Source organism: Drosophila eugracilis, unplaced genomic scaffold, assembly GCF_018153835.1.
Source record: "Drosophila eugracilis isolate 14026-0451.02 unplaced genomic scaffold, ASM1815383v1 contig_1284, whole genome shotgun sequence".
Taxonomy (NCBI): domain Eukaryota; kingdom Metazoa; phylum Arthropoda; class Insecta; order Diptera; family Drosophilidae; genus Drosophila; species Drosophila eugracilis.
The window spans coordinates 2,846-74,934 of record NW_024572078.1 but is presented as its reverse complement, the minus strand read 5'-3'; the positions used below and the strand labels follow the sequence as shown (position 1 = coordinate 74,934).

Here is a 72,089-nt window from a genome sequence, read left to right as displayed (position 1 = left end):
ATTGTTGCATTTCCCTGTTTTGGCTCATAGCCAGTCGCCGAGCGGTGTGCCGCCGCAACATGTGGCGCCGACTCCTAGTGCACCTGCAGACAGGGAGAGCGTATCTCAACAGCGCAGACCGGAACCTCGGCGCATCTTACGGATGCTATTCAGCAACGTCATCGGATCCGTCTTCGAGAAATGTCCTTCTCGCTACTGTTCATATCGCCGTGCGGAACCCGGTCAACGGACTGCACGCTGTCATAAATGCCCTGGTCGACCAATAATCGGAGGCAACCATTGTCTCGGAGTACGTGGTACAGGCCTTGCATCTGGGGGCGGTCGTCGGTGCAAGTATACTGTCAATTTTGAAATCCGTAATAATGTTAACCCTGACTTTTCAGTAGACGTTGATTCCGCGTATATCCTCAATTCGGTTACTTCCTGTCTTCCTTATCGCAGCTTCATGCCTCAGCGTTGGGGCCTTATACGAGGGCTCCCGCTGGCGGATCCGAACTTCTCACGATCGAAGCGAGTCGACCTCATCTTGGGTGTGGACCTGTTGGCGCAAATCATGTTGCCGGACACCAGGATCGGGCTGCCCGGCGAGCCTATAGCTCAGAACACTCACCTTGGGTGGATCCTATCTGGTTTGGCGGACGGAGTGCGGGAAGCGATTCAGGTTCGGTGTCATCGGGTACTCTTGGACACCGAAGCTTTGTTCAAGCGTTTCTGCGAGGTGTAGGCCGTTCCGGACCGTTCTCTCACATCGGAGGGGGACCTCTGGTGCGAAGCCTTCTTTCAGAAGACACATATTCGTCGATCGGATGGCCGTTACGTGGTACGGTTGCCCTTCAAAACTTACATTGATCCAACTATGGTTCTGGGAAGATCGCATCAGATGAGCGAAATATATGTGTATGATATTCTTTCGGAAGTCACACGTTGGAGGAAGCAAGGGATAAGCGGACACATGGAGTTGCGGAAATGGTCCAGCAACGAGTCCAGTCTCTTGCTCTCTATTCCTGCGGAGCATCAGTGCAGCCGGACTCCTTTAAACTGGGACACTACGGATCCTATTAAGGTGTTAGGGATGTATTGGCTCCGGAATAAGGACTGTTTTAAATTTCAAGTCAATTTTGAGATTCCAGCTAGGTTTACCAAACGGATGATTCTATCGAGCATAGCTAGGCTGTTTGATCCACTGGGTCTTATCACCAGTCATCATCGTGGGAAAGCTGATTTTAAAGGAGGTAACCATGGCAAAGAAAATGCATGCGGATGGCACTCAGTCGGCGCTGGAGTGGGACGACGAGGTTCCGGACGCCCTCGTAGAACGGTGGCGAACGTTTCGGGACGGGTTGATGAGGATCGATGACATAAGCATATGGATTCATTATTCCCCTGGATGTATAGTGTCAGCTCAGCTTCACGCGTTCTGCGACGGTTCATCGACATCTTATGCGGCCTCGGTCTACCTAAGGATCGAGTGCGAGGACGGAGCATGCTATAGCTCACTGTTGGCCTCGAAGTCAAGGGTGACTCCCACAAGGCCCTTCACTATACCTAGAACGGAGCTGAGTGGCGCAGTTTTGGCCGTCAAGCTGGTAAAATGGCTTACTTTGGCTCGAATCGTTCTACTGAACGGATGCCACAATCCACTGGCTGTACGGGGACATCACTAGGTGGAAGACGTTCGTGGCCAACGGGGTCGCGTTCACTCTGGATCATTCTTCGCCCTCGCAATGGAGGCATGTGGGCACGGCTGAGAATCCAGCGGACTGTGCGACAAGAGGATTGTCTCCGGGTGAATTGAAGGGCTTTGGCCTATGGTGTCGAGGCCCTGAGTGGCTTATACGCAGTCCGAGTGACTGGCCTTCTATGGAGTTCGGGCAGGTCGACACCAACGATGCCGCACTAGAGGCAAAGGCGGCCAAAGTACGAGTTCACCACGCAGTCCCGCTTCCGTCGTTCGTTGGCAGATTTTCTACTTTTTAGTCACGGCCTATGCGTTGCGGTTCAGGCACAATGCTGTCGGCAAGGGAGAGAGGCGCATCGGCCCCTTAGCCATTGTAGAGCTTGACTTTGCTTTAGGGGCTATAGTGCGCATCGTGCAGCGGGAATCGTTCCCAATGGACGACGGCTACCCGCGCGAAGTAAGCTCTTGAGCTTGTCGCCGATCTTGTCGGAAGGCATCCTGCGAGTGAGGGGGCGACTACGGCATTCTAACTTGCCATATGAGCGCCGGCATCCAATAATACTCCCAAGTTCCCATCATTTCACTGAGCTGGTAATTCGCCACTCGCACGTTTTGACTCTGCACGGAGGTGCGCAGCTGACGTTAGCGCACACCCGCCAGCGGTTCTGGATAGTGACAGGAAGGCAGGCAGTTCGAAGAGTTGTGCGGAAATGTGTCCAGTGTTTCCGGGCGCAGCCCTCCGCTTTGGCTCAGCTCATGGGAGACTTGCCGCTTCATCGAGTGAACCCCCCTAGTCGTCCATTCATTGCAACGGGAGTTTACTACACAGGGGCTATTAAGCTCAAGGCAGCACGGTTCCGAGGCACCAGTTTCTACAAGGAGTACATCGCCGTTTTCATTTGCCTTGCAACAAAGGCAGTGCATTTGGAAGCGGTGACAGGCCTCACCACGGAGCATTTTCTGCTGGCGCTGGACAGGTTCACCGGGAGGAGAGGGATGGTTCAGCACCTCTACAGTGACAATGGAACCAACTTTGTTGGGCAGTCGCCCAATTTCGGCGGGCTGTGGGAGGCTAACGTGAAGTCGGTGAAACATCACCTGAAGAGGGTCATTGCGGATCGACGGCTCACCTATAAGGAGTTGACTACGGTGCTTATGGTACGTCATTTCTGGGAGGCTTGGAGTCGGGAGCACATCTACAGCAGAGGCCCAAGTGGCGACTCAGATCTAAACACTATGTCCAACACACTCTTGTTGTCTTTGATATCGCTAACCAAGCGACGATATCAACTAGTGTTCCGAAGGCATATTTTTTGTCAATATCTATCGATTTACCAAAGATTTTTCAAATCGGAAATTATTTCGATATTTTAAAGAAAGTTAGGATATTCTATCAGTTACTCAACATGCTTCCTTTGACAATAGGTGGGTCCTTGTAAATTTCCACTAGCAAAATTAATATTTTAAAATTGTGTTAAGCGGTAACGAGTATCTTATAGTCGCGGCTCTCGACTATAGCGTTTCATCTAGTTTTACTTCACAAGTCACGATGAAACCTTTTTAAGTGGTCGTGCATGTTATCCATCCCGTAAACATTCAGACCTTAGGAAATTCATAAACAATTTTGCAATCGTAGCAGCCGCTGCAAAATTCTAGCTTCGCTAGCAAAAGTTCCTCTCACTTAAACCGAGCCCTGTGAGAAACAAATTCGGACTAACATAAACAAATGACTCTTTCCAATCTTAGCAAGCGCTGATTCTAGCATCGGTGAAACATCACCTGAAGAGGGTCATTGCGGATCGACGGCTCACCTATAAGGAGTTGACTACGGTGCTTATGGTACGTCATTTCTGGAAGGCTTGGAGTCGGGAGCACATCTACAGCAGAGGCCCAAGTGGCGACTCAGATCTAAACACTATGTCCAACACACTCTTGTTGTCTTTGATATCGCTAACCAAGCGACGATATCAACTAGTGTTCCGAAGGCATATTTTTTGTCAATATCTATCGATTTACCAAAGATTTTTCAAATCGGAAATTATTTCGATATTTTAAAGAAAGTTAGGATATTCTATCAGTTACTCAACATGCTTCCTTTGACAATAGGTGGGTCCTTGTAAATTTCCACTAGCAAAATTAATATTTTAAAATTGTGTTAAGCGGTAACGAGTATCTTATAGTCGCGGCTCTCGACTATAGCGTTTCATCTAGTTTTACTTCACAAGTCACGATGAAACCTTTTTAAGTGGTCGTGCATGTTATCCATCCCGTAAACATTCAGACCTTAGGAAATTCATAAACAATTTTGCAATCGTAGCAGCCGCTGAAAATTCTAGCTTCGCTAGCAAAAGTTCCTCTCACTTAAACCGAGCCCTGTGAGAAACAAATTCGGACTAACATAAACAAATGACTCTTTCCAATCTTAGCAAGCGCTGATTCTAGCATTGCTAGCAAAATCTCCCCTAACTCAAGCCAGGGCCTGAATCACATCCGGACTACTACAGGCAAATGTCGCCAGACATAAACAAAGCTCCCAAATTTTCCGTGAAGGGTCCGATCTAGTCGGAGCCAGTTGCTAACCCAATTATTGTCGAGTAATCGATTTATTAACTCTCAATTATTGCATCAGCCAATTGTCCGATTCTCTTTACTTTTGATAATCTCTTTTAATCTCTTTAGATACAAATTCTCTTAAGCCGAGGTTTCATGAATAATCATTTATTTTCATCAAGAGCAGGTCTTCTTGGGAAACAAAAACGACTGGGCACGATAATATAAGTTAATATTAAGTGTTTTGTGAAAATGAAATAAATGTTAATAAGGTGTACATCTGTAAAATAAAAAATATATTTTTTAATAACCGACCCAGTAGTGAATTTAATTTGCGTGGTTGATATATTGCTGCTTGTCCCAGTGTGCTGGAAGCTGGGAGCGGAGAGCAAGAGCTGATCGCTTTCGCGTTTTGGGACTATGCGTGGGAGAACGAAAGCGGGAAGAGGGAAAAAGTCAGTCGTCTTCGGCAAGCGAGAGAACGCGCACGTTGCATCTAACGCGGGACGCTATTTGCATATGTCATATATTAATAAACGTGAATTTTTGTGAATTTGTCTTTTGTGTTTTGCATTGCCTGGGACCTCTCTTACAATGACCCTTTGCTAATTAAATACAAGGGGACACAACTTTACATGGTGGCCCATGAGGGGAGCTGCAATCGCAAACATAATCGAAAATTCTGAATTCTGTGTAAATAAGCGCCGTTAGATCGCAACTGCGTTAAGTTTGCAAGTCGGCTAACCAAGCGACGATATCAACTAGTGTTCCGAAGGCATATTTTTTGTCAATATCTATCGATTTACCAAAGATGTTTCAAATCGGAAATTATTTCGATATTTTAAAGAAAGTTAGGATATTCTATCAGTTACTCAACATGCTTCCTTTGACAATAGGTGGGTCCTTGTAAATTTCCACTAGCAAAATTAATATTTTAAAATTGTGTTAAGCGGTAACGAGTATCTTATAGTCGCGGCTCTCGACTATAGCGTTTCATCTAGTTTTACTTCACAAGTCACGATGAAACCTTTTTAAGTGGTCGTGCATGTTATCCATCCCGTAAACATTCAGACCTTAGGAAATTCATAAACAATTTTGCAATCGTAGCAGCCGCTGAAAATTCTAGCTTCGCTAGCAAAAGTTCCTCCTCACTTAAACCGAGCCCTGTGAGAAACAAATTCGGACTAACATAAACAAATGACTCTTTCCAATCTTAGCAAGCGCTGATTCTAGCATTGCTAGCAAAATCTCCCCTAACTCAAGCCAGGGCCTGAATCACATCCGGACTACTACAGGCAAATGTCGCCAGACATAAACAAAGCTCCCAAATTTTCCGTGAAGGGTCCGATCTAGTCGGAGCCAGTTGCTAACCCAATTATTGTCGAGTAATCGATTTATTAACTCTCAATTATTGCATCAGCCAATTGTCCGATTCTCTTTACTTTTGATAATCTCTTTTAATCTCTTTAGATACAAATTCTCTTAAGCCGAGGTTTCATGAATAATCATTTATTTTCATCAAGAGCAGGTCTTCTTGGGAAACAAAAACGACTGGGCACGATAATATAAGTTAATATTAAGTGTTTTGTGAAAATGAAATAAATGTTAATAAGGTGTACATCTGTAAAATAAAAAATATATTTTTTTAATAACCGACCCAGTAGTGAATTTAATTTGCGTGGTTGATATATTGCTGCTTGTCCCAGTGTGCTGGAAGCTGGGAGCGGAGAGCAAGAGCTGATCGCTTTCGCGTTTTGGGACTATGCGTGGGAGAACGAAAGCGGGAAGAGGGAAAAAGTCAGTCGTCTTCGGCAAGCGAGAGAACGCGCACGTTGCATCTAACGCGGGACGCTATTTGCATATGTCATATATTAATAAACGTGAATTTTTGTGAATTTGTCTTTTGTGTTTTGCATTGCCTGGGACCTCTCTTACAATGACCCTTTGCTAATTAAATACAAGGGGACACAACTTTACATGGTGGCCCATGAGGGGAGCTGCAATCGCAAACATAATCGAAAATTCTGAATTCTGTGTAAATAAGCGCCGTTAGATCGCAACTGCGTTAAGTTTGCAAGTCGGCTCTGCATACCGCGAAAAGTGAAGAAGAATGAAAACGGCGATACATAGACGCAGCTACGGAAGTTACTGGATCTTTCTGGACGTTTTCTTCTCTTCTTTTGGGCATAACGGAATCACAGCTGCACCTAGACTACAGGCCGGCGGATCTGCGAATTACGGAAGAGAAGAACTGCGATACATAGGCGCAAGACGACAGTTTTTTGAACTTTGGAGACGGTCGTTGATCTTCGCTTCGTCTTGGGGTGGATTCTGGTATACATAACTGAGTAAGTAGACAAGTTGTGTGCGAAATAAAATTTACTGAATTTAAATTATTATTTGGGGTGGTGAGTTGCGCGTGAAGTTCGGTTTCACAACATTGGTCAACATGAAAGCGGGATCGGATGCTCCTACTTTGGAGCAACTGGTTAACTTGCAGGCGAATCGATTTCAGTCCGTGAAATCCCTGTTGCAAAATTTTAAAAAGGATTCGCAATCGAGGAAAACGAGGATTTACCTGAAGAAACGGCTGGAACAAGTTGAGGAGTTACGAAGCGAGTTTAGGGAGACGGATTCCGTTATCGTGACCCTGGAAGGATTTTCTGTGTCGGCCTATGCCACGAAGGATTTCCAGTCTGAGTTCGAGGAGCGGTACATGGATACCTATTACGCTTTCGCGGAGGAGTTGGACAAACTTGGACCAGAGGCTTGTACGCCTCCGCCGCCATTGTCTGGGGGCGCCGATGCGGAAGTGCGGCTGAACATGCCCCAGATGTCGGTTCCGAAGTTCTCAGGCGCGTGTGTCGATTGGCCAGGCTATTATGATTCCTTCACGAGCCTAATCCACAACAACGCCAATCTGAGTAGTGTGCAGAAGTTGCAGTTTCTCAAGGAGTCGCTGCCGAGGGACCGCGATAATGACATACGTCAGATGCAGCTCACGGAAGGGAACTATTCGGTGGCTTGGGGATTGATGATCAAGAGGTACAACAATCCTCGCCTCGTTTTTGCCCACCACATGATTGCCATATACGCGTTGCCTAGGCTATAGAAGGACAACACAAAGTTAATACGGTCGATGTTAAGCATGTTTAATCTGGCTGCATTTCGCCGCGTTCAAGCCTTGAACGGGGAATCGCAGCACTGGCTGGCACACTACGTAGCATCGAGGCTACCAAAGGAGACCCACAACGCTTGGGAGCACCATCAAGGAAGTTTTTCCACAGTTCCACCCTACAGAGAGTTGGAGTCATTTTTAAACGATCGGCTGGTTGTAATGGATGCGATTGAGAACCGAGGCTCACACATTGTTGCATTTCCCTGTTTTGGCTCATAGCCAGTCGCCGAGCGGTGTGCCGCCGCAACATGTGGCGCCGACTCCTAGTGCACCTGCAGACAGGGAGAGCGTATCTCAACAGCGCAGACCGGAACCTCGGCGCATCTTACGGATGCTATTCAGCAACGTCATCGGATCCGTCTTCGAGAAATGTCCTTCTCGCTACTGTTCATATCGCCGTGCGGAACCCGGTCAACGGACTGCACGCTGTCATAAATGCCCTGGTCGACCAATAATCGGAGGCAACCATTGTCTCGGAGGACGTGGTACAGGCCTTGCATCTGGGGGCGGTCGTCGGTGCAAGTATACTGTCAATTTTGAAATCCGTAATAATGTTAACCCTGACTTTTCAGTAGACGTTGATTCCGCGTATATCCTCAATTCAGTTACTTCCTGTCTTCCTTATCGCAGCTTCATGCCTCAGCGTTGGGGCCTTATACGAGGGCTCCCGCTGGCGGATCCGAACTTCTTACGATCGAAGCGAGTCGACCTCATCTTGGGTGTGGACCTGTTGGCGCAAATCATGTTGCCGGACACCAGGATCGGGCTGCCCGGCGAGCCTATAGCTCAGAACACTCACCTTGGGTGGATCCTATCTGGTTTGGCGGACGGAGTGCGGGAAGCGATTCAGGTTCGGTGTCATCGGGTACTCTTGGACACCGAAGCTTTGCTCAAGCGTTTCTGCGAGGTGGAGGCCGTTCCGGACCGTTCTCTCACATCGGAGGGGGACCTCTGGTGCGAAGCCTTCTTTCAGAAGACACATATTCGTCGATCGGATGGCCGTTACGTGGTACGGTTGCCCTTCAAAACTTACATTGATCCAACTATGGTTCTGGGAAGATCGCATCAGATGAGCGAAATATATGTGTATGATATTCTTTCGGAAGTCACACGTTGGAGGAAGCAAGGGATAAGCGGACACATGGAGTTGCGGAAATGGTCCAGCAACGAGTCCAGTCTCTTGCTCTCTATTCCTGCGGAGCATCAGTGCAGCCGGACTCCTTTAAACTGGGACACTACGGATCCTATTAAGGTGTTAGGGATGTATTGGCTCCGGAATAAGGACTGTTTTAAATTTCAAGTCAATTTTGAGATTCCAGCTAGGTTTACCAAACGGATGATTCTATCGAGCATAGCTAGGCTGTTTGATCCACTGGGTCTTATCGCACCAGTCATCATCGTGGGAAAGCTGATTTTAAAGGAGGTAACCATGGCAAAGAAAATGCATGCGGATGGCACTCAGTCGGCGCTGGAGTGGGACGACGAGGTTCCGGACGCCCTCGTAGAACGGTGGCGAACGTTTCGAAACGGGTTGCTGATGGTCGACGACATAAGCATAGACCGATGGATTCATTATTCCCCTGGATGTATAGTGTCAGCTCAGCTTCACGCGTTCTGCGACGGTTCATCGACATCTTATGCGGCCTCGGTCTACCTAAGGATCGAGTGCGAGGACGGAGCATGCTATAGCTCACTGTTGGCCTCGAAGTCAAGGGTGACTCCCACAAGGCCCTTCACTATACCTAGAACGGAGCTGAGTGGCGCAGTTTTGGCCGTCAAGCTGGTAAAATGGCTTACTTTGGCTCGAATCGTTCTACTGGACGGATGCCACAATCCACTGGCTGTACGGGGACATCACTAGGTGGAAGACGTTCGTGGCCAACAGGGTCGCGTTCATTCTGGATCATTCTTCGCCCTCGCAATGGAGGCATGTGGGCACGGCTGAGAATCCAGCGGACTGTGCGACAAGAGGATTGTCTCCGGGTGAATTGAAGGGCTTTGGCCTATGGTGTCGAGGCCCTGAGTGGCTTATACGCAGTCCGAGTGACTGGCCTTCTATGGAGTTCGAGCAGGTCGACACCAACGATGCCGCACTAGAGGCAAAGGCGGCCAAAGTACGAGTTCACCACGCAGTCCCGCTTCCGTCGTTCGTTGGCAGATTTTCTACTTTTAGCCGGGCTGTACGAGTCACGGCCTATGCGTTGCGGTTCAGGCACAATGCTGTCGGTAAGGGAGAGAGGCGCATCGGCCCCTTAGCCATTGTAGAGCTTGACTTTGCTTTAGGGGCTATAGTGCGCATCGTGCAGCGGGAATCGTTCCCAATGGACGACGGCTACCCGCGCGAAGTAAGCTCTTGAGCTTGTCGCCGATCTTGTCGGAAGGCATCCTGCGAGTGAGGGGGTGACTACGGCATTCTAACTTGCCATATGAGCGCCGGCATCCAATAATACTCCCAAGTTCCCATCATTTCACTGAGCTGGTAATTCGCCACTCGCACGTTTTGACTCTGCACGGAGGTGCGCAGCTGACGTTAGCGCACACCCGCCAGCGGTTCTGGATAGTGACAGGAAGGCAGGCAGTTCGAAGAGTTGTGCGGAAATGTGTCCAGTGTTTCCGGGCGCAGCCCTCCGCTTTGGCTCAGCTCATGGGAGACTTGCCGCTTCATCGAGTGAACCCCCTAGTCGTCCATTCATTGCAACGGGAGTTTACTACACAGGGGCTATTAAGCTCAAGGCAGCACGGTTCCGAGGCACCAGTTTCTACAAGGAGTACATCGCCGTTTTCATTTGCCTTGCAACAAAGGCAGTGCATTTGGAAGCGGTGACAGGCCTCACCACGGAGCATTTTCTGCTGGCGCTGGACAGGTTCACCGGGAGGAGAGGGATGGTTCAGCACCTCTACAGTGACAATGGAACCAACTTTGTTGGGCAGTCGCCCAATTTCGGCGGGCTGTGGGAGGCTAACGTGAAGTCGGTGAAACATCACCTGAAGAGGGTCATTGCGGATCGACGGCTCACCTATAAGGAGTTGACTACGGTGCTTATAAGCATAGAAGCATGTCTCAACTCGCGGCCGCTTCGTCCTCTCACAGCGGACGCAGACGACCTAGAGGTGCTCACGCCGGCTCATTTCTTGATTGGTGACTCGCTGCATGCACCTCCTGAGTTGCGCCCACAATCTAGGTCCTTCGCGGAGCAGGTCGTGATGGTGGCTATGGTACGTCATTTCTGGAAGGCTTGGAGTCGGGAGCACATCTACAGCAGAGGCCCAAGTGGCGACTCAGATCTAAACACTATGTCCAACACACTCTTGTTGTCTTTGATATCGCTAACCAAGCGACGATATCAACTAGTGTTCCGAAGGCATATTTTTTTGTCAATATCTATCGATTTACCAAAGATTTTTCAAATCGGAAATTATTTCGATATTTTAAAGAAAGTTAGGATATTCTATCAGTTACTCAACATGCTTCCTCTGACAATAGGTGGGTCCTTGTAAATTTCCACTAGCAAAATTAATATTTTAAAATTGTGTTAAGCGGTAACGAGTATCTTATAGTCGCGGCTCTCGACTATAGCGTTTCATCTAGTTTTACTTCACAAGTCACGATGAAACCTTTTTAAGTGGTCGTGCATGTTATCCATCCCGTAAACATTCAGACCTTAGGAAATTCTAGCTTCGCTAGCAAAAGTTCCTCTCACTTAAACCGAGCCCTGTGAGAAACAAATTCGGACTAACATAAACAAATGACTCTTTCCAATCTTAGCAAGCGCTGATTCTAGCATTGCTAGCAAAATCTCCCCTAACTCAAGCCAGGGCCTGAATCACATCCGGACTACTACAGGCAAATGTCGCCAGACATAAACAAAGCTCCCAAATTTTCCGTGAAGGGTCCGATCTAGTCGGAGCCAGTTGCTAACCCAATTATTGTCGAGTATCGATTTATTGACTCTCAATTATTGCATCAGCCAATTGTCCGATTCTCTTTACTTTTGATAATCTCTTTTAATTTCTTTAGATACAAATTCTCTCAAGCCGAGGTTTCATGAATAATCATTTATTTTCAATCAAGAGCAGGTCTTCTTGGGAAACAAAAATGACTGGGCACGATAATATAAGTTAATATTAAGTCTGTTGATATTCTTTGCCGTAGTCGAGGCATTTGAGGCATTGTCGTCGGGCCTCTTAAACTATATTTTGAAATTTACAATTTTACTTTTTTGTTGTACTCTGCCTATCTGGTTCAGAATCCCTTTCAGAGTCGCTCCTGCTTGTCGGTACTTGAGGCGTACACTCGACATTTACCTTAAATTAAACACTATCGACTAAAATATATAATATATATATAAAAATATAATAATATATTAAACATACCTCGTTGTAAAAAGCTATCCATATTTTCCTATTTTACTTTTAATAGGAGTAAAAAAATGTTTAGCGACGTGAAACGCGCGCTATTGATGGCACCATCGATTGTTGATGGGCCAAAACAAAGGTTTCTGCTGCCATCGATTGTCGTTCGATAGTACCCAACCGTCGATAGTCACGATAGTGCCACCGATAATTTTCCACCTCTAACTTGGACTTATACTACACATATCTTGCATTAAAAGTTTTCATAAATTCAATTAATTAAAGGGGTCATAATAGGCGAAACAACAAGACTAATTTTAAATTGATGGATATTATACATGTTTCAATAAGAGTACCTGTTTTGTCTTGCATTAAAATTTGGTGAGCACTTGTTCCGATAAACATATGTACATACATATGTACATATGAATGGATAATGGTCAAGGTGGGACTTTTATACATTTGTAGGTACACGGGCATAAGTACATATGCATATACATACATATATCGGAAAGTATAAACATAAGTAATATTCAATATTCTTTGATCATTCAAATTTTAGGCTGCTACCATTTCTACAGAACAAAACGCCCTCCATGTAGACATGGTCTCGACACATAAGCGCATATTTATCATCATTTTTGTGTCCGTCGTATTATTTTTTTCGTTGAGAATATTATGGAATTGTCATATGCCAATTTCCACTGTGAGTACATGTATTGTACATATTTGTTAAAAAATTAAAACGCAATATTTTAGGCATTGATATAAACATATTTAATAATTGAATTAATCAACTTCTTAAACTTAACAAGAGCAAACGCTATAGTCGAGTGCCGCGAATATATGATACCCGTTACTGTTTTACACAATTTTAAAATATTCATTTTGCTAGTGGAAATTACCCTGTTGAGTAATTGCTAGTGAATTCACAAACCATGTGAGGCCTTATAACCTAAATTTCATCATAAGTCTTTGGTAAATCGAAAGATATTAACAGAAATAAGTTATATAAGGTCGGCTTGTGGGCGTGGCCAGATGAACTCGTGGGAAGTTGCAGCGGCATCCCTAAAATAAGTGTTCTTAAGCCTAACTTTCTAGCTCTTTTCGTTCCCGAGATTTTTGTATTTTTGGTTTTTCGGGTTTTGTGGACGTTAGGGTGGGCGTGGCTAGATGGAAAAAAACCATTCGCATTTGGGGCATCATAAAAATGTACATGCTTAATCCGAACTTTCTATGACTTATAGTTACCGAGATAGCAGGTTTTCTTGAAAATGCGAAAACCGTCTTTTGAGCTAAAAGAAGCGCTGGCATCCAAAGTTTATACTAGCTCTAGCTCTAATAGTTTTCAAGATTTCAGCTATTTTAGTTTATCGTGATTTGTGGGCGTTAGAGTGGGCGTGGAAGTATGCTGAAATAAACTTGCGCTGTCCCGGGACCTCAAGAATCTTCATGCTTAATCTCAACTTTGTATCTGCTATAGTTCCTAAGATCTCAGCGTTCATACGGACGGACACACGGACATGGCTCAATCGACTTCGCTATTGATCCTGATCAAGAATATATATACTTTTTAGGGTCGGAAACGCTTCCTTCTATCTGTTACATACTTTTCAACGAATCTAGTATACCCTTTTACTCTACGAGTAACGGGTATACTTACATTTACAGGGTGGCCCACGAAAGATTTGCGTTTTAAAAAAGATCGATTGTGACGTTGGCTGTGTGGCAGATAGCGCCGTCCTGCTGGAATCATATGTCGTCCCTGTCTTCCTCTTCCATCCAGAGAAAGAAAAAGTCTTCCAACATGCCAAGATAGCGGACACTATTAAGCAATCACTCGTTGTGGCTTCTTCAAGACGACAGTTTTGCTTATTAACACCGAGGTGGAAATGGGCCTCATTAGAAAACACGATTATTCGGTAAAAATGGTCATCATCATGGGCTCCTGAGCCCATTCCGCGAACCGAAAACGCATAGGATGGCCATGCGGCTTAAGCTGCTGAACCAACTGAATCTTATATGGCCTAAGACTTTGGTTAAAATCCGTTGCAGGGAAGTGCGCGAAATTTCAAACTCTGGAGCACGGTGCCGAGTTGACGTCGACGGATTGTCATTGACAGTTTCGGCCAACCGAACTGGACGAGCACGTTATCCATCAACTATCCAGTCTCACTCACACGCCTCTCAAAACTATTCACAAACTGCCTGGAAATCGCTTTATTTTTCTCCTAATTTTGACCGTAATCTTTTTGATTTTTTTCGAGCGAAAACTTAACCATTTCGTAAACCGCAAACCTTCTACTAGATATCTGTCTTATTGGCAATGACATTCGAAATGTCAAAGTCAAAATTATCGATGGTTCAAAAAGCAAACGCTACATTGACCATATATATTCTTGAAATGGCAGCGTATCTTAAGGTGATACCATTATCCGGCCATGCCCACTCTTACTTTCATCAATCTCGAATTCCGCTTTTTGTAGAAACTCTGAGATCTCGGTACCTATGATAGAAAGTTTGGATTTATCAAGTAAAAGGAAAAATTATTTAATGTAAATGGCATTGGCTTCTGTTTGTTTTGTTCTATATTTTTAATTAATAATAATAATTTATGCAAAAGGAGCCATCAGTGCTTAAAGATTTTATCTTCCAAAGCTTTCGCCTCTCTCTCTTCAGCTTGCATTTATTTCTTACTCACTTTTATCTTTGTAAGCAGATTCATCGAATAGCCGTCGACTTTAGCAATTAAGCCATATCGGTCTGTCCGTATGAACGCTGAAACTATAAGAGATTCAAAGTTGAGTTTAAGCAAGCAGATTCTTGAGCCATACCCACTATAACGCCCACAAATCATGAAAAACTGAAAAAAAATCTTTAAAAAAATGCATCGTGGGCATTGAGACAATGGCTGCTATACTGATCAACATTTTGAACGGGCGTCCAGAATCTGTAGAAAATTTTGCTGGGTATGGCAGTCGTATCGTCAACCTATTGTTTTCTAAATGGAAAGCAAAGAACTTGTAGGAAATTTCCGTATCAGTAGCTTTGGACCACGTGACACAAATTTACACTAATTTGTTGCGTTGCCTTCAAAAAACGTAACAACGAGGGTGGATATTCGACTGGCTCGGATAAAAACAATTATGAATGCAGTCGGAGAAGGAATGCGATTTTTGTGGAAGGGCTGGCCACAATTGTGCTGAATGTCGCTCTCGATTGTAGAAGGAATCAGACACAGCGGAAAAAAATTACACCCCGAGCAGCGGTGCTATAAATGTGACGGAATTGGACATGTGGCTTCAGTATGTCTTAAAGGTCGTACTAGTGGAAATTGCAAGAGCTATGAAAATAGAAATAACATTTGAACAGTAGCTACACCAATTGGAATCATTGTGGAAGTGGAATAATCGATCCTAGAGCCGAATGCTCGCTCAAGGAGAGTGTTGCGGAAAAAATTTACCGGAAAAGAGATTTTATAATGTTGTAACCCTAAATGGTATAAGTATCGATTCGTTTTGTAGCATATTGCAAGTACTCAGTAATATTAATATTGAATAATATTGCTTAGAAGTTTTATTGTAAGTAGTTATGAACAAATAAGACCCAAGAGGGGAAATGATGACAGCACTATAACAGCTGTCTCACAGGGATCAGAAGTGTAATGGCGGGGGTCAAGATAATTGGGTGCATGTGTTTACAAACCAGATTGAATGCAAAATTTAAGTTATGAAATAAGATTAATTGTTTGCAAAAGACTGCACCAAGATCCTGTGTGGATGCTTGGCGGGACTTGTGGAATGTAATGTATGTATAAATGAGACTTGAGAGTACATACGACACAAGTGTTTGGTGAAATAGTCAGTTGAGCTTGATGAGTCAAAACGGCCATGACTCGCTGTGCTGTCCCGAAAATATAGAAAAAGCACCCCGACGGTCTTCGACATATATTTTTAAATCATTTTTAAGTAAGATAACTTAAGCTTTTTTAAATCAGTAATTACGCTGATTAAATTGTTGAAGAACTAAAATCTCAGACTGCTCACAGCATTTTTAAGTTTACTGAAATGATCAACGGCTTTCCCAAACCATTTAACAAATTTCTTGTAATATTAGTTTGTCAAAAAAGTCTTGTACTATACCTTTTTGGAAAGCTGATTTCATGCGCTAACACGTGTTTGATTGATTGTCTTTTCTTTTAAGTCGTTCGTGAGTTATAGCGTCGCAATCATGGAGCAAAATAAAGAGAAAATAAGACATATTTTACAGTACTACTACGATTAAGGCAAAATTGCATCTCAAGCCGCCAATAAAATTTGTGCAGTTTATGGACCGGATACAGTTTCCATATCCACCGCACAACGATGGTATCAACGTTTTCGTTCTGGTGTAGAGGTGGTCGAAGATGCGCCACGCTCCGGAAGGCCTGTCGTCGAAAATTGCGATAAAATCGCTGAATTGGTCGAAAGATACCGGCATAGTAGCAGCCGTAGCATCGGTCAAGAGCTGGGAATGGAAGCCAGGAAGGTTCTTCTTCCAAAAGCTCAATTCGGATCTGTACTGCCAACAACTGGACCGCTTGAAGACAGCACTCATGCAGAAGAGGCCATCTTTGATCAACAGAGGCCGAATTGTCTTCAACCAGGACAACGCCAGGCCACACACATCTTTAGTGACGCGCCAGAAGCTCCGGGAGCTCAAGAGAGTCCTGTGAATATTGGCCCTCCGAGTTTTTTAAACTTTTTTTTTTTTTTTGGAACGCGTCATCGAACAAAACGGCGCATATTTGACATGAATCGCATTATTGGAACCAATTTTATGAACAATTGAAAATTCAATAAAAATCCCGCAAGACTTTTTTGACAACCTAATATAAGATCGTATGTATTCATTAAAAGTTCTATGCCCTTTAATATTTAAATATTTATTTTAATATTTAAATATTTGCACAAATTGTCTATAATTGAGTTTTTGTATTCTGGTCCCATGTCCGTAATGAACGCCTTCATTGGACCGTACTTCAGAATAAATGATTCAAATATTGCTGTTGCAACAGTTGCTGCGCTTTTGTTGGCAACAGGTATAGTAACTAATTTGGTCAAGTCACATATGAGCGTGACTGCATATTCATTGCCTTTTTGTGACTTTGGTAGTGGACCGATCGTATCCACTATCACTCTGTCAAAAGCATTCATCGGGGTTTCGGTAATTGTTAAAGGAGTCTTTACATTTTTTGTTCTTTTTGCCTTTTGACATTTCTGGATGTACTTTGTTTTGTCACGAGTCATTTCTTTTCAGTAATAATGTCGTTTAACCTTGGCCAAGGGTTTTGCAATGTAAAAATTGCTGTAAAATTATATTCCTCTAATTCAAGTCTCATACGCGTTAATTTAGAACTATGATTTGTCATCGAAAAAAAAATGGTAATGGTCTATGGTCTGTTTTTACTATGAAATGAGTTCCGTAGATATAGGGTCTGAATTTGGTGATTGCAAAATGAATAGCTGTTAACTCTTGTTCCGTCTTGTTCTTGTTACTTTCTCCTTTGGTAAATGCTTTCGATTGTGGGCTTGTGCTAGCACTTTTTACTATGAAATGAGTTCCGTAGATATAGGGTCTGAATTTGGTGATTGCAAAATGAATAGCTGTTAACTCTTGTTCCGTCTTGTTCTTGTTACTTTCTCCTTTGGTAAATGCTTTCGATTGTGGGCTTGTGTTAGCACTTCCCCACAGGCTTGCTTACTAGCATCTGTGATTATACTCGTACAAAATTCGTTTGTAAAATCTGGATATTGTAACAGAGTTGGCTTTATTAATTCATTCAAATGCATTTTGACATTCATCAGTCCATTCAAATGGAACATTCTTCTTATTTAATCTTGTTATATGCCTAGAATAATCGGCAACATTATTAATGAATCGTCTTTAGTAATTACAAAATGCAATGTAACTGTGGCACTGGATAATTTAATATGACATCAAACTTTTTGTCATCAGGCAAGATTCCCTTATCTGTACATTTGTGTCCCTAAAATGTGACTTAATGCATAAAAAATGAACATTTTTCAGGATGTAGCTTTAAGTTGTGTTTCCTACACATGTCAAAAACACTAATTAAATTGTTAAGCATGTGTTTTTCTGAACAAGCGATTAATTTTAAAACATCCATATAAAGGAATACTTGTGATGGTTCAAGTCCAGAGAATGAAATGGTCATCATTATTTTTTTTTTGCCAATTTAAATGGAAACTGCGTGAAGCGATAAGTGCCATTGCTCGTTAAAAATGACGTTATATCCATAGAGTTTTCGTCCAGCTCAATCTGATGGAATCCTGAATTTTTCTGATAGTAATTTTTTATTTATTAGTCAATTACTAATCGCTATTTTTCTTTTCGTAATCTATGGATTTCTTTGGTACAAGTAAAAGTAGACTGTTGTATTCTGAGACTGAAGGTTCAACTATTCTATCTTAAATTAATTTATCGACTTGAGCTTGAATTTCGTCGTTTTGACTATGAGGATTTCTATAATTTTATATATTATTGTCTGTTATGCGTTCAGTGTCAATTCCAAATATATCTGTGTATTTACAACAAAGTTCTTTAAATTGTTTATTAAATAGTTTAGGAAAATTTTTAGTTAACTTTGACACTACATTGTTCGTTCTAGTTTCATTATTTATTTCGGATATATCATAAATTGCTATTGCTTCATAAAAAAACATGTTTATATTAATCATTTGATCGGTGCTAGTTGTATTTAGTTAACGGACGAATGCATTTGCACTTGTTACGACTGTGTTTGCTGCATATATACCTGGTTGAATTTCCTGGTTCGGAATTAAAATGCTATCTTCATTTGAAGTTAACTCGATTTTTAGGACGACTTTGGATCTTGCTGGCATTACTATTGTATTGTTACCAGAGCTGTAAATTTTTGGAACATATAGTTCATAGGATAGTATAGTTCACATATAGTATAGTTCACATATAGTATATAGGATAGTTAAGATTGTCTGGTCTTATTATGAGCAGATCTTATGATCTAGCTGATTTATATTTTTTTTTAATAAAATCTATTCCTAAAATTCCAACACACGGTATTGAAAAAGTTGATTCGACAATATGGAAGTGGTGTGGAATTATATATTTAGTAGTCAGTCCTTTAGATTGAATTAATCCTTGATGGATTCCCGGAATATTTATTTTGTTGTCAGTGTATATATGATTTAACAAAGATATATCTGCACCAGTATCTATCAAAAATATTAATTTATTGCCTTTGCTTAAGTTTGTGAATGTTACGAATATATTTACACTAAGATTAATTGTTTATTGCTGTGTACCTAAGGGCTGTTGAGCGTTTCCCCGGAGCATTCTGTGCAATTCTCACATTATTTATTATTGTGGCCTCGATTCGAGTTACCACGGCCTCGGTTGTTTCTTCTATATTGATTTCTTCCATTATTATTATAATTGTAACTGTTGTAGTTGTTTAAATTTTATTACGACCACGAAAGATACCTCTGAAATATCCACGTCCACGGTTTCCTCCACGCTGTGGATCGGTTTTATAAGGAGTGATTTTTTTTGATTGTCTAGTTGCTTCCGTTCAACTATTTACGAATTTGGATATCGCATCATTCATGGTGTTGAAGGGTCCAGCCTGCATGATAGTTTTACCTTATCAATTGAACGCAATTCTTTGTCACTGCCTTAACTGCAGACTGAGGAATAAACTTCTGGCTAACGCAAAAGTAGGCCGTCCGTTATCTACGTACTTTCAAGAGCTTTTGTCATCTGCTCAACCTCTGATGTATAATGGTTAGCAGTTTTGTTGCGTTGCTGTAGATTCATCGGTTTAAGTTCTTAATGCCTACAGCTTCCTTTGACATTACTTTTTAGTCTGGAAACGACTTCTGATATAGTTGTTTCATTTCCGATTAAGTTTCTGGCGACACCTTTTAGCTTTGTTTTTATTATTGAAATAGCTAATTGTCCGTGTTCACGTTTTAATGGATTCTATAATTTCCAATGCATCGAGAAAACTTGTTATATTTTCTGTTTTTCCGTTAAATATTGGTATAAGCTTTGATGCAGTGTGGTAGTAGTAAAATGCGGGTTCTCGGCCAGATGACATTAATGGTTTTTATCAATTAAGTGTCTCTGCTATAGCACTCAGAAATATAAGCAACAGAAATTGTCACAGCAAAGAATCGTGGTGGCTAAGTTGCCGTTCCGAAAGACAAAAAAAGGCGAGTTAACAAAATCGGAATACAAACGTCGCGGTGTCGAGTTCGAGTGTCGTAGTGGGGTGGGTAAGCGATGGAAACGAAAACAAACCCAAGATTGTTGCGAAGCTAACACAAAGAATTTAGGCGTAAGCAAAAAGACGACTACATATAAGGGGTAAATTAAATGTACAATTAATAAATTTATATTCCAGCGGCGCCTTTGCGTCTAGGCTGGGTATTAAATATGTGGTCTGGTAGTTATATTGGCGCTAATATTCGGCACCAAGATATTTATTGAAAGATTTAAAAAATGCAAACAATGAAAAACATAAATAATATCACTTGTGATTACACCAATAAAATTGTCAAACAATTAGTGAGTACGTTTATTTATAAAAATGTTAGCACGAAACTCTAATATAGAGCTGCAGAAAATATAGCGTATTGAAATATTTTACTAATGCAGATGCCGGAAAATTTTTGGAACAGAAGTGCTCACTTACATGATTTCCCCGACTTAGATGGGTAATTTTAACGTGGGCGCCAATTAGAATGGTAGCTGGTAACTTTCGTTATGTCGTCAGCGGGAGGGGGTGTGCCGGGCCGGTCGACCTAGTGTTCTTCCTTCCTTCTTTAGGGGTTGTGTAGCGCACCAGGCAGGTACGCCTAGCAGACTTCTTTCACTTGTTGAGTGGTACGTAGGGAGGAACTACCTCCGTTATCGTTGGCCCTTAAGGCACAAGAACCAATAATAATAAAAGTAATTTTCTGTGTGACGGCGGTGCCGGAATTCAAATGCGAGAGCGATGGCTCTGTCTTTATTGAAACTTCAAAATGAACTGAACTTAAAGCTAACATAAAAAGTGAATCATAGCGGCCACTCCAATGGGTAGTGCTTGCCGGCTATGCACGGGCTTCCGGCCAGACGCTGTGTCAGCAATTTGGCCGGAGCGAACTCTCGGACAGTCGGTCATTGCCGTCGCCCGGTTGACTTAGTTAACTTATATATTTATATGTTATTATCTATGTACGGCCATACTAAATCTGGTTATGAAATAAAGAGTTTTAGTCTATCCTTATGAACTGTCTTTTTTTTTTTTTGATCATTAATTAATATAATATTATGTCTATCTCCTATTTCCGTTAGATTGTACTTCTAATCTATATTTACTTTCTTAAGCATAATCATCTATATTATATATGGTTTCTATGCTATCTATGCTATTAAATTGTTTTGCCAAATTACTTGTATTACCAAATACTTACTCGTAAGGACAATAATTATGCGCGTCGTGGGGTCGTGTTGAAACAAAAGACAAAGAATTGACGATATATTATAGTATATTATATTAAAAAAGTCTTGCGGTATTTTCGCTAGTTGGCGCTGAAAGCGCGTAGTTCTTGTTTTATTCGTTGCATCAGGTCATTTCACGCGCTAACACGTGTTTGATTGATTGTCTTTTCTTTTAAGTCGTTCGTGAGTTATAGCGTCGCAATCATGAAGCAAAATCAAAAGAAAATACGTCATATTTTACAGTACTACTACGATAAAGGCAAAAATGCATCTCAAGCCGCCAATAAAATTTGTGCAGTTTATGGACCCGATACAGTTTCCATTTCCATCGCACAACGATGGGTTCAACGTTTTCGTTCTGGTGTAGAGGTGGTCGAAGATGCGCCACGCTCCGAGTTTTTTGCCAATAGGGAAGCGAGTTTCTATGAGAGGGGCATTATGAAGTTGGCATCTCGTTGGGAACGCGTCATCGAACAAAACGGCGTATATTTGACTTGAATCGCATTATTGTAAGCAATTTTATACCGCAAGACTTTTTTGACAACCTTATATATCACCCCTATACCCTCCATTCTAGTAATTAGGGCATTCTTGGTACACACTTAGGGTTAAGATAATATTTGAAAAATATTTGAAACCCTATTAGTTATAAGTCATGTCAAAAAATAGGTCACACATTAAAGAACTGCGTGTGTATAATACAATCTCGCACCCTACCTTCTCTTTACCTGCTTTCCCATTTCTTGTGCAAGCTGCAATAGGTATAACCCCGCTTCTCCACCCTCACGTCCGCAACACCACCAAAAATACAAATATCTCAACAAAAACGAGCAAACAACAACAGAACACGATAACTAACTATACGGCGCCAACGGCAGCTGCCCAAAAGTGCGGCATCAGCATGGCTGGAGTGGTGAGCCGCAGTTTAATTATACCCGTTACTCAAAAAGTGAAAGGGTATAATAGATTCGTTGAAAAGTATGTAACAGATAGAAGGAAGCGTTTCCGGCCCTATAAAGTATATATATTCTTGATCAGGATCAATAACGAAGTCGATTGAGCAATGTCCGTCTGTCCGTCCGTCCGTCCGTATGAACGCTAAAATCTCTGGAACTATAAGAGATACAAAGTTGAGAATAAGCATGAAGATTCTTGATGTCCTTAGACAGCGCAAGAATATTTCAGCATCCTGCCACGCCCACCAATCACGAAAAACTAAAATCGCTGAAATCTCAGGAACTATTAGAGATAGAAAGTTGAGATTAAGTATGTACAATCTTGAGGTATCAGCGCATCTTATTGTGGTACCGGCCACACCCATTCTTACGCCCACCATGCTATAAAGACGGCCTTTTTATCGAAGCTGATATCTTGGTATCTATAAGTGATAGATAGTTCGGATTAAGCACGTAGGTTTTAATGCGAGTTCTTTGCATCTAGCCACGCCCACAAATCCAGGAAAACAAAAATTAGACTATTGTTAACTTGAATCCTAAGTTCAATACTTTGTTGTTTAAATATGAGTCGTTAATCAATTGTCAGGCCAGAATTTTTAAGAAAACAAGGGAGTTCCTTTTCTATGTTATTTTTCAAAGATGGTGGGAATGTACAGAGTTCCTTTTTACAAATATGAAACATTTATTACAGCAAGGTTCCCACCGGAGGTGTTTCCGCAGATATGGATTTCATTGAGGGATTTTTAAAACTTTTTGCTTAGTCTATGGTTATTCTTACATTTGCTAAAAATAATGGCATCGTCTGCATAAATTGATAGTTTAGTGACTCTTGCAGTAACTCCCAGATAAGTTTCTCACACCAAGCATAAGCTGAAGGTAGTGTGACCGTCCTCGTAAATCGCAGGGTCGTGTGACCGTTCGCTGTTACTACGGCAGTGTTCGTTGTTATTAGGGCGCCCTCGCCCGTTTTAATTTCAAATGTTTTCGTTACGGTCTTCATTGTGTTTGTTTATTCTATAATATACTTCGGTGTCTTATCTCTTACTTCTTTGACGAACTCCATCCACGCCCGATTGAACTCCTTGTTAATCTTGACAGCGTGTTGCTCCTCACACATGCGGCAACCTCTGGGCTGGATACTGTAACACTTTCGTTCTTCCCGACGTTCGCTTTGCACCGGAAGATCCAATTTCACTTTCGCATGTAAAACCCTTCGTTACTGTGCAAGTCCGTAATGATACAAACCAGCTTAGCGAGCTCATTTAACCACTCGCCTGGGTGCAACACCGTTAGATACGGTTTTATCATGTCCGCGTCTGGCCCTGTCCAACCTCTTCTTCTCTAAACTTACAATCCTTTCCATGATCTGTGTAGTCGAGAAGTCTATAGCCTGTCCTTGTGGTTCCACCTGAGCAGTGGTTATTTTGTGTTTTACTCCACTTTCCTTTGGAGTCCGTGGCCGTTGCCGCCCACCGTCTCCATTGGCCAAGTTGGCCGGAGTGCCAGATGCTACAAGTGTTGTTCTCGTCAACCTCAGATTGATCTGTATGGTTCTGAATAAATGGGTCGTCGGCATGTCCCACTTTTAGCTGTGTATGCGCGCTTCCAAAATGCCGATCGAGTTCCAACTCATAGGACACGGAATAATAAACGATATAGAAAAACTGCGCTAATCTGATATTGATATAATACATTATACGGATGTTAAATTATTTGTATCTGACATTCTTATTTCTTCTATTTTCAGAATCACCATTTCTACAATATGACAGACAGAGCGTCAGTTAAAGTAGTCGTTACGGTGTTTTATGAAGCTTTATGTCCCGATTCAAAGTATTTTCTTACTAAGCAGGTGCTTCCTACTTATAAGGTCGCTGAACGAATTATGGAGGTGCGTCTTGCACCTTATGGCAAGGCGAGAACAAACCAAATTAATGACAGAATAACTTTTGATTGTCAACATGGACCTACGGAATGCCAAGCAAACATTTACCACGCATGCACTGTGGAGATTATTGATGATCCACTCCTGCGATTACAAGTAGTCTCATGTATGATTACAGATAACTACTTACCTCAAAATGCTATGCATAAGGTTAGTAGAAAATTTTAAGAAATTTGAGGATTTATTCTAAAAGAAAGACAAGGAATATGAATAATAACTGTTCTTGTTTTTATAATGTTCCTACATTAATATATATATGTTACAAATATATAAATGTATTTATATATAAGTTAATTTGGACCGACCTTTATATTATTTCTCACTTTCACTCGTGCCCGTTGGGGCAAGGATCCGTTAAGTAATAAAACAATTTATTTATTTCACTTATTTATTTTCCTGAACCTATTAAGGTAAAGGATAGTATTTGGGTTTACAATATTAGAGAGTTACAAATTATTTCTCCTAAACCTGTTAAGGTAGAGGATAATATAATTGGTTCTTTGATAATTACACAGCTACGGCTGTGGAGTCTGAATTTAAAACTAAACTAAATGTCCGATCCGGCTGCAGCTAGAAGTCTTCGTCCGGTCGCAGCGCTGTCGCCAAAGTGCCGGATCAGCAATGTTATCCAGGTGCTTACGATCACTCGCTGCGCGAGTGTTCTGGCTGGGAACCGTGGGATTGACTCCAGAGTGCGGAGACGACGATTTCTTTAATGCGCGTGTTGGCCACTTCTGATCGGGCTCTGGGTGATTGCCCCCAGAGTGCAGAGTCGGCAGTTTCCCTATTCCGTGTGTTGGCCACCGGATGTGGCCCGCAACTCGGCAGTTTCTCAATTTGGGAACTGGGTGTGTTAACTTCTCCTTTTAAGTGGTCGTCGTTATCGACTGTTATCTTCTACAAACAAGCTTAGAGTTAAGAAATTTAATGAGAAAATGAATGACATCGGAATTTTGAAAAACACTTATACTAGATACTTCTAAAATTTCTATTAAACTAATGTTAATAGGCTGTTTGTCTTTAAATTCGCCAATGTCGGAGCCATCTAGAATTGCCGGACTTACAATGTTTAATTTTGCTAGGGTTAAGCCCATTAGAATGTTTTCCAAATCAGTGATAACGATTCTATTTTTAGCTAGGATGATTTTCAAAATGTGTGTTTCTATATATGTCTCGAATTTTTGAATTTGGTTCATAGCGCTCGAACTTTCGTTCAAACGTTCTTGGAATTTAATATTTAATTCTGTTTGTCCTTCATCTGCTCTCATTAATTGCTCCGGTTCCCCATCACTTTTTATTGTTGCTATAGTGTTAATGTTAAATGGAAGTGCTTCGTCTGGGTCAGCGAAGGCTTTTTGATTTTTAGGAATCATTTTATCAAAGGTGGCCCTAATTGCCACGGGGACATCTTCGTCATTAATTTTAATAAAGTTGACGTTTTTCTGTAAATCGGATTTTTTCATCTCCGTTATTTGTGTGGATAATGTTTCCAGTAAAATCGAGTTTCGCATTCGCTTGTTTAAGCAAGTCGAGACCGATAATACCGTCGAATTCTTTAAGGTTATTTAGAATAAAAAAGGGTGTTTTTATTTTAAACACCGAAACTAGGCACTTTTTATCTATTTTGGTGAAGCCATGGATTGACTTCACTGTAAAGGGTTTCTCCGCTGCCACGATGCCTTTCAGCCCCGGGATTGGAGTAATGTAATTTTTTGAGGTGCCTGTGTCTAAAAGTAGTTTTATTTCTCTTCCTGCTACCGTACTTGTAATGTAGGGGAGCAGGGATTTTAATCTAAAAAATTAAACGAATCTTCTTCATCAAGATCGTCTTCTATTTCAGTGGCACAGGCTTCAGCAACGGTGTCATAATCTTCGTTGTCAGATTTCTCCTCTGGCATGAAGTTAATTTTTTGTTTAGTTGACTGCCCTTTTTGCCATGTTGTGAGCCGAGTAAAGAGCCTTCTAGAGTAGGGGTCGACCTCCATTGGCTCTGGTGCTGGTTGACCCTGGTAAGACCCCGAATTTGTGTGGGGTCTCTGTCTAAAGGAACCACTCTGATTGTTGGCCCCTTTTTGGGTTCTAATAAAGTGAGGAGTGTTCTTAACCGCTCTCGTATTTTCATTCTTGGTCTGGGGATTTTTCCAACCTGCTTGTCGCTGGTTTTTCTCCTCATTATGTCGGGCGAAAGTGGCCGCAAAAGCACTTCTTTCGTTGCTCGATTCAGCTTCCTGTGCTAATGCTAAAGCTGATGGCAAGTCCCGAGGTTGTGCCGGAAAACGGTTATTTTTAGAGATTTTTTTAACCCAGATATGAACGCATGTAAAGCGTCATTTCTGTGCTGTCCATTTAAGATGGCAGCTGCGGTTGCGTCATGGGTCATTATTGTTTTGTTTGTTAGAAGCGTTAGCTTCCGTTCTATTTCGTCATAGAATTTGAGCAGTGGTAGCTCTCCCTGTCTTGACAGACTTAATTCTTGTTTAATAACGTGCGTCGGAGTTTTGTCCGCGTACGTGAAATCTAGGCGTGCCAGTATGGCATGAAAATTGAATACCGTATTGAAGGAGGATAGCACTGCGGCTGCTGATCCTCTCACTTTATTTTTTAGAATACCGACGGCTTGGTAGTATCGACTATTACCGTCGTATGGTTCAAATACTTTATAGGCTGCGGTGGCAGCTAGCCTCCAGGAGATATAATTTTCCTGGCTACCATCAAATTCTGGAACCGACTTGACCATGTCAAGGGGTTCGTTGCACTGCATCTCTCTTTGTGGGGTGCTATCTTTTGGTTTGAGTGATTTTAGCTCCCCTATAAGTGCAGCTAATTTTTTATCAAATAGTTCCTGTTTTTTTTGGAGTGCGCTAGTTATAGCGGCCTCCATGCTTGCAATCTGTTCTGGCTGCATTGTAAGCGGCTGTGGGTTTGTAGTGTTAAAAATACTAGGTCGAATAAATGCCCCCCTCCTAGTGGATGGTTGGTAATAAGTCTCAGTTTCTTGTTCTTGCTGAGCTTTCTATCTTTGTATTTTTGTGTCCAAAAATTTTCTATACTCTGCAATAACCTCGTCGTCTGACTCAGTTTCTTTATGGTTTCGGTACATGGGGTCGTTACTTAATTTTTTTTTTAAAAATTTGTCCATGGGCAGTCGGAAATTTTATTTATAAATCTACTAAATAAATATATTTATGTTTAATATGTTTACTTTGGAACACCTAGAAAAATTCAAGTAAGGGCTTTTTTGTTTTATTTAAATATTGTTAAAATAAAATTTATTTTTTTAAGGTTTTTATTTTCGAGAGAAATAAAATTTTTTTTAAATATAATTAAGTAAGTTTTAAGTTTTTATTTTCGAGAAAGATAAATTTTACTCGAAATTGCAAAGAGAGGGAATTCTTAATGTTCCCACAGTTAGATGTCGCGGATTTTTTTATTTATTTGGCGATAATTCAGACAAAAGCCTACTCTACTTATCGCCGCCGCTGCTGTCGCTGCCGCTGTTTTGCCTGCTGCTGTCTCTGTTGCCGCTGTTTTTCACTGCCGCTGTCTTCGTTTTGTTTTTATTTACACAAAGTCTTCGTTCTCTTTTTTTTAAGGGTGGGGATTTTTTGATGTTCCCGTTGTCTTTATTCGTGGAAAGAAAACAATTTTTCTTTGCCGTATTTTGTGTCTTTACTGTCACTGTTTTTATTTTTATTTGCACAAAGTTTGTGAATTTCTCGTTCTCTTTTTTTAGAGTGGGGAATTTTTGCTGTTCACGTTTTTTTTATTTGTCGTAAAACAAAATTTCTTGACGTATTTTTCCTGCCAATTTGATGCACTGCACTTTTGTGTTTTTTTTATCAATTATTTAATTAATTGTCACTACCGATAGCAATTACTTTTGTAAATGCATTAAACTTCGTATCAGGTGAATCGGTTACGTTACGACCGACCTTTAAATTATTTCTCACTTTCACTCGTGCCCGTTGGGGCAAGGATCCGTTAAGTAATAAAACAATTTATTTATTTCACTTATTTATTTTCCTGAACCTATTAAGGTAAAGGATAGTATTTGGGTTTACAATATTAGAGAGTTACAAATTATTTCTCCTAAACCTGTTAAGGTAGAGGATAATATAATTGGTTCTTTGATAATTACACAGCTACGGCTGTGGAGTCTGAATTTAAAACTAAACTAAATGTCCGATCCGGCTGCAGCTAGAAGTCTTCGTCCGGTCGCAGCGCTGTCGCCAAAGTGCCGGATCAGCAATGTTATCCAGGTGCTTACGATCACTCGCTGCGGGAGTGTTCTGGCTGGGAACCGTGGGATTGACTCCAGAGTGCGGAGACGACGATTTCTTTAATGCGCGTGTTGGCCACTTCTGATCGGGCTCTGGGTGATTGCCCCCAGAGTGCAGAGTCGGCAGTTTCCCTATTACGTGTGTTGGCCACCGGATGTGGCCCGCAACTCGGCAGTTTCCCAATTTGGGAACTGGGTGTGTTAACTTATATACATATATATCAGAGAATTGACATTCTCAGGAATATCCATTTTAAGTAACGAAGCGAAACCCGATCGCGGCAAGAGTTCAAATCGAAAATCCCAGGAAACCCTCGAAGGCTAGCCGTTTTTTAAAAGGTATAGTTACACCGTCTCGGTAATACTAAGAAAACCAACCTTTTGGATTCCAGGAATAGATTGACCTCTATTAATTTCGGCATTAGCCCTCTGAGTAACACAACGGAAACGGTAACTTGTAGAAACAAGAAGAAACGCTATCGTCGAGTGCCACGACTAAAGATATCTATTACAGTTTTACACAATTTTAAAATATTAATTAATAGTGGAAATGGACAACGCGCCACCTTTTATCAAAGAAGCATGTTTACTAAATGACATCACTTTGCATGTGAGGCCTTATATAAAACAACATCTTTGGTATATCGATAGATAATGACAAAAATATGTTATACAAGGTCTAACAAAGACGCCACAGTTTTCGGTGTTTTGTCGGCGTTAGAGTGGTATTGACCAGATGGTGTAAAAATAATAAGAATTCGTTCTTAATCCCAAATTTCTACCTCTTATAGTTGACGAGATAATAGCCTTTCTATAAAAGCGAAACCCGTCTTTCGAGCTTGGTAAGCGTAAGAGAAGTTTAAGATTATACACACTTAATCCCAAATTTCTAGCTCTAATAGTTTCTGAGATTCCAGAGATTTTAGTTGTATAAATTGATTATAATGATTATTGAAATGTAGTATGTATAATCCATAGATGCCAGCGCATCTTATGGTGGTTGGTTTATGGTGCCCCTAACGCGAATTGATTTTCCGATCAAGCCACGCCCACTCCTACGTCCAGAAAAACCAAAAACCTAAAATGCGAAAAAAAACTAAGAATACGTAGTGTTGGGCCAAGCAGACAAATCAAAGACGGATGAGCTGTGGCGGGTTTATCAGCAGTTTCTAGTTTGTTTTGATTATCTCAGTTTCGCATGCGCTTTACTTTGTGGCGCATACGCTTTTGGGAGCTTTTGCAGAACTGCTGTAGCTCGAAGCTTTTGTTGTTGAGCTGTATGTACTTCTTGCATTTGGCGTGGTTTTGTTCGTAATAAAAATTTGGAAATTGAACTGTCCAGATTTATTTATTCTAAAACAATGAAAAACTCTTAGTTGCTCAACATTTTGGTGATAGTGACATCGGAAGTGATTTGAATTATAAATTCTCACAGGTAGCCATGGACGTGCACTTCGACATCTAGGTAGAAGTTGCCAACAGCTCCAGTACAGTTGCTACCCACTCTACGCTACTGGGTGGTACCCCTATAAGATGCGCTGGAATACATAGATTATACATACTGAATTTCAACTTTCTACCTCTAAAAGTGACAGGATGCTGAAATAAACTTGCGCTGTCCAGGGACCTCAAGAATCTTCATACCTAATCTCAACTTTGTATCTGTCATAGTTCCTAAGATCTCAGCGTTCATATAGACGGACGGACAGACGGACTCAATCGACTTCGCTATTGATCCTGATCAAGAATATATATACTTTATCGGGTCGGAAACGCTTCCTTCTATCTGTTACATACTTTTCAACGAATCTAGTATACCCTTTACTTTACGAGTAACGGGTATAAATAGCATTCAGAGCCTGCGTGAGGAGTTGTCATTCAAGGATCAGATCCACACACAAGATATCAATGAAACGCGACGCATCCGCAAGACAGAGAACAGCGAAATCGACGACCGCCTCCGCACCGACTATGATGCCAAGTTGAAGCAGTCGCTACAGAAGCTGCGCTCCCAGTATGAGGAGCAGATGCGAATTATCGAGTCGCTATACGAGGATAAAGTCCGTAGTCTGCAAGAAGTTGCCGCACGCACATCCAACTGTACGCACAAGTCAATCAAAGCGCGTTCGTGAATTGGCTGAAATCTTACGAACTATTAGAGCTAAAAAGTTGAAAATTTTAATCTTTAGATGCAAGCGCATCCTATGATGGTACCATTATCAGGCCACATCCACCCATACGCCCACCAAGCACAAAAGACGGTTTTCGCATTTTCTAGAAAAGGTCAGTAACTATAAGTGATAGAAAGTTGGGATTAGGCATGTAGGTTTTTATGATGCCCCAAATGGGAATTGTTTTTTTGTTTCATCTAGCCACGCCCACCATAACGCCCACAAAAAACCGGAAAACCAAAAATGCTAAAATCTCGGGACCTATAAGAGCTAGAAAGTTGGGCTTAAGAATACGTAGTTAAGAAATGCCACTGCAACTTGTCACGAGTTTTTATCCGTCCACGCCCACTGTTATTATTATGAATGCCTTCGTTTGACCTTGTGTAACTTATTTCTGTTAATATCTATCTATTTACCAAAGATTTTTTAATCGGAATAATATTTCGCCTCACATGGGCAGTGACCTCACTACCTTGTGAATTTCCACTAGAAAAATGAATATTTTAAAATTGTGTAAAACAGTATCTTATAGTCGCGACACTGGACTATAGCGTTCCCTCTTGGTATTATTATTGTTGAGCAACTAAGAGTTTTTAATTGCTTTTAGAATAATTAAATCGGGGAAGTAGGTACCGATTTCCAAATCCAGTGAGACCTTGAGGTCCATGAGGTCCTGGTATTTCTGTATCAACTTTGCATCATACTCGAAGCTGAGGCGACTCTTTGATCTCCTGTGAGTGGATCTGATCCTTGAATGACAGCTCTTCATGCAGGCTCTGATCAGTAATCTTCTTCTGATCGGCATTGGCCAGGTTGAACTTGCTCAGCTCATTGAAACGCAACTCGTACATGCAGTGCTGTGCTGCACTCCTTAGTTTTCTTGTCTGGAAGGTTCTTCAGGTCCTCGTTCTCCTCCCACAGACGCTTGCTATCGATCTCGCCACGGGTACGATCCCTGGCCATATCATCCAGAAGATGATACAAGCAAACGGTTGTGTTTTTGGTTTTTGCGTGTTCTCGAGCAATTTAAACTTTGAATTTATTCCCGAATCACCTCGTTTTTGCTACTTTTTGCAAACGTTTATTCAAAAATCTGTCTTCGATTCCGCGTCGTGCAGTGCATTTATTGTTATCTGTTTGCATAAAGCATTTAATGCAAGCAAATATCAACAATTGTGGTCTGTATTCTAACATATTTTTACTTTACTGTGTGCTATTAGTAACAGAACTGCTTACCGCTCCAGCACAACATCTGTAGATCTCTTTTCTGTATCTCCCACCGGCTTGTAGCTCTCGAAAACACACTCTCTCTCTCTTATACAACTTGTACTCTCTTATAACGCCTCGTAGCTCTCGCTAACACTCTCTCGCTCACTCTCTTGCCCCTAACTGTTTCTCTCAAACTCCCTTTCTTCCCTATAATATTTTTCTGGCACATTGGTTTACATATAATTAATTATTTGCCAAAATGTCCGATATTATCTGTTGCATTAAAAAATGCAAAAAAAATTGTGTCGGTTGACCAAGTAAGCGTCCACTGCTGGCTGTGTGATAACATTGGGTACTCCAAGTGTGCAGGGTTTAAGCCAGCCACCATTCCGGATGCTTTGGGTCGTTCCGACTCCGGCTTACACTACTGTTGTGAAACATGTCGTGAGGCCCAGAAGGAAATTAGATCGTTTATGCGGCAGACTAAAAATGGGTTCGGTCAGGTATTGGTTGCTTTTCGCAAAGCTAACGACCTGTTTTCTGCGCTGGACACTCAATTCAACAATTTACAACTGTTGAATGAGTCTCCTAAGCGAAAAAGAACGACCCGTTTGCCGCCGGCGGTTACCGCCAGTAATGCAAATAACTCCCTTCTCCCTCCGTCTGATGTTCAACAGTCTCCTTCATTGTCACCGCTGCTGTCCACCACTCCAATCGAGACGACACCGGTAACAGCCCATATTTCCGATCCCGAAAATTTTGCTAAGGTGCGCAGGCATTTGTCAGATGAGCAGTCCGAGGTAGTCGCATTGGACCCTCCCGTGCCAAATGTTCTACAAGCCCAAAAGAATTTACCCTTGACTCACCCGAGGAACTTACCTGCCCCACTGGTGGCGTGGGTAAACCACCCGCCCCGCCAAAGCCCTTGATTGATATTTCTCTAGGAAAACACATTTTTGTTTCCCGGCTTTCCCCTGATACGTTCGAATCGGACATCTTAGCTTACATTCAAGAAAAACTTAAAGTCGATATTAGGGTGGAAAATATCACTAAGTGTAAATATTCCTACGCTACGAACGTGTCATCTTTCAAGATCCGTGTTCCTCAGATGGCTTTTGACGATATCTGTTCGACCAATTTCTGGCCGCAACATATTTTCGTTCAAGAACATCAGCTTAAAAATAAAAAAAAGGAAAAAAGGTCGCCCTTTAGGAGTAAAGCTTCAACAAGTAAACGCTCCTGCAAACCTAAAAAACTAACATCATTCATAATTCTTTCGTACCAGAATACAAGAGGCTTACGCTCTAAACTTTCTAATTTGTTCTCGGTAAGCTTTTCGTTTGCATCCCAAATCATTGTGTTTACCGAAACCATGCTAACTCCAGAAATTCTTAATTTAGAAGTTTTCCCCAGTAGGTACACAATATACAGGCTTGACCGATCCCTCGGAAATGGTGGTGGAGTCCTAATTTCCGTGGACTCGAATCTCGTTTCTGAGGTGATAAATCTTCAAACTGGAGACTTAGAATTTATCACAGTTAAAATCTAATTGTCTAGCTTAAATTTATATATCACTTGCTCTTATATTCCGCCTAAGTCCGATTCCTTGACATATGAGCGGCACCTAGCAGCCATTCAGTCTGTCTTCTCAATGTTATCGGACATGGATCAGCTGGTGGTGTTGGGTGATTTCAACACCTATGTCGCATCACGACTTTACTGCTGGCATGTTAGATATGTCACTGGCTCAAATTAATCATATAGGGAATTGTTTAGGTCGTTTGCTCGATCTGTGCTTTCTCTCCTCCACCTCTCACACTCCCTGAAGATCCTTATCATCCAACATTAGATCTTACGATCGATACGGGGCTATGCACTAAGCCTAAGAACAATTACGCTGATAAGAAAATTCGATGTTTTCGTAAAGCCGACTTTATAAAAATTAATAACTTTATTTCAGAATTTGACTGGTCCGATTTGAACGCATGCACCGATATGTCGACTGCTCTAAATATATTTTATAGTACATTAAACCTAATTTTTGATCGCTATGTTCCGTTGAGGTATCCGGCTATGGCGGATAATCCCTCTTCGTATACAAGGCACCTTTCTAATCTTTTTTTTTTTTTTTTTTTTTTTTGTGCTTTGCTTTTATTTATTGAATCTACTCTTAATTTTGAGACGAACAATAAGTTGACGAATCTTAACATTAAAATTTAACTAACAGTATACTAAGACTGCAGTCTGGTTGCGCGTCCCCCAGGTCGGTCGCTGGGTGGGTAGGTCATTGCGACGAAGGCGTGATCGGTTGCTCAACATTGTTAGACCTCTCGCCAGGTGGTTAGGGAGCACCGATAGCTTGGTGAAGTACTTAACCTTTTGTTCTGCGATCACTTCTTTGACTGGTTGAATGTTTAAGTCGCGGTGTATGTTTTCGTTGCGAACGTACCACGGTGCCCCGGTGATTGTTCTCAGGTTCTTCGACTGAACTCTCTGAACAATGTCAATGTTGCTATTGCTGGCGTTCCCCCATAACTGGGAGCCGTACATCCATATAGGTTTTAGTACCGAGTTCTACAGCATGATTATATATTCAAGGCCCGGGCGTTGATAAGCCAATGAAGGCTGTTGACTTTTAGCTTTGGGTGTGTTCCTTTGGCTTCAATGTGCCGGCGCCATGTGAGTTTTCTGTCGAGATGTACTCCTAGGTAAGTTACTTCGTTTGCTTGTGGGAGTAGAGTGTTGTTTAACGTAATCGGCGGGCACTTATGCCTGTTCAGAGTGAACGTAACGTGTTTCCATTTTAACTCGTTCACTTTAATTCGCCAATCTGATAGCAATTTTTCAACATCGACCATATGACGAGCTAGCTGCGCAGTTGCTTGAATCGGGCATTTAGAACGGCTAAGAATAGCTGTGTCATCGGCAAACGTAGATGTTGTTAGACGTGTGCTTGTCGGGATGTCTGCTGTGTAGAGGACATATAGTGTTGGCCCTAGCACGCTACCTTGAGGAACTCCAGCTCCAACAGTGTCGTGAAGGAAAGACTCTAAAATCTTGTGGGTGATTTAGGGGAGCATTGTCTTGATCTTGTAAATTAGACCTTCTACCCAGACTCTATCAAATGCTTGAGAGACATCTAAAAATATGGCAGTACAGTACTCTCGTTTTTCGAAAGCGTTTCGAATTTCTGATGTTATCCGGTTGACCTCCTCAATAGTTCCATGCTTTTCACGAAACCCAAATTGGTGTGAATCCTTCCTGGATTCTCAGGTATGTGTTTATCCGAGTCATTAGGCATTTTTCAAAGAGTTTAGATAGGCAAGAGAGTAGGCTTATAGGTCTATATTACGTGGGGATAGTGTGGTCTTTCCCCGGCTTTGCTATCATTATTATAATTGACTTTTTCCATCTCACTGGAAAGTGGCCAAGTTTTGCAATGGCATTAAAGGGCTGGGTGAGAGTGCGAACGGCGCAGTATGGGAGCTCATTGATCATTTTGGGAGTTATGAGGTCGCAGCCCGGGGATTTTTGCGGATTCATGAGTCTTTTGATGATGTTTACGATTTCGTTTGGGCGAAACTCAATTGGCTCATGTTGAGGCTGGTGCTCATATGATAGAGTCGGCAAAGTGAACGCATTAGTGGCAGGATTTGGTTGGAAGACATTTTTAAGGTGGTTGGCAAACGTGCTGGGTCGGTCTACGTCACTGCGCGCCCAGCCGCCCGTGGAACTTCTAATAGGCATCACGGTGTCTTTCGGTGAGCTCAGAGTTGGGTGAGCTCTCCATAGTGAGTGTTTTGTACTATTAGTTGTCAATTGCTCAATGTAGCGACGGTGGACATATGTTTCTTCTTGCTGTAGAGCTTGAGCAAGTTGACTAAAAAACTAACATCATTCATAATTCTTTCGTACCAGAATACAAGAGGCTTACGCTCTAAACTTTCTAATTTGTTCTCGGTAAGCTTTTCGTTTGTATCCCAAATCATTGTGTTTACCGAAACCATGCTAACTCCAGAAATTCTTAATTTAGAAGTTTTCCCCAGTAGGTACACAATATACAGGCTTGACCGATCCCTCGGAAATGGTGGTGGAGTCCTAATTTCCGTGGACTCTAATCTCGTTTCTGAGGTGATAAATCTTCAAACTGGAGACTTAGAATTTATCACAGTTAAAATCTAATTGTCTAGCTTAAATTTATATATCACTTGCTCTTATATTCCGCCTAAGTCCGATTCCTTGACATATGAGCGGCACCTAGCAGCCATTCAGTCTGTCTTCTCAATGTTATCGGACATGGATCAGCTGGTGGTGTTGGGTGATTTCAACACCTATGTCGCATCACGACTTTACTGCTGGCATGTTAGATATGTCACTGGCTCAAATTAATCATATAGGGAATTGTTTAGGTCGTTTGCTCGATCTGTGCTTTCTCTCCGATACGGACGCCGTATCCATTTACAGAGCTCCACCTCTCACACTCCCTGAAGATCCTTATCATCCAACATTAGATCTTACGATCGATACGGGGCTATGCACTAAGCCTAAGAACAATTACGCTGATAAGAAAATTCGATGTTTTCGTAAAGCCGACTTTATAAAAATTAATAACTTTATTTCAGAATTTGACTGGTCCGATTTGAACGCATGCACCGATATGTCGACTGCTCTAAATATATTTTATAGTACATTAAACCTAATTTTTGATCGCTATGTTCCGTTGAGGTATCCGGCTATGGCGGATAATCCCTCTTGGTATAAAAGGCACCTTTCTAATCTTTTTTTTTTTTTTTTTTTTTTTTTTTGTGCTTTGCTTTTATTTATTGAATCTACTATTAATTTTGAGACGAAAAATAAGTTGACGAATCTTAACATTAAAATTTAACTAACAGTATACTAAGACTGCAGTCTGGTTGCGCGTCCCCCAGGTCGGTCGCTGGATTCATGAGTCTTTTGATGATGTTTACGATTTCGTTTGGGCGAAACTCAATTGGCTCATGTTGAGGCTGGTGCTCATATGATAGAGTCGGCAAAGTGAACGCATTAGTGGCAGGATTTGGTTGGAAGACATTTTTAAGGTGGTTGGCAAACGTGCTGGGTCGGTCTACGTCACTGCGCGCCCAGCCGCACGTGGAACTTCTAATAGGCATCACGGTGTCTTTCGGTGAGCTCAGAGTTGGGTGAGCTCTCCATAGTGAGTGTTTTGTACTATTAGTTGTCAATTGCTCAATGTAGCGGCGGTGGACATATGTTTCTTCTTGCTGTAGAGCTTGAGCAAGTTGACGTGAGGCATGTTTTAAGCTTTGCTTGGCAGATGGCGATCTGTGAAATTACCATGCTCGACGTAAGCGTCGCTTTTCGAGGACGAGCTGTTCGATTTGTAGATTTGACTTCTTTTGATTGCATTGTGTGTTTATAGTATGAGGTGTTGAAACTCGAGCTGCAGAGACGAGTACAGATTCCAGTGAATTAACAAAACTGTCTACGTTGGCTTCATCGCTGAGGTGAGGACTTAGCTCAATGTGTGAGCTAATATACTTCCTGTACTTAACCCAATTGGTTTTATGTGAGGTCAGTTTTATAATTGATCCCATGTTCCTGGATGTCGGAGTAGAGTAAAAAGGACAGGCGAGTGATCAGATGAAAGATCCGAGAGGCATTCGGCGCTTATCATGTTTTTAGGAATGTTTTTGGTAATCGCAAAGTCTATTAAATCCGGAAGTTTCTTTGGGTCTGCCGACCAGTATGTTGGTGTGCCAGAAGAAACATAGTCGAGCTTGTTCTTGGCTTTGATAAGTGCATTATAGAGCTGCTTTCCTTTTGGAGTCACGAGACGAGATCCCCAGTGTGTGTGCTTGGCATTGTAGTCTCCTGCTGCTATGAAGTGGTCTCCGAGTGAGTTGAAAAATTGCATAAACTCATCTTCGGCTATTGTGAAGCGTGGGGGGCAGTATACGGCGGCTAGCATTAATTGCTTGCCAGTATTTAGGTGTATATTTATGGATGTGGCCTGTAGGTAGTTTTTAGCAAATTTCGTATGATAATGGTGTTTAATACGGCTCCTGATTAAAATTCCAGTCCCGCCGTGTGTTTTACCATCTGGATGGTTTGTTCCATAGAATGAATATCCTCGTAGTTGAAAATTGTATCTGTTTGTAAGATGTGTTTCTGAAAGCAGCATTACGTCGATTTGATTGTCTAGTAGGAATTACGCTAACTCGAGCTTATGCTGCGAAACGCCGTTAGCGTTCCACGTAGATATTCGTAGGGAAGTCATTATTTGGATTGTATTTGTATTAATAGATTTTGGTTTCGCATCAGATCTTGCATTGTTGTACGCATAAACGACATAAACTCCGTAAGGCTTTGTTGTAGACTGCATATCATAGCTTCAAAGTTACTTTTTGGCTGCTCTGGCGGTTGATGCTGTTGAGCCGTGTTCGGTTCTTGGCATGCTGATTGCGGCAATGAGCTTTTTGAGGCTGGGGTAGACAGTCCTAATTTTAAAGCACTTGCGTACGTGACATTTTTGGCTTAGTTTATGGGTCCTAGTGAGGAACTGGTTGCAGTCAAAAAGAAGACTTCAGGGTTTGACCTGGAGGCTATCAACTGTTTATTTTGGGTGCGGGCAGTAATTCCCCTCTGGTGGATTCGACGTTTTAGCTCCTTATAAACTGGGCATCCTCTATAGTAAGCAGTGTAATTTCCACCGCAGTTGCCGCACTTTTTTTTGTGGTCATCTTTGCTCGCTGGGCAGTGTGCGGAGTCATGAAGCTCACCACAAACTACACACACTGGGCGCAGTTTACAGTAAGACCTTGTATGGCCAAATTCTTGGCAGTTCGCACATTGTACCGGGCCATTGCGTTTGTGCGGCTCCTCAACCGTAATTCTGCGGTGCAGCAGGAACTGAAGATTGTATATAGGGTGCACTTCGTATTTCTTTAGGGGCTTAATTTCTGGTTCGAGCTCAACCTTAAAGAGTGGCTGCGGCTTTCTATCCCTGTTAGGGATATTGAAGACTGTCTTAGCGCTAAATCCCTTCTCTTGTAGCGCCTTTGTTATCTCTGCAGGCGATACTTCGGACTCTATGCCCTTAAGTACGACTTGCAGGCCCTTGCTGCTTTTTAGTTGATACGTATAAAAATTCTTTTTTTTGTCGGTGAGATATTTTGATAATACTCTTTAATTATCTTCAGACTTCATTTGAACTTTTGTTTCCTGGATGTTGCCCTTTACGAGTGGTATTATGTGAAAATTTTCCTTGCCAATAAGCTCTATAATTTTGTTGACAACGTAGGAACTTTTTTCGTGTATGTAAATTGGCGGGGGCTTAGTCTTCCTTTTTTTACTTCAGTAGTTTCGGCATCATCCTCATAGTCTGCCAAGATTTTAAAACGGTTTGAGTTAGAAGGCGTTTCTATTGCAGCTATGTTAGCATTGCCACGGGTTATTTTGCGTTGCGAGTTTAGGGGGCTTAGCTTCCTTTTGATTTGGATGTAGCGATCCATACCAGTCTGCACAGCCGGCTTAATATTTTCTTTGTTCTTGTTCTCTTTTTCGGGCAGCGCAGGGGCAGAAATATTAATGTTTGCGCTGCTAGCTGATGACGTCGTTAATCGCGCTGTCGTTACAGTTGCGGTTGTTGTTGTTGTTATGGTTGACGTTGTCAAAGAAATTGCGGTGCTAGTTGCTGCGCTCTTTGGCTGCAGAGACATCGATGGTAGCGAGGGGGAGCAAGAACGCGCTCTCTCGCTCTACGTTTAAGAATTCGGTCAAGTTTGGGGCAATTGACCGTGTTTGGGAAGAGCTTGCATTACTTTCGGTTGCTTTAAAAGAGAAGTAAGCGTTGTTTCTTTGTACTGAGAGCCGTCTCTCGTCTGGCTCACGTTAACGTTGTGTGCGAACGTCGTTTAAACTCATTGCAGTCGAGGTTGAGTTTGTTAGAATTAGTGTTTTGTTTTATATTAATAAATTAATTAATCAATATAAACATTAGCGATTTTCATCGCTGAAAGCGTCTTTTCGCGTTGTTTTGGTTTACGAAACCAGTCACTGCACTTTTTTTTGATATTATTGAATACTTTTTTTTATTTTTCCCCGGAGCACAATAAAAATACACGTCTGCATACGGCGACGGTCTGATTTGCTCTTTCTAATCTAAAAATATTAAGTTAAGATTCTTTAAAAAATACTTAAGAACTAAGCTCTGGATCCGAAACAGTTGTATAGTTTTGTTAACACTAAGCGTAAATATAAAACCTTTTCGTCTTTGCCATCGCTTGGAAAATCTTTTGCAAGCACGGATCAGGAAATTGCTGATCTTTTTTTGTGAAGCCAGTCTTTCCGCCAGGTCCAGACGGGGTACCGGGCTGTGTGCTTAGGTACAGCTCTGCTATCCTGGCTTAACCCCTTTAAAAATTATTTAACCTTTTCCTGGAAGCGTCCACGTTTCCCGCTATCTGGAAAGAGTCCCTTCTTGTGCCTCACTTGCAGCACCGGTGTAGATCTGTCATATCTTCATGCCAGTATGGCTTTATAAAACAACGGTATACCTCTACCAATCTTCTGGAACTAACATCCTTCGTGATCACTGGTTTCCAAAATAAACTTCAGACGGATGTCATTTACACTGACTTCAGTAAAGCATTTGACTCCGTGAATCACGGCCTTCATTTAGAAAAACTCGATCTTATCGGTTTTCCTGCTGATCTCCTGGGTTGGATTAGCAGGTACCTCACAGGTAGAACGCAACGAGTTCTTTTTAAAAACTAAGTGTCTGGTTTAGTGCGCTTCTTCCGGGGTCCCTCAGGGGAGCCATCTTGGTCCGTTACTTTTTACTTTATTCATTAATGACCTTCCCTTGGTTGTTAATGACTTTTTAGTACTTATGTATGCAGACGATGTCAAACTGCAATATACCGATGCCTCCTACCAGGTGAAACTGCAATCTGACCTTAATAACTTTCAAAACTAGTGCTCTTCAAACTTATTAAATCTTAATGGCTCTAAGTGCAACGCCAGCCTCATTGGCAGGATCCACGCAAGGATGTAACAGGGCATGATGTCGGCGATTACACGTTGCGCAGCTGTAGGATGAGCAGCCGCGGGCGAAGTGTTCAGACTTGAGGTAAATGAAGCAGAGAGCAAGACGCTGGACTTCATCGTATCGTTCCTCAACTGACAAGGCAGGAACCTTGGGCAAGAAGGAACAGCATGCGCCAGGATACCGCACAGTTCACACGGAGCCGGCGGCGCATTAAGGAGCATGCACGAACGATTACTAAACGGCCTACGACGGCTTACTTGATTCGCTGGCAGATGAGAAGCTAAGGCCAATCAATAGTTTCAAGTGTACGGCACCTTTGTTCTAAAAACCGAGCCATAGATCCCCAAGTTGGCAGGCGGTCATCATATTTTCCTGTGACAGGGTCCAGCTTTTGAAAGATTATCTGGATGAGGAGGCATATGACCATTGAATCGGTCGGATAACACCTAAAGAGTTGCATCGGATCCTGACTCGACTACCCTTAGCTGCAGGATCTCGTAAATGGGAGCCTGGAATAATAATCGTCGATTACTAAAACGGTTGCGCAAAAGATCAGGGGCAAAATAATAATTCGCGTCAGTAATCTCCAACGCTCTCACAGTCTCCAAGGCTGACTCCCGCTTACATGAAATGAGCCACCGGAGCTTCTCCATCTTGGTCAAGTGAGGATGGCTGTCAATCGTCGTTTTAAACAGGGCGCAGAAATACAGCCACTCGGCATAGCCACCGCTGAATGTTGGTATCGGCAACGGGGGCAATGCTACAATCCAATAGCGTAGAGTGGGCAGCAACTCTACTGGAGCGGTTGGCAACTTCCACCTGGATGTCGACGTGAACGTCCGTGACTAGCTGAGAGAATTTCTAATACAAATCACTTCCAATTTTTATATGATTTAGCTCCTCCAATTCCTCCTGAAGCGCGACGAATCGATCACGCAGAAACTTTTCCATGGGCTCGACGGTCTGATGGTTGAGTCTTCGGTCCGCATCGCAGCCTTTACCTTCTGATGTAGGACCCTAATTTCTTGACAAGTAACCTCTGCTCGTCATCGCAACATCCTTTCCCTGCTTGCAGCAGCAGATCCAGCGACTTCAACTCCGGACTCCATTATGTAATTTAAGTGCACGGTTATTATTAACAAAAACAACAACATTTCCGTGTCACTTTTGTACTGATCACAATAATCAAAACGCGCTGTGATCACGTCGGGGTCACCAAAATGTGGAGCAAAAAACTCTTATTTAATTGCTTATTATTATTATTATTTTAATTATTATTATTATTATTATTATTAAATTTTTTTTAATTCTTATAGTTATAATTTTATAGAAAGCTGGCTGAATGTGCTGTCCAAAATGCTATATAGAAAGCTAACTGGTTATGAGTGGTATATATTTCCTAAGATATTGGGAATGTCGTTGGAGTTGTAAGTAATGGAATGTGAGAAGAAGGCATCATTAATGTATTCCGATTGTATGGTCTCCAGAATGTAAAATGGAGTTTACATTTTGAAAACACTGCTAGTGTAAAAACTAAGTTTGTAAACGTACATTTTAAGACTCTTTCTTTAAAGGTGCGTCCACTGATGCCACTGTTTCGGCACTTGTTTGAACAATAATGTTTATGCGACTGTGGCGAGAAAAGAGAAATATATAATTAAAATTCGTTACTTCAGCTGAGGTCCCTTAACAGTTTACGTTAAGGGAAAGGAGCATCTGTTCAGCCTGAAGTGAATCTATTTTCTTGTAGAGGAAGTATCTTTTATGCCATGCTATTTGCGTCTCCAAATGTAAAATCATTATGAATATGCCCCTGTTAATGAATTAGATCTACTTGCCGTCTATTCAAGAAATAGTGGCAAACCGAAAAACCAAAAATGCGAAAATCTCGGGAACTTTAAGAGCTAGAAAGTAGTTAAGAATGCGTATTTAAAAGATGCCACTGCAACTTGCCCCTAGTTCTCATCCGGCCACGCTCACTCTAACGCCCACAAACTGCGATAAACTGACTTTGTATAACATATTTTTACCAAAGATTTTGCAAATCGGAACATTATTTCTATTTATGAAGAAATTTAGGTTATAAGGCCTCACATGGGCAGTGACGTCACTATCAATTACTCAACATGCTTTCTCCGACAATAGGTGGCGCTATCGGAATTTCCACTAGCAAAATGAATATTTTAAAATTGTTGAAAACAACTCTCGACTATAGCGTTTCCTCTTGTTAACTATAAATTTATACAGGGTGACAATAAATAACCCGGACACACATTTTTGATCAGAATTTTTTAAGGAACTGTATTTGAAAAAAAATGCAGATACACAACTATTAAATAGGTATTGCGTTAACATATATTCAGGCGGTTTCGAAGTGGCTTCTTTGGGCTGCGATGCAGAGCCCTAAACGTTTCTGGAAATTAAGCGTAATGGGCCGCAGGTCTTCTTCCGATAATCGATCCCTTTTTTGGAGCAATGATTGCTTCAGCGCCTCCAAACTTATGTGGCGTTTAGCACGTGCCCTGGACTCCAAAATAGACCACACACTGTAGTCCATCGGATTAAGATCTGGCGAGTAAGGTTGCCATTCACTGGATGTGATAAAGTCCGGAAAATTGGCTTTGCACCAGTCCTTAGTCTTTTTCTATGGGCTGGCACTGAATCCTGTTGAAACATCCACTCTGTATCACCGAAGTGCTGCTGGGCCCAAGGAAGCACAAAAGTTTCCAAAATGTCCCGGCGGTACACTTCCTGATTGATTTTGACCCCTTGATCGATGAAAACAAGGGGTGTTTTGCCGGTGGCGCATATTCCTCCCCAAACCATTAAAGACTGCTCACATTGACGGCGCTCGATTATTGCAGAGGTACCTGAAGCTGCAGCCGACCAGCTTCTGTCATTTTGGTGATTGTGCGCCTGTTGGATGGTGAATATCTTCTCGTCCGTAAAGAGAATACGCTCCCATTTTTGAACTGCGGCCCGACGCTTTAGCTGACGGCATCTTTGGAGTCTCACGCTTATTGTCATCCGTAAGAAGATGCACTTTTTGGAGCTTGTAGGGCTTGAGATTAAGTTCATTTTTTGCAATCAACCGAATACTTTCTCGATTCACTCCGATTTCTCGGGCTATTTTTCTGACCGAGACTCTGCAATTCCGAATGATCCGCTTTTTCAATTGCACAACGATTGTTTTGGTATGCCAAGCAAACGAACAATGTTGCATTGAATGATTTCCTTGTTGAAACAGTTTTAAAATTGCACAACGATTGTTTTGGTATGCCAAGCAAACGAACAATGTTGCATTGAATGATTTCCTTGTTGAAACAGTTTTAAAGTTGCACAACGATTGTTTTGGTATGCCAAGCAAACGAACAATGTTGCATTGAATGATTTCCTTGTTGAAACAGTTTTAAAATTGCACAACGATTGTTAGGTATCCCGAAACAAATATCAAATTGGTGGAAATCACAAAAATGTAAATATATTTGTTTCAGTAAAGTACAAGCTATCGATAAATGCATTTATTTAAGGGCGGCATCATAACACATTTATAATAGATTGCTTCAAAGTTTGTCCGGGTTATTTATTGTCACCCTGTATATGTTTACAAACACTTTAGTAGACCTTACCTATATTCCTCTTACTTTCACTTATAGTTAAATTACAATTTATTTATTTTCAGTGCTCTGTACAACATAATGTAGAGTTTGACGCCATTCAAAAATGTTTTGACAGTAAACAAGGCCTGGATTTGCTAAAGCTAAACGGAGATGCCACTCAATCTTTAAGGCCTTCTGTAAAATTTATTCCAACAATCACAATAGATGGGTTCCAAGGTAGACAAGCTGCCATTTTAAAAGACTTGTTTTCTGAGGTGTGCAGGGCAGCTGGTGATTCAGAGGAAGCGAAGAATATATGCAAAACAATAAACTATTACTAACAAATCATTTAATATTTTTCATATACACAACAATTTGGTAAGATTAGGTGGAAATTTTATTGCATGAGCATTTTATAAAAACCAGAAGAAACTTTATAGTCGAGTGCCGCAACTATAAGGTACCCGTAACTGTTTCATAAAATTTTAAAATATCTCTTTTACTAGTGGAAATTGGAACAGCATGCTCCAGGATACCGCACAGGACACACGGAGCCGGCGCATTAAGGAGCATGCACGAACAATTACTACGAGTAAACGGCCTACGTCGGCTTACTTGATTCGCTGGCAGTGTACGGCACCTTTGTTCTAAAAACCGAGCCATAGATCCCCAAGTTGGCAGGCGGTCATCATATTTTCCTGTGACAGGGTCCAGCTTTTGAAAGATGATCTGGATGAGGAGGCATATGACCATTGAATCGGTCGGATAACACCTAAAGAGTTGCATCGGATCCTGACTCGACTACCCTTAGCTGTAGGATCTCGTTAATGTGAGCCTGGAATATTAATCGTCGATTACTAAAACGGTTGCGCAAAAGATAAGGGGCAAAATAATAATTCGCGTCAGTAATCTCCAACGCTCTCACAGTCTCCAAGGCTGACTCCCGCTTACATGAAATGAGCCACCGGAGCTTCTCCATCTTGGTCAAGTGAGGATGGCTGTCAATCGTCGTTTTAAACAGGGCGCAGAAATACAGCCACTCGGCATAGCCACCGCTGAATGTTGGTATCGGCAACGGGGGCAATGCTACAATCCAATAGCGTAGAGTGGGCAGCAACTCTACTGGAGCGGTTGGCAACTTCCATCTGGATGTCGACGTGAACGTCCGTGACTAGCTGAGAGAATTTCTAATACAAATCACTTCCAATTTTTATATGATTTAGCTCCTCCAATTCCTCCTGAAGCGCGACGAATCGATCACGCAGAAACTTTTCCATGGACTCGACGGTCTGATGGTTGAGTCTTCGGTCCGCATCGCAGCCTTTACCTTCTGATGTAGGACCCTAATTTCTTAACAAGTAACCTCTGCTCGTCTTCGCAACATCCTTTCCCTGCTTGCAGCAGCAGATCCAGCGACTTCAACTCCGGACTCCATTATGTAATTTAAGTGCACGGTTATTATTAACAAAAACAACAACATTTCCGTGTCACTTTTGTACTGATCACAATAATCAAAACGCGCTGTGATCACGTCGGGGTCACCAAAATGTGGAGCAAAAAACTCTTATTAAATTGCTTATTATTATTATTATTTTAATTATTATTATTATATTTTTTTTTAATTCTTATAGTTATAATTTTATAGAAAGCTGGCTGAATGTGCTGTCCAAAATGCTATATAGAAAGCTAACTGAGTGGTATATATTTCCTAAGATATTGGGAATGTCGTTGGAGTTGTAAGTAATGGAATGTGATAAGAGGGTATCATTAATGTATTCCGATTGTATGGTCTCCAGCATGTAAAATGGAGTTTTTTTTTTCGCGCAACTACCGTTGCTTGACGTGCATCCCACCTCCCGCCCAACCGACCGAGGGGCGCTGCCGTCTGACGTACGGCTCGGAACACGGGGATAGATCAGAGTGGATTAGGAAAGATACGAGGAAAGTTAGTTTTGTGCTAAATGGATTAGTATCGAAACTTTCAAAGTGCTGGGAGAAGAGTTAGAAGTAATTTTATAAAGATCATTGTAGTTTGAACATAGAACCCGAAATGGTTCATGTTGGGCAAAGTTCGAACTAAAATGCTATAAGGATAGAGGAATATAGTTTCTAGAAATCCTAAGGGGTACATGGATATTCAGGCGGCCTAGAAGGGCCTGGCTATCAATTTCACCCTTAAGAAGATTGTTTATAAAGATTAGCCCAAGCATCGAGCCACCATATAATACACGAAACAGTCATTGCTATTAGTTCTTAAGTATTTTTTAAATAATCTTAATTTGATATTTTTTAGAATAGAAAGGTGCCTTGTATACCAAGGGGGTTTATCCGCCATAGCCGGATACCACAACGGAACAAAGCGATCAAAAATTAGGTTTAATGTACTATAAAATATATCTAGAGTAGTCGACATATCGGTGCATGCGTACAAATCGGACCAGTCAAATTCTGAAATAAAGTTATTAATTTTTTTAAAGTCGGCTTTACGAAAACATCGAATTTTCTTATCAGCGTAATTGTTCTTAGGCTTAGTGCATAGCCCCGTATCGATCGTAAGATCTAATGTTGGATGATAAGGATCTTCAGGGAGTGTGAGAGGTGGAGCTCTGTAAATGGATACGGCGTCCGTATCGGAGAGAAAGCACAGATCGAGCAAACGACCTAAACAATTCCCTATATGATTAATTTGAGCCAGTGACATGTCTAACATGCCCGCAGTAAAGTCGTGATGCGACGTAGGTGTTAAAGCTAAGGTGTTATCGTTCATGGTCCAAGCCACCTGGGGTAGGTTAAAATCACCCAACACCACCAGCTGATCCATGTCCGATAACATTGAGAAGACAGACTGAATGGCTGCTAGGTGCCGCTCATATGTCAAGGAATCGGACTTAGGCGGAATATAAGAGCAAGTGATGTATAACTTTAACCTAGACAATGAGATTTTAACTGTAATAAATTCTAAGTCTCCAGTTTGAAGATTTATCACCTCGGAAACGAGATTAGAGTCCACTGAAATTAAGACTCCACCACCATTTCCGAGGGATCGGTCAAGCCTATATATTGTGTACCTACTGGGGAAAACTTCAGAATTAAGAATTTCTGGAGTAAGCCAGGTTTCGGTAAACACAATGACCTGGGATGCAAACGAGAAGCTTACCGAAAACAAATTAGAAAGTTTAGAACGTAAGCCTCTTGTGTTCTGGTACGTAAGAATAAAGGATGATGTTAGTTTTTTAGGTTGGCAGGAGCGTTTACTTGTGGAAGCTTTACTCCTAAAGGGCGACTTTTTTTCTTTTTTTTATTCTTAAGCTGATGTTCTTGAACGAAAATATGTTGCGGCCAGAAATTGGTCGAACAGATATCATCAAAAGCCATCGGAGGAACACGGATCTTGAAAGATGCCACGTTCCTAGCGTAGGAATATTTATATTTAGTAATATTTTCCACTCTAATATCGACTTTAAGTTTTGCTTGAATGTAAGCTAAGATGTCCGATTCGAACGTATCAGGGGAAAGCCGGGAAACAAAAATGTGTTTTCCAAGAGAAATATCAATCAAGGGCTTTGGCGGGGCGGGTGGTTTACCCACGCCACCAGTGGGGCAGGTAAGTTCCTCGGGTGAGTCAAGGGTAAATTCTTTTGGGCTTGTAGAACATTTGGCACGGGAGGGTCCAATGCGACTACCTCGGACTGCTCATCTGACAAATGCCTGCGCACCTTAGCAAAATTTTCGGGATCGGAAATATGGGCTGTTACCGGTGTCGTCTCGATTGGAGTGGTGGACAGCAGCGGTGACAATGAAGGAGACTGTTGAACATCAGACGGAGGGAGAAGGGAGTTATTTGCATTACTGGCGGTAACCGCCGGCGGCAAACGGGTCGTTCTTTTTCGCTTAGGAGACTCATTCAACAGTTGTAAATTGTTGAATTGAGTGTCCAGCGCAGAAAACAGGTCGTTAGCTTTGCGAAAAGCAACCAATACCTGACCGAACCCATTTTTAGTCTGCCGCATAAACGATCTAATTTCCTTCTGGGCCTCACGACATGTTTCACAACAGTAGTGTAAGCCGGAGTCGGAACGACCCAAAGCATCCGGAATGGTGGCTGGCTTAAACCCTGCACACTTGGAGTACCCAATGTTATCACACAGCCAGCAGTGGACGCTTACTTGGTCAACCGACACAATTTTTTTTGCATTTTTTAATGCAACAGATAATATCGGACATTTTGGCAAATAATTAATTATATGTAAACCAATGTGCCAGAAAAATATTATAGGGAAGAAAGGGAGTTTGAGAGAAACAGTTAGGGGCAAGAGAGTGAGCGAGAGAGTGTTAGCGAGAGCTACGAGGCGTTATAAGAGAGTACAAGTTGTATAAGAGAGAGAGAGTGTGTTTTCGAGAGCTACAAGCCGGTGGGAGATACAGAAAAGAGATCTACAGATGTTGTGCTGGAGCGGTAAGCAGTTCTGTTACTAATAGCACACAGTAAAGTAAAAATATGTTAGAATACAGACCACAATTGTTGATATTTGCTTGCATTAAATGCTTTATGCAAACAGATAACAATAAATGCACTGCACGACGCGGAATCGAAGACAGATTTTTGAATAAACGTTTGCAAAAAGTAGCAAAAACGAGGTGATTCGGGAATAAATTCAAAGTTTAAATTGCTCGAGAACACGCAAAAACCAAAAACACAACCGTTTGCTTGTATCATCTTCTGGATGATATGGCCAGGGATCCTACCCGTGGCGAGATCGATAGCAAGCGTCTGTGGGAGGAGAACGAGGACCTGAAGAACCGTCCAGACAAGAAAACTAAGGAGTGCAGCACAGCACTGCATGTACGAGTTGCGTTTCAATGAGCTGAGCAAGTTCAACCTGGCCAATGCCGATCAGAAGAAGATTACTGATCAGAGCCTGCATGAAGAGCTGTCATTCAAGGATCAGATCCACTCACAGGAGATCAAAGAGTCGCCTCAGCTTCGAGTATGATGCAAAGTTGATACAGAAATACCAGGACCTCATGGACCTCAAGGTCTCACTGGATTTGGAAATCGGTACCTACTTCCCCGATTTAATTATTCTAAAGCAATTAAAAACTCTTAGTTGCTCAACAATAATAATACCAAGAGGGAACGCTATAGTCCAGTGTCGCGACTATAAGATACTGTTTTACACAATTTTAAAATATTCATTTTTCTAGTGGAAATTCACAAGGTAGTGAGGTCACTGCCCATGTGAGGCGAAATATTATTCCGATTAAAAAATCTTTGGTAAATAGATAGATATTAACAGAAATAAGTTACACAAGGTCAAACGAAGGCATTCATAATAATAACAGTGGGCGTGGACGGATAAAAACTCGTGACAAGTTGCAGTGGCATTTCTTAACTACGTATTCTTAAGCCCAACTTTCTAGCTCTTATAGGTCCCGAGATTTTAGCATTTTTGGTTTTCCGGTTTTTGTGGGCGTTATGGTGGGCGTGGCTAGATGAAACAAAAAAACAATTCACATTTGGGGCATCATAAAAACCTACATGCCTAATCCCAACTTTCTATCACTTATAGTTACTGACCTTTTCTAGAAAATGCGAAAACCGTCTTTTGTGCTTGGTGGGCGTATGGGTGGATGTGGCCTGATAATGGTACCATCATAGGATGCGCTTGCATCTAAAGATTAAAATTTTCAACTTTTTAGCTCTAATAGTTCGTAAGATTTCAGCCAATTCACGAACGCGCTTTGATTGACTTGTGCGTACAGTTGGATGTGCGTGCGGCAACTTCTTGCAGACTACGGACTTTATCCTCGTATAGCGACTCGATAATTCGCATCTGCTCCTCATACTGGGAGCGCAGCTCCTGTAGCGACTGCTTCAACTTGGCATCATAGTCGGTGCGGAGGCGGTCGTCGATTTCGCTGTTCTCTGTCTTGCGGATGCGTCGCGTTTCATTGATATCTTGTGTGTGGATCTGATCCTTGAATGACAACTCCTCACGCAGGCTCTGAATGCTATTTATACCCGTTACTCGTAAAGTAAAGGGTATACTAGATTCGTTGAAAAGTATGTAACAGATAGAAGGAAGCGTTTCCGACCCGATAAAGTATATATATTTTTGATCAGGATCAATAGCGAAGTCGATTGAGTCCGTCTGTCCGTCCGTCTATATGAACGCTGAGATCTTAGGAACTATGACAGATACAAAGTTGAGATTAGGTATGAAGATTCTTGAGGTCCCTGGACAGCGCAAGTTTATTTCAGCATCCTGTCACTTTTAGAGGTAGAAAGTTGAAATTCAGTATGTATAATCTATGTATTCCAGCGCATCTTATAGGGGTACCACCCAGTAGCGTAGAGTGGGTAGCAACTGTACTGGAGCTGTTGGCAACTTCTACCTAGATGTCGAAGTGCACGTCCATGGCTACCTGTGAGAATTTATAATTCAAATCACTTCCGATGTCACTATCACCAAAATGTTGAGCAACTAAGAGTTTTTCATTGTTTTAGAATAAATAAATCTGGACAGTTAAATTTCCAAATTTTTATTACGAACAAAACCACGCCAAATGCAAGAAGTACATACAGCTCAACAACAAAAGCTTCGAGCTACAGCAGTTCTGCAAAAGCTCCCAAAAAGCGTATGCGCCACAAAGTAAAGCGCATGCGAAACTGAGATAATCAAAACAAACTAGAAACTGCTGATAAACCCGCCACAGCTCATCCGTCTTTGATTTGTCTGCTTGGCCCAACACTACGTATTCTTAGTTTTTTTTCGCATTTTAGGTTTTTGGTTTTTCTGGACGTAGGAGTGGGCGTGGCTTGATCGGAAAATCAATTCGCGTTAGGGGCACCATAAACCAACCACCATAAGATGCGCTGGCATCTATGGATTATACATACTACATTTCAATAATCATTATAATCAATTTATACAACTAAAATCTCTGGAATCTCAGAAACTATTAGAGCTAGAAATTTGGGATTAAGTGTGTATAATCTTAAACTTCTCTTACGCTTACCAAGCTCGAAAGTCGGGTTTCGCTTTTATAGAAAGGCTATTATCTCGTCAACTATAAGAGGTAGAAATTTGGGATTAAGAACGAATTCTTATTATTTTTACACCATCTGGTCAATACCACTCTAACGCCGACAAAACACGGAAAACTGTGGCGTCTTTGTTAGACCTTGTATAACATATTTTTGTCATTATCTATCGATATACCAAAGATGTTGTTTTATATAAGGCCTCACATGCAAAGTGATGTCATTTAGTAAACATGCTTCTTTGATAAAAGGTGGCGCGTTGTCCATTTCCACTATTCATTAATATTTTAAAATTGTGTAAAACTGTAATAGATATCTTTAGTCGTGGCACTCGACGATAGCGTTTCTTCTTGTTTCTACAAGTTACCGTTTCCGTTGTGTTACTCAGAGGGCTAATGCCGAAATTAATAGAGGTCAATCTATTCCTGGAATCCAAAAGGTTGGTTTTCTTAGTATTACCGAGACGGTGTAACTATACCTTTTAAAAAACGGCTAGCCTTCGAGGGTTTCCTGGGATTTTCGATTTGAACTCTTGCCGCGATCGGGTTTCGCTTCGTTACTTAAAATGGATATTCCTGAGAATGTCAATTCTCTGATATATATGTATATAAGTTAACACACCCAGTTCCCAAATTGGGAAACTGCCGAGTTGCGGGCCACATCCGGTGGCCAACACACGGAATAGGGAAACTGCCGACTCTGCACTCTGGGGGCAATCACCCAGAGCCCGATCAGAAGTGGCCAACACGCGCATTAAAGAAATCGTCGTCTCCGCACTCTGGAGTCAATCCCACGGTTCCCAGCCAGAACACTCGCGCAGCGAGTGATCGTAAGCACCTGGATAACATTGCTGATCCGGCACTTTGGCGACAGCGCTGCGACCGGACGAAGACTTCTAGCTGCAGCCGGATCGGACATTTAGTTTAGTTTTAAATTCAGACTCCACAGCCGTAGCTGTGTAATTATCAAAGAACCAATTATATTATCCTCTACCTTAACAGGTTTAGAAGAAATAATTTGTAACTCTCTAATATTGTAAGCCCAAATACTATCCTTTACCTTAATAGGTTCAGGAAAATAAATAAGTGAAATAAATAAATTGTTTTATTACTTAACGGATCCTTGCCCCAACGGGCACGAGTGAAAGTGAGAAATAATTTAAAGGTCGGTCGTAACGTAACCGATTCACCTGATACGAAGTTTAATGCATTTACAAAAGTAATTGCTATCGGTAGTGACAATTAATTAAATAATTGATAAAAAAAACACAAAAGTGCGGTGCATCAAATTGGCAGGAAAAATACGTCAAGAAATTTTGTTTTACGACAAATAAAAAAAACGTGAACAGCAAAAATTCCCCACTCTAAAAAAAGAGAACGAGAAATTCACAAACTTTGTGCAAATAAAAATAAAAACAGCGACAGTAAAGACACAAAATACGGCAAAGAAAAGTTGTTTTCTTTCCACGAATAAAGACAACGGGAACATCAAAAAATCCCCACCCTTCAAAAAAAGAGAACGAAGACTTTGTGTAAATAAAAACAAAACGAAGACAGCGGCAGTGAAAAACAGCGGCAACAGAGACAGCAGCAGGCAAAACAGCGGCAGCGACAGCAGCGGCGGCGATAAGTAGAGTAGGCTTTTGTCTGAATTATCGCCAAATAAATAAAAAAATCCGCGACATCTAACTGTGGGAACATTAAGAATTCCCTCTCTTTGCAATTTCGAGTAAAATTTATCTTTCTCGAAAATAAAAACTTAAAACTTACTTAATTATATTTAAAAAAAATTTTATTTCTCTCGAAAATAAAAACCTTAAAAAAATAAATTTTATTTTAACAATATTTAAATAAAACAAAAAAGCCCTTACTTGAATTTTTCTAGGTGTTCCAAAGTAAACATATTAAACATAAATATATTTATTTAGTAGATTTATAAATAAAATTTCCGACTGCCCATGGACAAATTTAAAAAAAAAAAATTAAGTAACGACCCCATGTACCGAAACCATAAAGAAACTGAGTCAGACGACGAGGTTATTGCAGAGTATAGAAAATCTTTGGACACAAAAATACAAAGACAGAAAGCTCAGAAAGAACAAGAAACTGAGACTTATTACCAACCATCCACTAGCAAGGGGGCATTTATTCGACCTAGTATTTTTAACACTACAAACCCACAGCCGCTTACAATGCAGCCAGAACAGATTGCAAGCATGGAGGCCGCTATAACTAGCGCACTCCAAAAAAAACAGGAACTATTTGATAAAAAATTAGCTGCACTTATAGGGGAGCTAAAATCACTCAAAACAAAAGATAGCACCCCACAAAGAGAGATGCAGTGCAACGAACCCCTTGACATGGTCAAGTCGGTTCCAGAATTTGATGATAGCCAGGAAAATTATATCTCCTGGAGGCTAGCTGCCACCGCAGCCTATAAAGTATTTGAACCATACGACGGTAATAGTCGATACTACCAAGCCGTCGGTATTCTAAAAAATAAAGTGAGAGGATCAGCAGCCGCAGTGCTATCCTCCTTCAATACGGTATTCAATTTTCATGCCATACTGGCACGCCTAGATTTCACGTACGCGGACAAAACTCCGACGCACGTTATTAAACAAGAATTAAGTCTGTCAAGACAGGGAGAGCTACCACTGCTCAAATTCTATGACGAAATAGAACGGAAGCTAACGCTTCCAACAAACAAAACAATAATGACCCATGACGCAACCGCAGCTGCCATCTTAAATGGACAGCACAGAAATGACGCTTTACATGCGTTCATATCTGGGTTAAAAAAATCTCTAAAAATAACCGTTTTTCCGGCACAACCTCGGGACTTGCCATCAGCTTTAGCATTAGCACAGGAAGCTGAATCGAGCAACGAAAGAAGTGCTTTTGCGGCCACTTTCGCCCGACATAATGAGGAGAAAAACCAGCGACAAGCAGGTTGGAAAAATCCCCAGACCAAGAATGAAAATACGAGAGCGGTTAAGAACACTCCTCACTTTATTAGAACCCAAAAAGGGGCCAACAATCAGAGTGGTTCCTTTAGACAGAGACCCCACACAAATTCGGGGTCTTACCAGGGTCAACCAGCACCAGAGCCAATGGAGGTCGACCCCTACTCTAGAAGGCTCTTTACTCGGCTCACAACATGGCAAAAAGGGCAGTCAACTAAACAAAAAATTAACTTCATGCCAGAGGAGAAATCTGACAACGAAGATTATGACACCGTTGCTGAAGCCTGTGCCACTGAAATAGAAGACGATCTTGATGAAGAAGATTCGTTTAATTTTTTAGATTAAAATCCCTGCTCCCCTACATTACAAGTACGGTAGCAGGAAGAGAAATAAAACTACTTTTAGACACAGGCACCTCAAAAAATTACATTACTCCAATCCCGGGGCTGAAAGGCATCGTGGCAGCGGAGAAACCCTTTACAGTGAAGTCAATCCATGGCTTCACCAAAATAGATAAAAAGTGCCTAGTTTCGGTGTTTAAAATAAAAACACCCTTTTTTATTCTAAATAACCTTAAAGAATTCGACGGTATTATCGGTCTCGACTTGCTTAAACAAGCGAATGCGAAACTCGATTTTACTGGAAACATTATCCACACAAATAACGGAGATGAAAAAATCCGATTTACAGAAAAACGTCAACTTTATTAAAATTAATGACGAAGATGTCCCCGTGGCAATTAGGGCCACCTTTGATAAAATGATTCCTAAAAATCAAAAAGCCTTCGCTGACCCAGACGAAGCACTTCCATTTAACATTAACACTATAGCAACAATAAAAAGTGATGGGGAACCGGTGTACTCCAAGTCGTACCCACACCCCATGGGTGTAACCGAATTCGTCAATGCAGAGGTTAAACAACTTCTAGCGGGCGGCGTAATACGGCCATCCAGATCCCCATATAACAACCCTACGTGGGTTGTAGATAAAAAAAGCATAGACCAGAATGGGGTTAAGAAGAAGCGATTAGTTATCGACTTCAGAAAACTAAACCAGAAAACAGTAGACGTAAACTACAATTTCGACAATACTGTCGAATATGGGCGAGTCACAGTACATTCGACCTTAAATCAGGCTTCCACCAGATAGAGCTGGCGGAAAAGGACAGGGAAAAACAGCCTTCTCCGTAAACAATGGCAAATACGAATTTTGCTGAATGCCATTCGGACTTAAAAACGCCCCAAGCATCTTCCAGAGGGCTATTGATGACGTCCTTAGAGTGGGAATCTCAAAAATATGCTACGTCTACGTAGATGATGTGATCATATTTTCAAAAACAAAAGAGGACCACGTCAGGGACGTGGACTGGGTTTTAGACAAACTCTTGGAAGCCGGTATGAGAGTATCCCAAGAGAAATCGAAGTTCTTTAAAAAGAGCGTCGAGTACCTGGGTTTTATAGTGACACAAGGGGGACTCCAAACTTCACCTGAAAAGGTAAAAGCTATTAAGGAATTTCCCTCACCAAAAACACTTTTTGACCTCAGATCTTTTCTGGGGCTAGCTAGCTACTACAGGTGCATGACCAAAGAACAAAAAGAAACGTTCGACAGACTGAGAGAAATCTTGGCATCAGAAGACGTTTTGCTCTCATATCCAGATTTTAAGAGGCCATTCGACTTTACTACGGACGCGTCAGGCTTCGGACTAGGGGCAGTTCTATCACAAGATGGCCGCCCAATTACAATGATATCACGCGCACTACATGATAGCGAAAAAAACTACGCAACCAATGAGCGAGAGCTCCTTGCCATTGTGTGGGCTCTTAAAAACTTCCGGAATTACTTATACGGAGCAAAAGGGTTGCAGATCTTTACCGATCATCAACCACTCACCTTTGCCGTCTCAGAAAAAAATCCCAATGCAAAGCTGAAGCGTTGGAAAGGAATTATTGACGACCATGGTGCAAAACTGGTTTATAAACCAGGAAAAGAAAATTTCGTGGCAGACGCATTATCTCGCCAGAACATTAATACCCTAGAAGACGGACAACAATCGGACTTAGCCACTATCCATAGTGAAGAGTCCCTAACATACACCATCGAGACAACCGACAATCCGGTAAACTGCTTCCGAAACCAAATCATAATTGAGGACGGAAATAGTTTCTCGGTGGATACATTCATCTTGTTTAAAAGCAAAGTCAGACACATAATCAAAACCCCCAACCGGGAAAATCTGATGGAAGCATTACAAGATGTTGTAAACGCAGAGGTAGTAAACGCGATACATTGCTCACTACCAACTTTAGCGTTTATCCAACACCAACTAGTGGAGTCCTTCCCTAGCACTTCTTTTAAGCACACGAAAAATTTCGTACAGGACATAAAGGACTTAACCGAACAGAAAGAAATTGTCATAACGGAACACAACAGGGCTCACCGAGCGGCACAGGAAAATGTAAAACAAATCCTTAGGGACTATTTCTTCCCAAAAATGCTTCGGTTAGCGACAGAAATAACATCAAACTGCAAAACCTGTTCCATGGCAAAATACAAACGCCACCCATCAAAACAAAGGGTCGCAGAATCTCCTATACCTTCATTCGTTGAGGAAATTCAACACATCGATATTTTCCCTTTTCCTTACCTTACATGCGTTGACAAATTCTCAAAATTCGCGATAGTGCAAACCATCGCACCTTTACTTCAAATAATAAATTTCTTTCCGAAAACCAAAACAATCTACTGCGATAACGAAAGTTTTTTACATTTTTTATATTCATCTATATTTTTCTAGGCTATTAAAATTCATTATAATCTGGGCATTAACGGCTGCTAGGACGGACGCGACGGTGAAACTAAATGACTACACGACCACAGACTACCAGTTATAGCAACGGACATCAGACATATTCGCAAGTTGGTAGCTACCCTAAAAATCCATCATAGGGCCGCTAGGAGTATAAACTTAATCGGAACAGCCTTAAAAGTTGTTGCAGGTACACCCGACTTTAATGATTGGGAACAAGTAAAATTCAACCAAGAGCAATTAATGAGAGCAGATGAAGGACAAACAGAATTAAATATTAAACTCCAAGAACGTTTGAACGAAAGTTCGAGCGCTATGAACCAAATTCAAAAATTCGAGACATATATAGAAACACACATTTTGAAAATCATCCTAGCTAAAAATAGAATCGTTATCACTGATTTGGAAAACATTCTAATGGGCTTAACCCTAGCAAAATTAAACATTGTAAGTCCGGCAATTCTAGATGGCTCCGACATTGGCGAATTTAAAGACAAACAGCCTATTAACATTAGTTTAATAGAAATTTTAGAAGTATCTAGTATAAGTGTTTTTCAAAATTCCGATGTCATTCATTTTCTCATTAAATTTCTTAACTCTAAGCTTGTTTGTAGAAGATAACAGTCGATAACGACGACCACTTAAAAGGAGAAGTTAACACACCCAGTTCCCAAATTGGGAAACTGCCGAGTTGCGGGCCACATCCGGTGGCCAACACACGGAATAGGGAAACTGCCGACTCTGCACTCTGGGGGCAATCACCCAGAGCCCGATCAGAAGTGGCCAACACGCGCATTAAAAGAAATCGTCGTCTCCGCACTCTGGAGTCAATCCCACGGTTCCCAGCCAGAACACTCGCGCAGCGAGTGATCGTAAGCACCTGGATAACATTGCTGATCCGGCACTTTGGCGACAGCGCTGCGACCGGACGAAGACTTCTAGCTGCAGCCGGATCGGACATTTAGTTTAGTTTTAAATTCAGACTCCACAGCCGTAGCTGTGTAATTATCAAAGAACCAATTATATTATCCTCTACCTTAACAGGTTTAGGAGAAATAATTTGTAACTCTCTAATATTGTAAACACAAATACTATCCTTTACCTTAATAGGTTCAGGAAAATAAATAAGTGAAATAAATAAATTGTTTTATTACTTAACGGATCCTTGCCCCAACGGGCACGAGTGAAAGTGAGAAATAATATAAAGGTCGGTCCAAATTAACTTATATATAAATACATTTATATATTTGTAACATATATATATTAATGTAGGAACATTATAAAAACAAGAACAGTTATTATTCATATTCCTTGTCTTTCTTTTAGAATAAATCCTCAAATTTCTTAAAATTTTCTACTAACCTTATGCATAGCATTTTGAGGTAAGTAGTTATCTGTAATCATACATGAGACTACTTGTAATCGCAGGAGTGGATCATCAATAATCTCCACAGTGCATGCGTGGTAAATGTTTGCTTGGCATTCCGTAGGTCCATGTTGACAATCAAAAGTTATTCTGTCATTAATTTGGTTTGTTCTCGCCTTGCCATAAGGTGCAAGACGCACCTCCATAATTCGTTCAGCGACCTTATAAGTAGGAAGCACCTGCTTAGTAAGAAAATACTTTGAATCGGGACATAAAGCTTCATAAAACACCGTAACGACTACTTTAACTGACGCTCTGTCTGTCATATTGTAGAAATGGTGATTCTGAAAATAGAAGAAATAAGAATGTCAGATACAAATAATTTAACATCCGTATAATGTATTATATCAATATCAGATTAGCGCAGTTTTTCTATATCGTTTATTATTCCGTGTCCTATGAGTTGGAACTCGATCGGCATTTTGGAAGCGCGCATACACAGCTAAAAGTGGGACATGCCGACGACCCATTTATTCAGAACCATACAGATCAATCTGAGGTTGACGAGAACAACACTTGTAGCATCTGGCACTGATGCCACTGTTTCGGCACTTGTTTGAACAATAATGTTTATGCGACTGTGGCGAGAAAAGAGAAATATATAATTAAAATTCGTTACTTCAGCTGAGGTCCCTTAACAGGGAAAGGAGCATCTATTCAGCCTGAAGTGAAAATATTTTCTTGTAGAGGGAGTATCTTTTATGCCATGCTATTTGCGTCTCCAAATGTAAAATCATTACGAATATGCCCCGGTTAATGAATTAGCTCTACTTGCCGTCTATTCAAGAAATAGTGGCAAACCGAAAAACCAAAAATGCGAAAACCTCGGGAACTATAAGAGTAAGAATGTGTATTTAAAAGATGCCACTGCAACTTGCCCCTAGTTCTCATCCGGCCACGCTCACTCTAACGGCCACAAACTGCGATAAACTGTGGCGTCCATAATATTATAGTGTATGTCTTTGTTTGACTTTGTATAACATATTTTTACCAAAGATTTTGCAAATCGGAACATTATTTCGCTATTTATGAAGAAATTTAGGTTATAAGGCCTCACATGGGCAGTGACGTCACTCTCAATTACTCAACATGCTTTCTCCGACAATATGTGGCGCTATCGGAATTTCCATTAGCAAAATGAATATTTTAAAATTGTTGAAAACAACTCTCGACTATAGCGTTTCCTCTTGTTAACTATAAATTTATACAGGGTGACAATAAATAACCCGGACACACATTTTTGATCAGAATTTTTTAAGGAACTGTATTTGAGAAAAAATGCGGATACACAACTATTAAATAGGTATTGTGTTAACATATATTCAGGCGGTTTCGAAGTGGCTTCTTTGGGCTGCGATGCAGAGCCCTAAACGTTTCTGGAAATTAAGCGCAATGGGCCGCAGGTCTTCTTCCGATAATCGATCCCTTTCTCGGAGCAATGATTGCTTCAGCGCCTCCAAACTTATGTGGCGTTTAGCACATGCCCTGGACTCCAAAATAGACCACACACTGTAGTCCATCGGATTAAGATCTGGCGAGAAAGGTTGCCATTCACTGGATGTGATAAAGTCCGGAAAATTGGCTTTGCACCAGTCCTTAGTCAATTTGGCTCTATGGGCTGGCACTGAATCCTGTTGAAACATCCACTCTGTATCACCGAAGTGCTGCTGGGCCCAAGGAAGCACAAAAGTTTCCAAAATGTCCCGGCGGTACACTTCCTGATTGATTTTGACCCCTTGATCGATGAAAACAAGGGGTGTTTTGCCGGTGGCGCATATTCCTCCCCAAACCATTAAAGACTGCTCACATTGACAGCGCTCGATTATTGCAGAGGTACCTGGAGCTGCAGCCGACCAGCTTCTGTCATTTTGGTGATTGTGCGCCTGTTGGATGGTGAATATCTTCTCGTCCGTAAAGAGAATACGCTCCCATTTTTGACCTGCGGCCCGACGCTTTAGCTGACGGCATCTTTGGAGTCTCACGATGCACTTTTTGGAGCTTGTAGGGCTTGAGATTAAGTTCATTTTTTGCAATCAACCGAACACTTTCTCGGTTCACTCCGATTTCTCGGGCTATTTTTCTGACCGAGACTCTGCAATTCCGAGTGATCCGCTTTTTCAATTGCACAACGATTGTTTTGGTATGCCAAGCAAACGAACAATGTTGCATTGAATGATTTCCTTGTTGAAACAGTTTTAAAATTGCACAACGATTGTTAGGTATCCCGAAACAAATATCAAATTGGTGCGAAGAATATATGCAAAAACAATAAACTATTACTAACTAACCATTTGATATTTTTCATACACACAACAATTTGGTAAGATTAAGTGGAAATTTTATTGCATGAGCATTTTATAAAAAACCAGAAGAAACTTTATAGTCGAGTGCCGCAACTATAAGGTACCCGTAACTGTTTCATAAAATTTTAAAATATCTCTTTTACTAGTGGAAATTGGAACAGCATGCGCCAGGATACCGCACAGGACACACGGAGCCGGCGCATTAAGGAGCATGCACGAACAATTACTAAACGGCCTACGCCGGCTTACTTGATTCGCTGGCAGTGTACGGCACCTTTGTTCTAAAAACCGAGCCATAGATCCCCAAGTTGGCAGGCGGTCATCATATTTTCCTGCAGCTTTGAGAGACAGGGTCCAGCTTTCGGTGGACCCAAGAGTGATCTGGATGAGGATCTCGTTAATGGGAGCCTGGAATATTAATCATCGATTACTAAAACGGTTTTGCAAAAGATCAGGGGCAAAATAATAATTCCCGTCAGTAATTTCCAACGCTCTCACAGTCTCCAAGGCTGACTCCCGCTTACATGAAATAAGCCACCGGAGCTTCTCCATCTTGGTCAAGTGAGGAAATACAGCCACTCGGCATAGCCACCGCTGAATGTTGGTATCGGCAACGGGGGCAATGCGACAATCCAATAGCGTAGAGTGGGCAGCAACTCTACTGGAGCGGTTGGCAACTTCCACTTGGATGTCGACGTGAACGTCCGTGACTAGCTGAGAAAATTTCTAATACAAATCACTTCCAATTTCGATATGATTTAGCTCCTCCAATTCCTCCTGAAGCGCGACGAATCGATCACGCAGAAACTTTTCCGTGGACTCGACGGTCTGATGGTTGAGTCTTCGGTCCGCATCGCAGCCTTTACCTTCTGATGTAGGACCCTAATTTCTTGACAAGTAACCTCTGCTCGTCTTCGCAACATCCTTTCCCTGCTTGCAGCAGCAGATCCAGCGACTTCAACTCCAGACTCCATTATGTAATTTAAGTGCACGGTTATTATTAACAAAAACAACAACATTTCCGTGTCACTTTTGTACTGATCACAATAATCAAAACGCGCTGTGATCACGTCAGGGTCACCAAAATGTGGAGCAAAAAAACTCTTATTTAATTGCTTACTATTATTATTATTTTAATTATTATTATTATTATATTTTTTTTAATTCTTATAGTTATAATTTTTTAGAAAGCTGGCAGAATGTGCTGTCCAAAATGCTATATAGAAAGCTAACTGAGTGGTATATATTTCCTAAGATATTGGGAATGTCGTTGGAGTTGTAAGTAATGGAATGTGAGAAGAGGGTATCATTAATGTATTCCGATTGTATGGTCTCCAGAATGTAAAATGGAGTTTACATTTTGAAAACACTGCTAGTGTAAAAACTAAGTTTGTAAACGTACATTTTAAGACTCTTTCTTTAAAGGTGCGTCCACTGATGCCACTGTTTCGGCACTTGTTTGAACAATAATGTTTATGCGACTGTGGCGAGAAAAGAGAAATATATAATTAAAATTCGTTACTTCAGCTGAGGTCCCTTAACAGTTTACGTTAAGGGAAAGGAGCATCTGTTCAGCCTGAAGTGAATCTATTTTCTTGTAGAGGGAGTATCTTTTATGCCATGCTATTTGCGTCTCCAAATGTAAAATCATTATGAATATGCCCCTGTTAATGAATTAGCTCTACTTGCCGTCTATTCAAGAAATAGTGGCAAACCGAAAAACCAAAAATGCGAAAATCTCGGGAACTATAAGAGATAGAAAGTAGTTAAGAATGCGTATTTAAAAGATGCCACTGCAACTTGCCCCTAGTTCTCATCCGGCCACGCTCACTCTAACGGCCACAAACTGCGATAAACTGTGGCGTCCATAATATTATAGTGTATGTCTTTGTTTGACTTTGTATAACATATTTTTACCAAAGATTTTGCAAATCGGAACATTATTTCGCAATTTATGAAGAAATTTAGGTTATAAGGCCTCACATGGGCAGTGACGTCACTATCAATTACTCAACATGCTTTCTCCGACAATAGGTGGCACTATCGGAATTTCCACTAGCAAAATGAATATTTTAAAATTGTTGAAAACAACTCTCGACTATAGCGTTTCCTCTTGTTAATTATAAATTTATACAGGGTGACAATAAATAACCCGGACACACATTTTTGATTAGAATATTTTAAGGAACTGTATTTGAAAAAAAATGCAGATACACAGCTATTAAATAGGTATTGTGTTAACATATATTCAGGCGGTTTCGAAGTGGCTTCTTTGGGCTGCTATGCAGAGCCCTAAACGTTTCTGGAAATTAAGCGCAATGGGCCGCAGGTCTTCTTCCGATAATCGATCCCTTTCTCGGAGCAATGATTGCTTCAGCGCCTCCAAACTTATGTGGCGTTTAGCACATGCCCTGGACTCCAAAATAGACCACACACTGTAGTCCATCGGATTAAGATCTGGCGAGTAAGGTTGCCATTCACTGGATGTGATAAAGTCCGGAAAATTGGCTTTGCACCAGTCCTTAGTCAATTTGGCTCTATGGGCTGGCACTGAATCCTGTTGAAACATCCACTCTGTATCACCGAAGTGCTGCTGGGCCCAAGGAAGCACAAAAGTTTCCAAAATGTCCCGGCGGTACACTTCCTGATTGATTTTGACCCCTTGATCGATGAAAACAAGGGGTGTTTTGCCGGTGGCGCATATTCCTCCCCAAACCATTAAAGACTGCTCACATTGACGGCGCTCGATTATTGCAGAGGTACCTGGAGCTGCAGCCGACCAGCTTCTGTCATTTTGGTGATTGTGCGCCTGTTGGATGGTGAATATCTTCTCGTCCGTGAAGAGAATACGCTCCCATTTTTGACCTGCGGCCCGACGCTTTAGCTGACGGCATCTTTGGAGTCTCACGATGCACTTTTTGGAGCTTGTAGGGCTTGAGATTAAGTTCATTTTTTGCAATCAACCGAACACTTTCTCGATTCACTCCGATTTCTCGGGCTATTTTTCTGACCGAGACTCTGCAATTCCGAGTGATCCGCTTTTTCAATTGCACAACGATTGTTTTGGTATGCCAAGCAAACGAACAATGTTGCATTGAATGATTTCCTTGTTGAAACAGTTTTAAAATTGCACAACGATTGTTAGGTATCCCGAAACAAATATCAAATTGGTGCGAAGAATATATGCAAAACAATAAACTATTACTAACTAACCATTTGATATTTTTCATAAAACACAACAATTTGGTAAGATTAGGTGGAAATTTTATTGCATGAGCATTTTATAAAAACCAGAAGAAACTTTATAGTCGAGTGCCGCAACTATAAGGTACCCGTAACTGTTTCATAAAATTTTAAAATATCTCTTTTACTAGTGGAAATTGGAACAGCATGCGCCAGGATACCGCACAGGACACACGGAGCCGGCGCATTAAGGAGCATGCACGAACAATTACTAAACGGCCTACGCCGGCTTACTTGATTCGCTGGCAGTGTACGGCACCTTTGTTCTAAAAACCGAGCCATAGATCCCCAAGTTGGCAGGCGGTCATCATATTTTCCTGTGACAGGGTCCAGCTTTTGAAAGATGATCTGGATGAGGAGGCATATGACCATTGAATCGGTCGGATAACACCTAAAGAGTTGCATCGGATCCTGACTCGACTACCCTTAGCTGCAGGATCTCGTTAATGGGAGCCTGGAATATTAATCATCGATTACTAAAACGGTTTTGCAAAAGATCAGGGGCAAAATAATAATTCCCGTCAGTAATCTCCAACGCTCTCACAGTCTCCAAGGCTGACTCCCGCTTACATGAAATAAGCCACCGGAGCTTCTCCATGTTGGTCAAGTGAGGATGGCTGTCAATCGTCGTTTTAAACAGGGCGCAGAAATACAGCCACTCGGCATAGCCACCGCTGAATGTTGGTATCGGCAACGGGGGCAATGCGACAATCCAATAGCGTAGAGTGGGCAGCAACTCTACTGGAGCGGTTGGCAACTTCCACTTGGATGTCGACGTGAACGTCCGTGACTAGCTGAGAAAATTTCTAATACAAATCACTTCCAATTTCGATATGATTTAGCTCCTCCAATTCCTCCTGAAGCGCGACGAATCGATCACGCAGAAACTTTTCCATGGACTCGACGGTCTGATGGTTGAGTCTTCGGTCCGCATCGCAGCCTTTACCTTCTGATGTAGGACCCTAATTTCTTGACAAGTAACCTCTGCTCGTCTTCGCAACATCCTTTCCCAGCTTGCAGCAGCAGATCCAGCGACTTCAACTCCAGACTCCATTATGTAATTTAAGTGCTCGGTTATTATTAACAAAAACAACAACATTTCCGTGTCACTTTTGTACTGATCACAATAATCAAAACGCGCTGTGATCACGTCGGGGTCACCAAAATGTGGAGCAAAAAAACTCTTATTTAATTGCTTATTATTATTATTATTTTAATTATTATTATTATTATATTTTTTTTTAATTCTTATAGTTATAATTTTTTAGAAAGCTGGCTGAATGTGCTGTCCAAAATGCTTATAGAAAGCTAACTGGTTATGAGTGGAATATATTTCCTAAGATATTGGGAATGTCGTTGGAGTTGTAAGTAATGGAATGTGAGAAGAGGGTATCATTAATGTATTCCGATTGTATGGTCTCCAGAATGTAAAATGGAGTTTACATTTTGAAAACACTGCTAGTGTAAAAACTAAGTTTGTAAACGTACATTTTAAGACTCTTTCTTTAAAGGTGCGTCCACTGATGCCACTGTTTCGGCACTTGTTTGAACAATAATGTTTATGCGACTGTGGCGAGAAAAGAGAAATATATAATTAAAATTCGTTACTTCAGCTGAGGTCCCTTAACAGTTTACGTTAAGGGAAAGGAGCATCTGTTCAGCCTGAAGTGAATCTATTTTCTTGTAGAGGGAGTATCTTTTATGCCATGCTATTTGCGTCTCCAAATGTAAAATCATTATGAATATGCCCCTGTTAATGAATTAGCTCTACTTGCCGTCTATTCAAGAAATAGTGGCAAACCGAAAAACCAAAAATGCGAAAATCTCGGGAACTATAAGAGATAGAAAGTAGTTAAGAATGCGTATTTAAAAGATGCCACTGCAACTTGCCCCTAGTTCTCATCCGGCCACGCTCACTCTAACGGCCACAAACTGCGATAAACTGTGGCGTCCATAATATTATAGTGTATGTCTTTGTTTGACTTTGTATAACATATTTTTACCAAAGATTTTGCAAATCGGAACATTATTTCGCAATTTATGAAGAAATTTAGGTTATGGGCAGTGACGTCACTATCAATTACTCAACATGCTTTCTCCGACAATAGGTGGCACTATCGGAATTTCCACTAGCAAAATGAATATTTTAAAATTGTTGAAAACAACTCTCGACTATAGCGTTTCCTCTTGTTAATTATAAATTTATACAGGGTGACAATAAATAACCCGGACACACATTTTTGATTAGAATTTTTTAAGGAACTGTATTTGAGAAAAATGCAGATACACAACTATTAAATAGGTATTGTGTTAACATATATTCAGGCGGTTTCGAAGTGGCTTCTTTGGGCTGCTATGCAGAGCCCTAAACGTTTCTGGAAATTAAGCGCAATGGGCCGCAGGTCTTCTTCCGATAATCGATCCCTTTCTCGGAGCAATGATTGCTTCAGCGCCTCCAAACTTATGTGGCGTTTAGCACATGCCCTGGACTCCAAAATAGACCACACACTGTAGTCCATCGGATTAAGATCTGGCGAGTAAGGTTGCCATTCACTGGATGTGATAAAGTCCGGAAAATTGGCTTTGCACCAGTCCTTAGTCAATTTGGCTCTATGGGCTGGCACTGAATCCTGTTGAAACATCCACTCTGTATCACCGAAGTGCTGCTGGGCCCAAGGAAGCACAAAAGTTTCCAAAATGTCCCGGCGGTACACTTCCTGATTGATTTTGACCCCTTGATCGATGAAAACAAGGGGTGTTTTGCCGGTGGCGCATATTCCTCCCCAAACCATTAAAGACTGCTCACATTGACGGCGCTCGATTATTGCAGAGGTACCTGGAGCTGCAGCCGACCAGCTTCTGTCATTTTGGTGATTGTGCGCCTGTTGGATGGTGAATATCTTCTCGTCCGTAAAGAGAATACGCTCCCATTTTTGACCTGCGGCCCGACGCTTTAGCTGACGGCATCTTTGGAGTCTCACGATGCACTTTTTGGAGCTTGTAGGGCTTGAGATTAAGTTCATTTTTTGCAATCAACCGAACACTTTCTCGGTTCACTCCGATTTCTCGGGCTATTTTTCTGACCGAGACTCTGCAATTCCGAGTGATCCGCTTTTTCAATTGCACAACGATTGTTTTGGTATGCCAAGCAAACGAACAATGTTGCATTGAATGATTTCCTTGTTGAAACAGTTTTAAAATTGCACAACGATTGTTAGGTATCCCGAAACAAATATCAAATTGGTGCGAAGAATATATGCAAAACAATAAACTATTACTAACTAACCATTTGATATTTTTCATACACACAACAATTTGGTAAGATTAAGTGGAAATTTTATTGCATGAGCATTTTATAAAAACCAGAAGAAACTTTATAGTCGAGTGCCGCAACTATAAGGTACCCGTAACTGTTTCATAAAATTTTAAAATATCTCTTTTACTAGTGGAAATTGGAACAGCATGCGCCAGGATACCGCACAGGACACACGGAGCCGGCGCATTAAGGAGCATGCACGAACAATTACTAAACGGCCTACGCCGGCTTACTTGATTCGCTGGCAGTGTACGGCACCTTTGTTCTAAAAACCGAGCCATAGATCCCCAAGTTGGCAGGCGGTCATCATATTTTCCTGTGACAGGGTCCAGCTTTTGAAAGATGATCTGGATGAGGAGGCATATGACCATTGAATCGGTCGGATAACACCTAAGAGTTGCATCGGATCCTGACTCGACTACCCTTAGCTGCAGGATCTCGTTAATGGGAGCCTGGAATATTAATCATCGATTACTAAAACGGTTTTGCAAAAGATCAGGGGCAAAATAATAATTCCCGTCAGTAATCTCCAACGCTCTCACAGTCTCCAAGGCTGACTCCCGCTTACATGAAATAAGCCACCGGAGCTTCTCCATCTTGGTCAAGTGAGGATGGCTGTCAATCGTCGTTTTAAACAGGGCGCAGAAATACAGCCACTCGGCATAGCCACCGCTGAATGTTGGTATCGGCAACGGGGGCAATGCGACAATCCAATAGCGTAGAGTGGGCAGCAACTCTACTGGAGCGGTTGGCAACTTCCACTTGGATGTGGACGTGAACGTCCGTGACTAGCTGAGAAAATTTCTAATACAAATCACTTCCAATTTCGATATGATTTAGCTCCTCCAATTCCTCCTGAAGCGCGACGAATCGATCACGCAGAAACTTTTCCATGGACTCGACGGTCTGATGGTTGAGTCTTCGGTCCGCATCGCAGCCTTTACCTTCTGATGTAGGACCCTAATTTCTTGACAAGTAACCTCTGCTCGTCTTCGCAACATCCTTTCCCAGCTTGCAGCAGCAGATCCAGCGACTTCAACTCCAGACTCCATTATGTAATTTAAGTGCTCGGTTATTATTAACAAAAACAACAACATTTCCGTGTCACTTTTGTACTGATCACAATAATCAAAACGCGCTGTGATCACGTCGGGGTCACCAAAATGTGGAGCAAAAAAACTCTTATTTAATTGCTTGTTATTATTATTATTTTAATTATTATTATTATTATATATTCTTATAGTTATAATTTTTTAGAAAGCTGGCTGAATGTGCTGTCCAAAATGCTTATAGAAAGCTAACTGGTTATGAGTGGAATATATTTCCTAAGATATTGGGAATGTCGTTGGAGTTGTAAGTAATGGAATGTGAGAAGAGGGTATCATTAATGTATTCCGATTGTATGGTCTCCAGAATGTAAAATGGAGTTTACATTTTGAAAACACTGCTAGTGTAAAAACTAAGTTTGTAAACGTACATTTTAAGACTCTTTCTTTAAAGGTGCGTCCACTGATGCCACTGTTTCGGCACTTGTTTGAACAATAATGTTTATGCGACTGTGGCGAGAAAAGAGAAATATATAATTAAAATTCGTTACTTCAGCTGAGGTCCCTTAACAGTTTACGTTAAGGGAAAGGAGCATCTATTCAGCCTGAAGTGAAACTATTTTCTTGTAGAGGGAGTATCTTTTATGCCATGTTATTTGCGTCTCCAAATGTAAAATCATTACGAATATGCCCCTGTTAATGAATTAGCTCTACTTGCCGTCTATTCAAGAAATAGTGGCAAACCGAAAAACCAAAAATGCGAAAATCTCGGGAACTATAAGAGCTAGAAAGTAGTTAAGAATGCGTATTTAAAAGATGCCACTGCAACTTGCCCCTAGTTCTCATCCGGCCACGCTCACTCTAACGGCCACAAACTGCGATAAACTGTGGCGTCCATAATGTTATAGTGTATGTCTTTGTTTGACTTTGTATAACATATTTTTACCAAAGATTTTGCAATCGGAACATTATTTCGCAATTTATGAAGAAATTTAGGTTATGGGCAGTGACGTCACTATCAATTACTCAACATGCTTTCTCCGACAATAGGTGGCACTATCGGAATTTCCACTAGCAAAATGAATATTTTAAAATTGTTGAAAACAACTCTCGACTATAGCGTTTCCTCTTGTTAATTATAAATTTATACAGGGTGACAATAAATAACCCGGACACACATTTTTGATTAGAATTTTTTAAGGAACTGTATTTGAGAAAAAATGCAGATACACAGCTATTAAATAGGTATTGTGTTAACATATATTCAGGCGGTTTCGAAGTGGCTTCTTTGGGCTGCTATGCAGAGCCCTAAACGTTTCTGGAAATTAAGCGCAATGGGCTGCAGGTCTTTTTCCGATAATCGTTCCCTTTCTCGGAGCAATGATTGCTTCAGCGCCTCCAAACTTATGTGGCGTTTAGCACATGCCCTGGACTCCAAAATAGACCACACACTGTAGTCCATCGGATTAAGATCTGGCGAGTAAGGTTGCCATTTACTGGATGTGATAAAGTCCGGAAAATTGGCTTTGCACCAGTCCTTAGTCAATTTGGCTCTATGGGCTGGCACTGAATCCTGTTGAAACATCCACTCTGTATCACCGAAGTGCTGCTGGGCCCAAGGAAGCACAAAAGTTTCCAAAATGTCCCGGCGGTACACTTCCTGATTGATTTTGACCCCTTGATCGATGAAAACAAGGGGTGTTTTGCCGGTGGCGCATATTCCTCCCCAAACCATTAAAGACTGCTCACATTGACGGCGCTCGATTATTGCAGAGGTACCTGGAGCTGCAGCCGACCAGCTTCTGTCATTTTGGTGATTGTGCGCCTGTTGGATGGTGAATATCTTCTCGTCCGTAAAGAGAATACGCTCCCATTTTTGACCTGCGGCCCGACGCTTTAGCTGACGGCATCTTTGGAGTCTTACGCGCTTATTGTCATCCGTAAGAAGATGCACTTTTTGGAGCTTGTAGGGCTTGAGATTAAGTTCATTTTTTGCAATCAACCGAATACTTTCTCGATTCACTCCGATTTCTCGGGCTATTTTTCTGACCGAGACTCTGCAATTCCGAGTGATCCGCTTTTTCAATTGCACAACGATTGTTTTGGTATGCCAAGCAAACGAACAATGTTGCATTGAATGATTTCCTTGTTGAAACAGTTTTAAAATTGCACAACGATTGTTAGGTATCCCGAAACAAATATCAAATTGGTGGGAATCACAAAAATGTAAATATATTTGTTTCAGTAAAGTGTAAGCTATCGATAAATGTCCTGGTTATTTATTGTCACCCTGTATATGTTTACAAACACTTTAGTAGACCTTATCTATATTCCTCTTACTTTCACTTATAGTTAAATTACAATTTATTTATTTTCAGTGCTCTGTACAACATAATGCAGAGTTTGCTAAAGCTAAACGGAGAAGCCACTCAATCTTTAAGGCCTTCTGTAAAATTTATTCCAACAATCACAATAGATGGGTTCCAAGGTAGACAAGCTGCCATTTTAAAAGACTTGTTTTCTGAGGTGTGCAGAGCAGCTGGTGATTCAGAGGAAGCGAAGAATATATGCAAAACAATAAACTATTACTAACTAACCATTTGATATTTTTCATACACACAACAATTTGGTAAGATTAGGTGGAAATTTTATTGCATGAGCATTTTATAAAAACCAGAAGAAACGTTATAGTCGAGTGCCGCGACTATAAGGTACCCGTAACTGTTTCATAAAATTTTAAAATATCTCTTTTACTAGTGGAAATTGGAACAGCATGCGCCAGGATACCGCACAGGACACACGGAGCCGGCGCATTAAGGAGCATGCACGAACAATTACTAAACGGCCTACGTCGGCTTACTTGATTCGCTGGTAGTGTACGGCACCTTTGTTCTAAAAACCGAGCCATAGATCCCCAAGTTGGCAGGCGGTCATCATATTTTCCTGTGACAGGGTCCAGCTTTTGAAAGATGATCTGGATGAGGAGGCATATGACCATTGAATCGGTCGGATAACACCTAAAGAGTTGCATCGGATCCTGACTCGACTACCCTTAGCTGCAGGATCTCGTTAATGTGAGCCTGGAATATTAATCGTCGATTACTAAAACGGTTGCGCAAAAGATCAGGGGCAAAATAATAATTCGCGTCAGTAATCTCCAACGCTCTCACAGTCTCCAAGGCTGACTCCCGCTTACATGAAATGAGCCACCGGAGCTTCTCCATCTTGGTCAAGTGAGGATGGCTGTCAATCGTCGTTTTAAACAGGGCGCAGAAATACAGCCACTCGGCATAGCCACCGCTGAATGTTGGTATCGGCAACGGGGGCAATGCTACAATCCAATAGCGTAGAGTGGGCAGCAACTCTACTGGAGCGCTTGGCAACTTCCACCAGGATGTCGACGTGAACGTCCGTGACTAGCTGAGAAAATTTCTAATACAA

General features: G+C 41.4%; 2 protein-coding genes across 5 annotated transcripts; one reads left to right on the top strand and one right to left on the bottom strand.

Annotated features, from left to right (window-relative positions):
• The first annotated feature begins 11,960 nt into the window (after positions 1 to 11,960).
• LOC108110335 (gamma-interferon-inducible lysosomal thiol reductase) lies at positions 11,961 to 71,241 on the top strand. Of its 4 annotated transcripts, XM_041819188.1 has the most exons (5): positions 12,181 to 12,204; positions 12,322 to 12,465; positions 23,991 to 24,338; positions 44,579 to 44,646; positions 71,051 to 71,241. In XM_041819188.1, exons 1-5 carry the CDS (start codon positions 12,196 to 12,198, stop codon positions 71,238 to 71,240), a joined length of 759 nt encoding a protein of 252 aa, XP_041675122.1. In that variant the 5' UTR covers positions 12,181 to 12,195; the 3' UTR covers position 71,241. The 4 variants fall into 4 exon arrangements, with proteins under 4 accessions (XP_041675124.1, XP_041675126.1, XP_041675122.1 ...); XM_041819190.1 differs by lacking the exons at positions 12,181 to 12,204; positions 71,051 to 71,241 and adding an exon at positions 11,961 to 12,140 and having other exon boundaries at positions 44,579 to 44,843; XM_041819187.1 differs by lacking the exon at positions 71,051 to 71,241 and having other exon boundaries at positions 44,579 to 44,843.
• LOC121530296 (GILT-like protein 1) lies at positions 58,444 to 59,026 on the bottom strand. Its single transcript, XM_041819194.1, has one exon. It carries the CDS (start codon positions 59,004 to 59,006, stop codon positions 58,659 to 58,661), a length of 348 nt encoding a protein of 115 aa, XP_041675128.1. The 5' UTR covers positions 59,007 to 59,026; the 3' UTR covers positions 58,444 to 58,658.
• Positions 71,242 to 72,089: the final 848 nt, after the last annotated feature.

What these genes read in the sequence shown, in the direction of transcription:
- LOC108110335 (XM_041819188.1), top strand. An exon ending in CTCAAAATGCTATGCATAAG is followed by an intron (nt 24,339 to 44,578) that starts GTTAGTAGAAAA and finishes ATTTATTTTCAG; the next exon opens with TGCTCTGTACAACATAATGT. An exon ending in GACAGTAAACAAGGCCTGGA is followed by an intron (nt 44,647 to 71,050) that starts TTTGCTAAAGCT and finishes CATAATGCAGAG; the next exon opens with TTTGCTAAAGCTAAACGGAG.
- LOC121530296 (XM_041819194.1), bottom strand. Translation starts at nt 59,006, where the DNA reads ATGACAGACAGAGCGTCAGTTAAAGTAGTCGTTACGGTGTTTTATGAA.